The sequence below is a fragment of the Mangifera indica genome, chromosome 1 (assembly GCF_011075055.1).
Source record: "Mangifera indica cultivar Alphonso chromosome 1, CATAS_Mindica_2.1, whole genome shotgun sequence".
NCBI classification, from domain to species: Eukaryota; Viridiplantae; Streptophyta; class Magnoliopsida; order Sapindales; family Anacardiaceae; genus Mangifera; species Mangifera indica.
The window spans coordinates 7,839,875-7,900,822 of NC_058137.1; the positions used below are offsets into that span (position 1 = coordinate 7,839,875).

General features: G+C 33.1%; 4 protein-coding genes across 10 annotated transcripts; 1 reads left to right on the top strand and 3 right to left on the bottom strand.

Annotated features, from left to right (window-relative positions):
* The first annotated feature begins 4,951 nt into the window (after positions 1-4,951).
* On the top strand, positions 4,952-11,361 carry LOC123216043 (phosphoinositide phosphatase SAC6-like). Its single transcript, XM_044636399.1, has 20 exons — positions 4,952-5,031; positions 5,143-5,392; positions 5,613-5,740; positions 5,836-5,927; positions 6,134-6,191; positions 6,355-6,411; positions 6,513-6,546; positions 6,688-6,768; positions 6,985-7,091; positions 7,705-7,791; positions 8,027-8,104; positions 8,340-8,410; positions 8,500-8,598; positions 8,797-8,896; positions 9,123-9,231; positions 9,393-9,465; positions 10,300-10,393; positions 10,673-10,765; positions 10,873-10,939; positions 11,042-11,361. The coding sequence occupies exons 2-20, from the start codon at positions 5,161-5,163 to the stop codon at positions 11,170-11,172; spliced, it is 1,791 nt and encodes a 596-aa protein (XP_044492334.1). The 5' UTR covers positions 4,952-5,031; positions 5,143-5,160; the 3' UTR covers positions 11,173-11,361.
* Positions 11,362-15,036: 3,675 nt separating this feature from the next.
* On the bottom strand, positions 15,037-17,459 carry LOC123208844 (dehydrodolichyl diphosphate synthase CPT3-like). 2 transcript variants are annotated; one of them, XM_044626446.1, is made up of 2 exons: positions 17,139-17,459; positions 15,037-16,594 (listed from the first exon to the last, which is right to left on the bottom strand). In XM_044626446.1, exon 2 carries the CDS (start codon positions 16,544-16,546, stop codon positions 15,458-15,460), a length of 1,089 nt encoding a protein of 362 aa, XP_044482381.1. In that variant the 5' UTR covers positions 16,547-16,594; positions 17,139-17,459; the 3' UTR covers positions 15,037-15,457. The 2 variants fall into 2 exon arrangements, with proteins under 2 accessions (XP_044482381.1, XP_044482372.1); XM_044626437.1 differs by having other exon boundaries at positions 15,037-16,579; positions 17,139-17,454.
* Positions 17,460-31,388: 13,929 nt separating this feature from the next.
* LOC123229314 (probable serine/threonine-protein kinase PIX13) lies at positions 31,389-40,444 on the bottom strand. Its single transcript, XM_044655059.1, is given in 11 exon segments — positions 31,389-31,487; positions 31,489-31,790; positions 31,939-32,062; positions 35,304-35,446; positions 35,550-35,685; positions 36,099-36,439; positions 36,555-36,656; positions 38,968-39,109; positions 39,209-39,344; positions 39,764-40,091; positions 40,220-40,444. Coding segments are annotated over 7 exon segments (1,164 nt in total). The 5' UTR covers positions 36,640-36,656; positions 38,968-39,109; positions 39,209-39,344; positions 39,764-40,091; positions 40,220-40,444; the 3' UTR covers positions 31,389-31,454.
* Positions 40,445-43,443: 2,999 nt separating this feature from the next.
* LOC123195491 (probable serine/threonine-protein kinase PIX13) lies at positions 43,444-53,392 on the bottom strand. 6 transcript variants are annotated; one of them, XM_044609240.1, is made up of 7 exons: positions 53,211-53,392; positions 52,789-53,099; positions 52,232-52,367; positions 51,992-52,134; positions 44,705-44,794; positions 44,034-44,157; positions 43,444-43,836 (listed from the first exon to the last, which is right to left on the bottom strand). In XM_044609240.1, the coding sequence occupies exons 1-7, from the start codon at positions 53,293-53,295 to the stop codon at positions 43,577-43,579; spliced, it is 1,149 nt and encodes a 382-aa protein (XP_044465175.1). In that variant the 5' UTR covers positions 53,296-53,392; the 3' UTR covers positions 43,444-43,576. The 6 variants fall into 6 exon arrangements, with proteins under 6 accessions (XP_044465175.1, XP_044465169.1, XP_044465159.1 ...); XM_044609234.1 differs by having other exon boundaries at positions 43,444-43,887; positions 52,037-52,134; positions 53,211-53,391; XM_044609224.1 differs by having other exon boundaries at positions 43,444-43,887; positions 53,211-53,391.
* Positions 53,393-60,948: the final 7,556 nt, after the last annotated feature.

The window sequence follows — 60,948 nt, forward strand, 5'->3', positions numbered from 1 at the left end:
ATAGGGGGATAAATAAAATATTAGAAAAATATGAGGAGTTTCTTTAAATTATTAATAATTGTACGACTGTTTTACATAGTTATTATTGATTTTTTTATTATAAATGAATAATTATCTTGAAAAACTTGTCATTGCAGGATTGATAATTAAAATGGATGGTTATGCATCGGTTCGTTACCAGGGAGAATGGATTCAAGGTCGCAACAACACAATGAAATATGTTGGAGGAGCCAAATAATTGATTAAAATCCCTTATGGAACAACATTCAAGGGATTTATTGAGCTTTTGACGGAGTCTTGCAGTATTGATCCAATGAAAAACTACATTCAAGTATCAATGAAGCCAAGAAAAATTGAGCTCGACTGCCCCATTCAGATCCAAAATGATGAAGATGTCCAGGGTCTTCTTGATATGTCCCAGTACTTTCAGGAATGTATTCCTGTTTTTGTTACATGTACCCCAATTGAAGGGCAAAAGGAAGAAAATGAAGATGAAGATGAAAAAGAAAGTAGTTGGGTCAAAAAAGAAAGTAGTTGGGTCAAAAAAGAATACGATTTGAAAAAGTTGATTGATTTCAGTAATGACCCGTTGTATATTGCAAATAGTCGTAGCTGATCTGCGGTCAATGTAGAAGTACCCCGAGATAATGCGGCACGCTGTGCACGACATATCGCATCTGCCCGAAAGTGTCTGGACTCGTCGGGGATTCGTAACTCGTTGTCAACCCATCTCCTTTTGCGAGAAATATCCTGTAACAATATAAAAAACTTGTTAGACATTTATAAAAACAAATATATAAACAAATGTATTCGTGGGAAAAACATAAAAAGATGAAAAATACCAAATAATCAAAAAGGAAATGACAAAACTTAAAAAATAAGATTTAAGTGTCTGTTAACGATGAAATTCGAATAAATGAAATTGAAATTTGAATTCTACACGTTCAACTACCCTACAATGTTAAGAAACGAAAAATCGATAGAAAATCTATCAAATACGAGTCGATATAGCTAAAAAAGGTGAAATTCAGAAAAACTGTAATGAAATTTGATTTCTATAGAATGTTAACAATCGAAAAATCGACCAAAAATAAGAAAATATGAGTTGATATATCCTGAAATGGTGAAATTCAAAAAAACGGAAATGAAATTCGAATTCTAAAAGTTGAAAAACCCTAGAATGACAACAATTGAAAAATCCTTTGGAAATCTAAAAAATACGAATTGAAATCTCGTAAAACGGTGAAATTCGAAAAAACAAAACTGAAATTCAAATTCTAAAAGTTGAAAAACCCTAAAGTGGCAATAATTGAAAAAACCTTCAAAAATCTGAGAAATACGAGTCGAAATCTCGTAAAAGGTGAAATTCAAAAAAATAGAAATAGAATTTGAATTCTAAAAGTTGAAAAATCCTAGAACGATAACAATCGAAAAATCCCGGGAAAATTTGAACTATGAGTCGAAATCTCGTAAAACGGTGAAATTCAAAAAAACGAAAATGAAATTCGAGTTCTAAAAGTTGAAAAACCCTAGAATAGCAACAATCGAACAATCTTTCAGAAATTTGAAATATACGAGTCGAAATCTCGTAAAACAGTGAAATTCGAAAAAACGAAACTGAAATTTGAATTTTAAAAGTTGAAAAACCCTAGAGTAGCAACAATAAAAAAATCCTTCGAAAATCTGAAAAATACGAGTCGAAATCTCGTAAAACGGTCTGATGCAAAAAAATGGAACTGAAATTCGAATTCTAAAAGTTGAAAAACTCTAGAGTGACAACAATCAAAAAATCCTTCGAAAATCTGAAAAATACGAGTCAGAATCTCGTAAAACAGTGAAATTCGAAAAAGAAAACTAAAAATCGAATTCTAAAAGTTGAAAAACCCTAGAATGCCAACAACCGAAAAATCCTACGGAAATTTGAAAAATACGAGTCAAAATCTCCCAAAACGATGAAATTCGAAAAAACGGAACTGAAATTGAGATTCTAAAAGTTGAAAAATCCTAGAACGGTAACAATCGAAAAATCCTTCAAAAATCTGAAATATATGGGTCGAAATCTCGTAAAACGATGAAATTCGAAAAAACGAAAATGAAATTCGAGTTCTAAAAGTTGAAATCCCTAGAATGGCAACAATCGAACAATCCTTCAGAAATCTAAAATATACGAGTCAAAATCTCGTAAAACGGTCTGATGCAAAAAAACGAAACTGAAATTCGAATTCTAAAAGTTGAAAAACCCCTAGAGTGGCAATAATAAAAAAATCCTTCAGAAATCTGAAAAATACGAGTTAAAATCTCGTAAAACGGTGAAATTCGAAAAAACAAAAATGGAATTCGAATTCTAAAAGTTGAAAAACCCTAAAATGGTAACAATCGAAAAATCCTTTAGAAATCTGGAAAATATGAGTCGAAATCTCGTAAAATAGTGAAATTCGAAAAAACGAAACTGAAATTCGAATTCTAAAATTTGAAAAACCCTAGAATAGCAACAATGGAAAATTTCTTCGAAAATCTGAAAATTACGACCCAAAAATCTCGTAAAATGGTAAAATTCAAAAAAGGAAACTGAAAATCGAATTCTAAAAGTTGAAAAACCCTAGAAAGGCAACAATCGAAAAATCCTTCAGAAATTTGAAAAATACGAGTCAAAATCTCGTAAAACGGTGAAATTCGAAAAAACTGAATTGAAATTCAAATCCTAAAAGTTGAAAAATCCTAGAATGACAACAATCGAAAAATCGTTCGAAAATCTGAAATATATGAGTCGAAATATCGTAAAACGGTGAAATTCGAAAAAATGAAAATGGAATTCGAGTTCTAAAAGTTGAAAAACCCTGGAACCGCAGCAATCGAACAATCCTTCAGAAATATGAAATATACGAGTCGATATCTCGTAAAACGGTGAAATTCGAATTCTAAAAGTTGAAAAACCCTAGAGTGGCAACAATAAAAAAATCTTTCGAAAATCTGAAAAATACGAGTCAGAATCTAGTAAAACGGTGAAATTCGAAAAAACGAAAATAGAATTCGAATTCAAAAAGTTGAAAACCCTTAAAATGACAACAATCAAAAAATCCTTCAGAAATCTGGAAAATACGAGTTGAAATCTCGTAAAACAGTGAAATTCGAAAAAATGAAACTGAAATTCGAATTCCAAAATTTGAAAAACCCTAGAATAGTAACAATTGAAAATCTAAAAAATACGAGTCGAAATCTCGTAAAACGGTAAAATTCGAAAAAGGAAACTGAAAATCAAATTCTAAAAGTTGAAAAACCCTATAATGGAAACAATCGAAAAATCCTTCGGAAATTTGAAAAATACGAGTCAAAATCTCGCAAAACGGTGAAATTCGAAAAGACGGAACTGAAATTCGAATTCTAAAAGTTGAAAAACCGTAGAACAGAAAAAACGGATATATAATTCGAAAACTAAATGATTAGAAACCCTAGATAAGAAAATTCTCAATTTACCCCCTCATAAAAACTCCTATTCTTATCAGGTCCACTGTTATATGGCAAGTATCAGAAAAACCTGCTGTGTTCTAAGGAATATACATGGCGTCCCAATATTTTAAAAAAGCTAATTTACCCCCCTAAAAACCGGCCAATCACTGCTGAACTTGGGATGAGCACACTTGACGTGGGAAATACTGTTCCCACGTCGGAGTGCCGATCTCTTCGGCAGCCATTTTCGGCCAAAATTTGGTTGTTTCGGCCTCCGATTTCTACATAAAACATATTTACACATTGTATAACATAAAACCCCTCAATCAATTCAACCAAAACAACCAAGAATCGAAACATTTTAAGCATTGTTCAACATCGAAATCCTAAAATTTCAAAGCGCAAAATCTCAATCAAATCTCAATAATATGAGCAATAACTTGATTCAAATAAGATTACGAGAGATATACTAACCTTATTTGCCATTTTCGGATGCCAGAAAGAAAGAAAATCGGCGAAAATCTGCTCGGCCGTGAGATGAACGTGGTGGCGTGGAAAGTTTTGATTTTTCTTTGAAATGTACAGTAAAATCGCGAAATTTACCGTGGGAAATAAGTAATTTGGCTATGTTTATATATATGGGCATTTTCGTTATTTCGCCGAACTCACGTTGACGTGACAAATTGCCAAAAAACCCGACGTGGGCTAAGGATCTCCCACGATGCCCCAATATTTTAAAAAAGCTAATTTACCCCCCAAAAAAACGGTCAAGGTCTTCTGAACGTGGGATGCACGTGCTTGACATGGGAAACACTGTTCCCACGTCGGACTGCCGATCTCTTCGGCAACCATTTTAAGCCACATTTTGATTGTTTCGACCTCCGATTTTAACGAAAATCAAATCTACACATTGTATAATACAAAAGCCCTCAATCAATTCAACGAAAACAACCAAGAATCAAAACATTTTAAGCATTATTCAAACCGTAAACCCTAAAATTTCAAACCCAAAAATCTCAGTCAAATCTCAATAATATGAGCAATAACTTGATCAAAACAAGATTACGAGAGATATACTAACCTTCTTTGCCATTTTCGGTTGTCGGAAAGCAAGAAAATCGACAGAAATGACGTTCTCCGTGAGGGGTGGGGTTTTCTTTGAATTGCACAGTGAAAATTTGCTGTGTTTATATATGGGGGCAGTTTCGTCATTTCACAAAATATGGGTATTTTTGCTTAAACCTGAATTTTTTGGGCAATTTCGCTTAGACCCCTTTAATTTTGCCTATTTTTAATAATTTCCCTAATTCTAAAGCCAAAGGGCTCTTATTCCCACCCAAAGTTTACTGATTTTCCAAATTTTTATGAAGTATGTGATAGCCCACTCCAATTTGCCCAATAAACGGATACCGCGTGTACGCCCGAGACGCGGGCAAAGTGGTCCATGCGAAGTTTCAGCGAATCGGTTAAATAATGTCCCGCCAAAAAAGCCCGTTACAGTTTGAAAAAATCACTCGCAAACAAACAGAAACGCAAACGCTCTACTCTAAAGTTTCACTTCAGATCTCGTTTTGATCCCCTCAGGTAATTAACTAACTGACTTCGCGCCTCTTAGAATTTGTTTGGTTTCCAAGAAAACGAGAGCTAAAATAGAAATTGAATGTCGGAATTTTTTTTTTTTCGTTTTCGCTGTAGAGAATTAGATTTGAAATAATGATGGAGCGAGCTGAGTCAGGTAAAAAGCTCTACACACGTATGCGTCTCTGGGAATTTCCAGATCAATATGTGGTTGAGCCCACCGATGGTTCCCGTGGTTCGTCGCTGGCGATTAATCGTGCCGATGGTTCCATGAATTTGATCGATGAAGTTCCAGAATGCACGTCTTCTCGTGCTCAAAAAATTCGTTCGATTTGCGGCATCGCCGGAATGTTAAAACTCGTGGCAGGTAAATTAATGTCGATTAGTGATTTATCGGGAGAATTGTGAGAATAAAATTAAAGGTTTCAGAAGTTGTTTGTTTTTATTCAAGGAACGAATAGTTTGTTTTGATTTAAAATATTGACACTGTATTTTTTTTTAAAATCTCACTACCGTTCTGAAGATGTGAAGAGAAGAAAATCGATAAGGAAACTTGATGTGTTAATGTATTTTGATTGTATGATTAGGTTCGTATTTGATAGTAATAACGGAGCGTGAATGTGTGGGGTCGTACTTGGAACATCCTATGTACAAAGTTAAATCGTTGAATATTCTTCCCTGTGATCATTCTCTGAATAATTCATCAGCAGAACAGGTGAATCTGACGCTACCGACTAATCTTTATGGTTTATTTTTAGATTCATGAGGGTTAGTTAATTGGGAACTAAAATTAGTAAGCGGGTTTGGCAGAAAGAAGTGGAGACTGAGTTTTCTCGGCTGCTTAAATCTGCTGAGAGGACATGCGGTCTGTATTTCTCATATGACACCAATCTAACACTGAGGTGATTTGTTTTTCAATAAATGGAATATTTTCATTTTAATTCTGGTAGTTTAGTTTTGAGGAATGTTACTGTTGAGTAGTGACATATCATCAATTGTGATTTATTGCTTTGGAATTGATTAGCTTTTGCTACTCTCATAATCTCTTAAATAATATATTTCATGGCTCAATTTAGAATCATAGTTGTATAGTTATGGTATCTTGCAGTGCACAGCGAAGGAATGACTTGGGTGATGAATCTAAATTGCTTCCTTTGTGGAGACAGGTAATCTTTTAAAACATAATCATGCTTATTTCCACTTTCACTATGTATGAACAATGGTTTTCAATCTTCATGCTTAATATTTTCAATCTGCTTCAATGTTTTCTTTAATTTCTATTATGCTATAAACTAGAAACTTTGCTAATGTTACAACTGTTTGTGGTAGGCGGAACCCAGATTTCTCTGGAACAACTATATGCTGGAAATGCTCATAGATAATAAGGTCTCACTGTTTCCTTGTTTTAAACTGTTACATGTTTCGTTTCATTCTTTTTACATTTTTATGTAAGTCTCTGCTGATAGTTCTTTTGGTCTTATGAGCAGCTTGATCCATTCTTACTTCCTATTATCCAGGGGAATATCCTTATCATGTCATTAACTTTAGCTTTTTGTTTTTCTAACATGAGGAGATTTTGAGTTTTTCTATTGCATGAATGATTTGGTTTTATTTCCCTCTAATCGTCTTTCTGTTTGAAGTGTTTCCTCAACTGTTTTTCAAGTTTTAATAACTTTCAAACTGCCATTGGAAGAGACACCATTGATGTTACCCTGATTGCAAGGAGGTGCACTAGGAGAAATGGTACTGAAAGCTTTACTATATCTTCAATTTTCATGTATTTTGGTTTAGTAACTTGTTTTCTGGTCGAGGAATTAACTGTTTGTGTAAATATCTATCCTTATGCTACCATGTCAGTGAATAAATTGTTATTTAGCTGTTTGGTGTTTGTTTCACTTTAGTGCCTACTGTTGTGCTTCCTTTGTCATACTATAGTAGTTTAGTGCTCATGATTAATAGGAACTCGGATGTGGAGAAGAGGAGCAGATTCTGATGGCTATGTTGCAAATTTTGTGGAATCTGAACAAATTGTACAAATGAATGGGTTCATTGCTTCATTTGTTCAGGTAATGTTTGATATACTAATTTATTTAAATGGATATACAATATCATTTGTTTACACAAGTACAGCACATGAATAAACAGCTTTAAACTCTAAAAAGAGATAGTAATCAATGAATTCAAATATGCCAATTATATTAAGAAAGTAATTAAAGAATTCAGATATGCCGAGTCAATTTTCCATTAATTATTTTGAACCAGGGACAAATGTAATGGACTGTAGGTGTCCTATGTTATGTTGGAGTGAAATTACCTTGTGTCATCATCACCATATATTTGATTGAAGTAGCTATTATAGTTAATTCTATAGCAGAAATTCATCAATTTATACTCAAAAAAGTCTTGCACTTACTGCATAAATGGGGTTTGCTACCATTTTGCGGAGATTGAATGTTAGTGCTTGCAAGCTAAATAATCCTAAAAAACTGCACAGAAGTACATGAAAATCCAGAATAAATGTGAGGCTTGGTGCTCATGCTTTGAGTTTGTTGATTATGAAATTTTGGTAATTAGCTGTAAAAAATGCTTTAGCAGCTTTGATTGTGACTTTTATTCAAAGTATGGATTTACATCAAAATTGTTTTATGATAATAATTATTTTTTTATGGGATTTTGCAGGTTCGTGGGTCAATACCACTTCTTTGGGAGCAAATTGTTGATTTGACATATAAACCTAAATATGAGATTGTGAGACCAGAGGAAGCTGTGAGTACTTATTTGTTCATCATATGGCAGGGTCATTCTACCATGGTGGGAAGGCGTCATAATAGGGGAATTGAGATCATTGGATTAGGATAGCAAGTTTTGAATGAGGATAAATTAATCCTCATTTGTCTGGTCATACCTTTCCAGCATAGTAGAATATCCTTAACAGACTTATTTTATTATACACTAAAAGCTTCACCATATAAATGATTACTGATTTACTGCATATTTGCAGCCTCGAGTAGCGGAAAGACATTTTCTTGATTTAAGAAAAAAATATGGAAGTGTGTTAGTTGTTGATCTAATTAACACGGTGCGTATTCTTTTCTTAATGTAATATTTTTGGTGGATTATGTGAATTTTATGTATATGTACTGCCTGATAATGGTAGGAAACCTAACCGCTTGATGAGCTTTTAACTTGTGATTAGATTGCTTGCTAAAAGCTTGTAGTAAATATGCTCTGTGCTGCCCTGCACACATGTACAAATAGGGATTTGCTATTCTGTACTTTGCTGTTCATTATTATGCCCCTTTATCTCTTATCAGCATGGAGGAGAGGGACGCTTATGTGAAAAATTTGCGAATGCAATGCAGCATGTCATGAATGATGATGTAAGGTAGGGTTTCTTTCACTAACTTTTTTTCTTGTTTATTGTCTTAACAGAAAAATGTTTCCATTAAACTCAAAGATGTACTCTCATTGTAGATATCTGCACTTTGATTTTCACCAAATCTGTGGGCACATTCACTTTGAGCGCCTCTCGATGCTCTATGAGAAAATTGAGGACTTCCTTGAGAAAAATGGGTTCGGTTTTTCTTCATATCATCACAGATTTCGAACTATAATTATGATGATTGCACTTGAATAATTTTTTTTTTTCATTTGTTCCAGTAGAATGATTCAGGTTTCTCGAATATCAGTTTGTTATGGCGAGCTATTTTTGCTACAATAATTATCTAGTGGACATTTGTGTTGCTTTTTAAAGTTGTATTAAATTTTTAGGTATCTTTTGTTGAATGAGAAGGGTGAAAAAATGAAGGAGCAACTTGGAGTCATGAGAACTAATTGTGTTGATTGTTTAGACCGCACCAATGTAACCCAGGTACAAATATCTAATTTTCTTTATGATAACCATTAGTCTTATAGCACATAATGCTTCTATTATGTGTTGTTGTACCAAACATGCGGACGTATGTTAGACATAAGCTGTCATGTGATTGCTTTTGTCTTACATTTGTAGGGCAGTTTGCTTGCCATCATGTGATTGCTTTCGTCTTGAAGTTTTGTGGCTTTTTCCATTTTATAACCATTCTAAGCTATGGCTGCAGAGCATGATAGCTCGAAGAATGTTGGAAATTCAACTTAGAAGGATTGGCATTTTTGGTGCTGACGAAACCATTATCTCACATCCTAATTTTGATAAAAGCTATAAAATATGTGAGTATACTCATTTATTTTACTCAAATTAGTCATTTCCAGTAGATATTTAGTTTACTTGCCATGTTATTGGTGGACATTTTATTTTTGTTACGTTTCCCTAGCGCCATTGATGTGGTTTTCCTCTCTTTTAATGTTTGTTTTTAACTGTGAACCTTTAGTGTGGGCTAATCATGGGGATGACATTAGCATCCAATATTCTGGTACTCCTGCTCTAAAAGGAGATTTTGTCAGGTACTTTTTCCCATACTGATTTATTTGTCTTGGAGTAGAAATGTAACCGTGGTTGAAGGACATGGATGACATTTGTATGATCTTAATTTTTTGTAAGTAAGGTTGTGATATCTATTTTTAAGTACAAAAATAATATATTATTATGTGGTTAAGTATTATTTTATTTTTAATTTAAAATAATCTACTTACATAATAATACATCATTTATGTCTTTATATGTGTTCTCAAAAATATATATACGTAATTTTATTAAATTTTTTTTTATATCGAAGTTATGTCTCTGTGCTAGTGCATGTGTGAAATTATTTAGCTTTGTGTAGGGATCATCACTGAAGTACCATTTGCAACTTCGCCATGGCAAAGTTTTTCATGATGGACAAAATTTGAAATTGATACAAAGAAAAATAGAGCCTGGCCAAATAATGTACTCCTTTGAAGCACTTATTGCTTCCTCTTTTAGTTGTTTACTGCTGTCTAGTTCTTAAAATTTTCTTTTCAGTAACCTGGCGATTCTTTTTTTTTTTTTTTTACTATTTTTACTGCAAAGCCTGATGTTGCATCGTGGACTAGTAAGACCTTCTAAGGGTTATTTGACCCAATCTAAGGAACACTTAAGCCTTCCAACGTAAAGACTGATATCCATTCTTATATCTTAAATCTCCTTAAGTGTCGCAAATTTCTTAAAAAGGGTAGTGTCAAAAAGAAATCTAGCAGAGCTGTAGTCATGTCGTAATAATAGTTGGAAGAATTGCTATATACTATTGATGGCTGTATTTTATGGTGATACAATGGAAGGCATAACATCCTACTGATCTTTTTATGGTTTGATTTCAGATGTGGTAAAAGAACAATGCAAGGGATCGTTAAAGATGGATGGAACGCTCTTGCACGCTATTATTTGAATAATTTCTGCGATGGAACAAAACAGGTTTCTATGCTTCATTTTCTAATTAATGTCTTATATACTCAAATAATGACTGAAAATGGAAGAGGACCTGTAACATTTCAGATTCAACACAATTTTGCAACTGTCTTCTTGTAAATACAAGTCTTCTATCAGAACTTTATAATGTCGGTTATGTTACTTGCAATTTCTTTTCAAGCTTTCACTTCATTGTAAAGAGTTCATCATCCACAGGCATCTAATAACAATTCTTATTATTATTATTATTTTTTGGTTATTAATGTCCTTGGCACTTATTTGAAGGATGCAATTGATCTCCTACAAGGACACTATATTGTATCGGTCAGTCGAGAGGTGGCCGCTCGATCCCAAAAAGGAGGCCTTGAGGCTATAGCCGTGAGTGCACAAGTTTAACTTGTTAAACAAAATTTTATTACGTCGTAAGATTATTTATTTCCAAATTCTGTTCTCTGTCTGTAACCTTATGTGATCTCCTTCTACAGTCATTTCCATTGGCTCTATTGTTGGTGGTGACTGGGTTATTTTTTGCAACCTTGTCACTGAGGCAAGGTAAGTTAAAATTTTTTGCCTGTTTATGATAGATATGGCGACTTATGGTAACTGAGTAAATACAACTCCAGAAATCTGACACTTCCTATTATTTCTTTGCAGTTCAATACGATCGTCGGCATCTATATTTTTCACTTATGTGGGCAGGGATTAGCGTTGCTCTTGCAGCATTTGTGAAGGCTAATGGTAGGATATTTTGCAATCGGCCTCGTCTGCACAAGCCTCGAAGCTGATAACATTATCTTTTTAATACAAATTTTTTATTCTTTATATTTTACTTTCATAGTGAAGCTATCAGCTGGTTGACTACTATCAATTCCTTTGATTCCAAAATTTTTATCCATTCTTTGTTAGTCTCATATAGAACCTCTATAGATTTCATTTGATGATATGAAATTCTATTCATTATTTCTCATTATAAATAATCTCTTTGTAAGGGTTGATTTCCGTGTGAAAGTCCATATCAGCAATGTTGCTACTAGACCAGTAAACCTAGGCAAATGACGCCCGTGCTGGGTTGGTCTTTTTGAGGGCTCGGGCCCTAGGATATAGGGACCGGCCCAAGCCTTGTCTCTAAATACAGGACTCAGATTGGGCCTTTACCGGACCTTGTAGGAGGGCTAGGTAATAAGTATAATTTGCAGAAGTTATAATTTAATTGGAATAAAAAATATAAATGAAATAATAATTAGATTTGTTATAATATGAGAACCAAGTATTATAGTCTATTAAGACCACATTATCTTCCAAATTTATATCTATGAATAGTTTGAGTATTTTAGGATCTTCAAAATGGTATTGTAGTTTTCTATCTTCATATATCCAATTGCACAAATATGTAATGACTTCGATCATCTTATCAATTAAAGCACATATTCTATCCTCAACGGTACATCCACTAATTAAGAATATTGGCTTGGATGCAATCGTGGAAACTGACATAGAAAAATGTCACATGTATTTAGGCTATAATGAGGAGTTAGCTTGCACTTTAGTTTTACCATTGAAGCACATCCTCTCTTGTTTCTCCTTCTTAGTATGTATAATAGGTGTAGTTAAAGATATCTTAGTTGGTCCTTGGTCGTATATATTAGAGCTATTGTTACCTCTAGTATCGCTACTTAATTCTGTAAATGTCCAAATGCTGATCCTACTTGATTCACATTTTCATCAATCTCTAGCTAATTTTTTTGTGTTGGTTGTCACTTCGCTATACATGTTCTCATACATGAAAGAAAACTGTCCAACTTGCTGTCAAAGTTTTTTAAATAAGAATTGTACTCATATCTTAAATAGTTACAAATCCAAGAAACTATAGTTCTAAATACATTTCATCTAAACCTATGATCTAAAATACAACCTAATCTATATAAGAATGGAATATCTAAGGATTTTTTTCCATATTTGAAATGATTTAACATAAGTATGGACCTATTTTTACTTATTAAAAGTTTTAAAAATTTGAAGCAAAATATCTAACACAAAACTAATTGTATTATAATAAAAACCACTTAATAGATTAGTTGAATCATTAGAAACTTCAAGAAATAAATAAAATATTTTACAAACACTCCAGCTGAATTCATCGATGAAGTCTTCTAAGAAATTCTTATAGTTTTCAAAGTTCATAATTTGGTGTGCAATTGAAATAGCTTTTTCCAATATCAAGTAGGTTGAGTTTCATCAGATAAATATGTGACAATACAACTTTAATGCTTTAATGGGCATATCCTCCTATTTGTAATATATGACATACTCAATCTATATTGTATTGCTACAAGTAATAAATCCAATAGTCATGTGTGCCCTCTTTATTTGACCCCTTATAGCTTTTAAAGCTACTTTAACAATCAAATTGATGATGTAACTATTAGGAATGTTAGGATGATTAGGCAATAGAAATGAATGGATTCATCTCAAAATCCTTGGCAGAGTTTAGATGAATACATACCTACGTTTGGCTACTCATTCTCGTTCAAATCTCCTCCATGAGGCTTCCACAAATCCATGTAAGTGTAGGCCATAACCTTCTCATCTACACAAGGTTGTAGGATCTAGCCATGTAATATATGGAAAGGCGAAAGGGGAATTTAATTGTCAATGTCCCATTCTCAATGCCGATCAAGATACTATAAATCTTCACCCAACCTAGTCTCCAAATGTCATTTTGATTTAATGAAATATTGTCATATCTCATACATTTACCTTTTGTTTTTCGTTTTGATTGGGCCACAACTTGTCTATGTTTGGTTGGTTGCATTCTAATCATGTTTTAAATTGCAAGACCTAGATTTTCTAACTAAGAGAATGGAAACAGATCACACGTGTTTATTTCTTAGGTCCTTAGAGGAAAAGGAACTAACAAAATATAACATCTAATTGGGAAATAAAATATACAATGTTATAAAGTTTAGTTTCCAGATTTTTGACGTCATCACGGGCGATGAAGAGCTCTCGACGCATCCTCTGGCTCCGGTAGCCAAGCTTCTCTCATTTAGATGTTTGGAAAACATCACTTGACACTGGAAAAAATGCCCAACTTCATCAGGAAAGACGATGCTTTGTCTTTCCCAACGAAACATCGTCTTCTCACTGGGTTTAGGATTGTTGGCTGGAGGAAGAGACGGTGAGGGAGCGACCGTCAAAGGAAGAGAAAGAGATGTTGTCAGAGAAGTGTGGGAGATGCCATCGGATAATTAAAAAGCCCTAGGGGAAAATTGTTGCTTTTCAAAACTTGGCCTAAAGGAGAGATTGTTATTTCTTAGAGGTTACTTAGGTGAAAAGAGATAAAATTTTAAATGGTTGAAGTTTTTTTAAATTTAACTACCCATGAGTGGGTGTTAGAGATTTTCAAAGATAAAAGATGAGAACTTGAGAAAACAATATATTTTGAGCAGAAATAAATCCTTTGGCCTATATATATATATAAAAAATAAATGAGTTAACAAATATAAATGAAGAGAAAATTTGATGAAATTGGAGAGAGCTTAAAAGTTGAAATTAAAAACAGTAGTGCAGGAAAGAAGATAAAATTATTTGCAAAGAATAAGAAGGGTTTATGAGGTAGTTATAATTGTGGGGTGTGTTGGAATATTTTAATTTTTTTTATGGCTAAAGGACTTGTTCCCACCCAAATTTTAATGTGTTTCTAAAATCATATCTACGAGGTTTGAAAAACTCAAAGTCTTACTCATGGGTCAACTATAGTTAAAATGTTTTATTAGAGATATGGATAAAATTATCATTTTATTAATAATATTAAAAAATATAAAATTCTTTTAATTTTTCCTTAAGTTTTAAAAACTAACAACTTTATCCTTGTTTAAAATTTTCTAACTTTGAAAAATCACAATTCCCCCCCTCAAACCTAAGGTTTTTTTCTTCATTCCTTCGGTTACCATCTCCGATGCTGACGAAGAGATATAGAGAGAGGAGGTAGTCATGCCCACCAACGTTTTAGGGTGGAGAGAGAAAGTTGTCAGTGTCAGAGATAGTAATCGGAGAGAGAAGAAAAAAGGTTTGAGTTCAAAGTTAGAAAACTTAATGTAGGAGTGAAATTAATAGTTTTTAAAACTTAGAGGAAAAATTTAATAAATTTTATATTTTTTAATATTATTAGTAAAATAATAATTTGATTCATGTCTCTAACATAAAATTTTAGTTATAGTTGACTCATGGGTTGGAGTCCTTTAGCCTTTTTTTCAGTTATCTTACCAGCCCAACCCAGCGCAGCCCAGCCCAACTGAGGTCTACCCCTCATTGGACCCCATGCGGGCAAAGCCCGGCTTTTTGCTTAGGTCTAGTTATGTCTATCCACACAACCATTAACAGGTGATGCTTAATTGATATATGAGCAATGCTATGTGTACCCATTTTTATACATAATTCATATACACAGTGATGTGTCATCACGTAATTAGCTGATTTTAAAACATGTGTTATAATATGATAAAGAAACATCCAATCACATGATAACACCTCATCTGTGTATACAAATTGTGTATAAAAAATGAGTATACATAGTTTTATTATTGATATATACTCATAACAGTGAATCTATCGGTGTATGGTTTTGACAGTATACGAGTCATTGGAGGTTTCATTAAACACACCAAGGGGATTTATTTATGGAACCCTAGGGATAATCATTTAAACCATAATTATTTAGTAATATACATCAAATATTCCCCTGTAATTCAGCATAAGTTTTTTGAACCAAAAGTGAGACATTTATAACTTATTCTCCTTGATAAAGAGGAAGTATATGCCATTGCAACTTAGTGGTAAACTGGCACAACATTTTTAGACAAAAGAGTGAAACTCAGAAGTAACATAACATCGGCAATTTCAAAACTAAGCATACAAACTGCAAACTTATGCCACCAAAATATTTTATTGCTTCCAACACTTCCGGCACTAGGCTTCCGGTTGAAATAGAGAAAAAACCATACTGTCATCCAATGCACAGCTTGTCATAATCCATTGGATAAATCAATGTTTTTTGCTGTGTCAAAATTGTTATGATTGTTTCTTCTTCTTCTCTAAGTATGCGTGGTTTCTTTGGAATTTTAGCACTGCCCACACCAGGTGAGACAAACCAATCTCCGGCCACAGTACAGCTGGAGAATACAATAGGCAGTTACTTGTCTGCCAGAGAAGGAAATTGCTAAGGCGGGTCTCCCCGGAACTTCGGAGAAGGATGTCAGGTTCTGGAGCTACAGCCATGTACATGTGCTTCTCAAGATCTACCAGATTTACTACAAGATGCTGCCCTTGCGTCCTGTCTTTCTCTTTAATGTTGTCAACCACACCATTGCCAATTCTAATTGCATTTGATGCTTGCAGTTCATCTTCATCTTCATTATCAGATAATTTTTCAACAGTACAGCCAGTTGCACCATCACTCTTACCAGTGCCATCATTTCCTTTAATCACATCATTGCAAGCTCCAGTATCCTTCGGAGTTTGAGAACCATCCAAACTATCTTTGTAGGATTGCACATCAGGAATGGCAAGACCATCAGAAGTTTTATCTTTGTTCAATGCTTGGATTTCACCTCGTTTATGCTTACAGGACTCTTGAACTGCATGTACAATCTCATCGGCTGAAGTATATGCAACACAGACTAAAAGCACCACCTTGCTGTTCTTTTCAGTAGCCCTCATCACCTTCTCTGCTGCTACCCTGACAGGCTCACTCAAAAGTTTCAACCTACCGATAAAGTATACTCTAATGCCAAACTGGTTCACAATACTATCTTCCTTCAGCAGTGCCTGCATCTTCTCCAGCATTAGATCCATCAAGTCTTGAACCTCGCTAGGTTTTCTTTGAAAATTTTCAATGCTAAAGGCATAGATTGTCACATATTTCACCCCCAGTTCATAGCAATACTCCAGTAAAGACATGAGAGATGAAAATCCCTCTCTATGGCCAGCCCCCTCTTCCAGATTCCTCTTCTTTGCATACCTCCGATTTCCATCCATGATAAAAGCAAAATGATTGGGAATAGGACCCACAGAAAGAACACGGAACAAGCATCTTCTCAAGAAACTATTCAGATCGCTAAATAGCTGACTTGCAGTACCACCATCATCATATCTTCCCATTTTAAAACCCCTAAATACTACCTTCAATGGAACCTGTTTCAGAGGAAACTAATAATCAATTGGCATCGGTACCAAATTGCTATACATCAACACGTACACAGAAAAGAAAACAAAATGATAAACTAAAAACAAAATTTCACAACCCCTTTCAGAGCAATAACTAATCTAATGTTTATCCTAATACATGGCATCAAAATGTCTAGCCAGGAGCCCATCGACGAGCCATAGGCAAAGGACTTATATCACACATGAAAGAAATTTGATTATGTCGCAACAAGAGGATTTATCTATCTCATAAGTATTAAATAATAGTAGAGAAAGTAAAAACAAAATATAGCAAATGTAAAGCAATTTAATTGAAGTTAGCGTTAGCAAAAGCTACTATTATAATCCTTAGCTATGAGCGCAGCAAAAATTGCCCATCTAAGAAGTAGGAACAATCTTGCACTAACGATTAACAACACATGCAAACTGATTAATTTTAATCAAGAAAAGCTGAACAAAACCATTAATTGCGGCATTTTAACAAACACAAGTGAGGACTTGAAAAAATTACATAAATAAACCCAGAAAGCGAAAATCAGAAACTCACTGAGGAATATAATATGGATGCCCGTTGATTTTTAGAATCAAATGAAGATCAGGATGCTGAAGAGCATCTGAACCAGCGTTGACTTGGGTCCGACAGTTGAACAATGAAAGAATTGCAGACCATCAAAGTATAAAAGAATAGTTTAACTCAAACCCACTGAAGAATCAGAGAATAAACTGAACACACGGAAAAAGACAAACAATTGTCGATAACAGAGGGAGCATAAAAAAAAGGAGTTGGGCATGAGTAACTTAAAACCGGTGGCTGTGGTGGTGGCGGGAAAGAAAGCTATATCCGTGGCCCACTCTAAATGGGCTCTTTAAGTTTCTAGGTCTGCCGACTTTTAACACGAGGCCTATGAAACTTTTTCCCTTTTATATTTAAGTAATAAAAAATAAAATTATGATTATTTAGTTGGCAAACGTAGCTTTGACCAACCGACATAATAGTACAATTGGCCAAAGGATTTATTCCACCTAAATTATGTTATCTTTCCAAAATTGTATGAGTAATATTATGTGTACATATTTTTTATATATAATTTATGTATACAGTGATATGTCATCATGTAATTAGGTGATTTTAAAATATGTGTCATCATATGATAAAGAAATATCTAATCACATGATAATACCTAATCTGTATACACAAATTATGTACCAAAAATAGGTACACATAGTTTTATTAAAATTTTAAACACTTGTTTATAAATAGTTAAGATTGGTAGTTTTAAAAATAAAATTATCATTTTATCTATAATATTAAAAAATAAATTAAAATTTAATTTTTTCCCTTTAAACCTTAAAAGTTAGAAGTTTTTCCTTATACTAGGTTTTAAAAAATAACATTTTCCCCCCTTAAGGTTTAGTTTTCAATGTCCAGCACCATCATCAATGACAAAGAGTCTTCGATGCATCATCATACTCCAACAGTTTCTTTTCCCTTCTCTGGAGCTTCATCTTCCCAAAAGAAGATGTGAGAAGACGATTGTCTTCTTAGACGAAGATGAAATATTCATCGACAAAAGCTCCAAAGGAGGGGAGAGAGACCGTTGAAGCATGGTGATATGTTGAGAACTCTTTGTCATTGACGATGGTGCCGAAAATTGAAATCTAAACCCTAAAGAGGAAATGTTATTTTTTAAAACTTAGACTAGAGAGAAAACTTTTAATTTTCAGGGTTTGGGAGAGAACGGGGGAAGGATATTAAATTTTAAAGAGTTAAAGTTTCGTTAATTTTAATCGTTTATGAAGGAATATTTGAGATTTTTAAAATTAAGAAATAAAAAATTGAAAAAACAACAAACTTTAGGTGAGAATAAGTTCTTTAGCCTAATACGAAACATGGAATGTCACCATCTAATCATGGAGCATCATCTCGAGATTGAATTTAAATAGGTAACATTTTGAATCAAATTATATATTATCAATAAATTTTAAATTCATATTTTAACGCTTGAATTTTTTTTTTTTCCATTCAAATGATCTTTGAGAGATTCTTATTATTTTCTGTCTCAATAAAATATTTTTTAATTATTGGATACAAAAGCAAGAAATATTGATTGACTTTATTTCTCTTCAAGGACCACAACTTTTTGTATGAAATCGATGTTAGAAAGTTTGGCATGATTATTAGTAGCATACCCCCTACCCGCAATAATTAGTTAATGGCCAAAGGACTGTTTCCATATTAAATATGAAATTGATGCACGACTATTAGTAATGTGATGAAGAGACCCGAATCTTGATTTCTTTGTGCACTGATCTGTGAGAGAAGAGAATGATCGATGATAGTTAAAAATTGATTGTTGCTAAGAGAGAAGCCAAGAGGGAGAGAGAATATCGTTGTTGTCGTTATTGTTGCCTTCAGTCATCGATAAATGCTTCAAAAATCCTAAGGAAAAAATATAAATTTTTCAAACTTTGGATGAGAAAAAGTGGGATAAATTGTTAATTTTTAAATCTGAGGGAAAATATGATGAATTTATAATTTTTTAAATATTTATATTAAATGATAATTTTATCCTTGATAATAACGATAAAATTTAACAGTAGGAGGATGGGTATTTAAATTTTCAATAATTAATGGATAAAAAGTTGTGCGTATACCAAACTGTGGGCGGGATATAGTTATTTGGCCTTTGAATAATATGCAATCTGCCTTTCTTTGCGTTAAGCCTTTTCACTCTATTAAGCCAGCTCACCAATCCCGTGTGTATTACAATCTCTTAATTGTTAAATAATCAACATATTAGTTATAAACTAATTATTCTATTAAATGACTTCTTATTTGTTATATGCCCAAAGTATTACTTTTCATCTAAATTTTAATACGTTTTCAAAGTTATATCTATGAGATTTAAAAATTTAAAATTTTATCGATGGGTCAACTATTGTTAAAATTTCTTGTTAGAAGAAATGATAAAATGGTCTTTTTATAAATAATATTTATATTTTTTCCTCTAAATTTTAGAAATTAATAACTTCACCTCTGTTTAAAATTTTCTAATTTTGAAAAATCATATTTTTCCCTTTAATTTTGTTTTCATCCCTTTGACCATTATCTCTAGTGTCAGCAACCTCCCATCTCCATTTTAAACCAATGACTAACATACGTAAAATGATTTAGAGCAAATCTCTTTATTTTAGATGAAGAGATTTGACGACGAAAAGATTTGGAGTTTTTAAGGTGGTTTGATATGTTGCTTGAGAATTTACATTTATAATTATGATATTAATAAACTCTAGAAGAATGTTCCAAGAAAGTATGAACATAAATTACAAAAGTAGTGTTAAAGTAAGACTTGTTTTTTGGATCAGAGTCCTGAATAGAGTTTCTAGATTTTATGAAAGCCTCCTTACCCAACTTAAGATGATACTTATCTAATACGAAGTATCAAATATTATATTTCTATATTTTATTTACATCTCTCTGTTCTCTTTCTTTTTCCCTTTTTACATTCAAATTCATATAATAACTTCCTAATTCATAATATTTAAAAGATAAGATATTAACGAAGAGTTGATAAGCTTGTGTTAGGCCTAAAGGTGTCGATGGGCTGGGCTGGCTTAGGCTTGGCCCATTGGGCTTATGGGTCGGGCCGGGCCTAAAGCCCAAATAGTGATGGGCTTTCGGGCCGGGCTGACACATTAATATATAAAGGCCCAAGGTCCGACCCATATAAAAATGGGCCTTAAATGGGTCGGGCCGGGTTTTAAATATTTTTTAAAAAATTATTTAAAATTTTTAAATATAAATTATTTTTCAAATTATAAAACATAAATAAATATATACTATGATAATATCCAAATGGATTGAATTCATTTGATACTTGATCTATTTGTAATATTTTGTAATGATAAAATTAAAATAAAAATAAAATTATAAACACAAAGAATTATTATTTATGAATTCAGATATCTTCTGAAAGATAATTAATGAGAGAAAATGAGATTGAAAATATAATAAAATAATTGAGATTAGAGATTTGTAAATGAAAGTGAAAATGAAGAAAAATTAAATAGGTTTATACAAAATAAATAAGGGAGAAGGACTATTTCCCACCCAACTTTTGATGCGTTTTCAAAATGCCACCCATGCCAAATGAAAATCCAGTTTTCCCACCCATGACCAAACTGCCGTCCATTTTTTCAGTTAGTAACAGGGGCAAAATCGTCATTTACTATTTAAAACATTAAAACTTTAAAATTTTACCGTTTCCCTCTTCAGGTTTTAAAAAGTAATAACTAACCCATCCTCAAAGTTTGAAAAGTTTAATTTCACCCCCTAGGGTTTGCTTCCTTCTCTGGCCACCACCGACGACAGCTGCAATTGATCGATGGGAGATCTTCGACTATAAAGGACGACGAAGGACGACCCTTCGTTGCCCAGATCTGGACGACGAAGCGTCGTCCAGATCTGGAAGAACAGACGAAGGACGACGTTTTGTCGTCCTTCGTCGTAGCTTCTGGACGATGCGACAAGCGACGACCTTCGTCGTCTGGGTGGAGCGACGAAGAGAGACCTCTTTGTCTCACGGTGGTGCGACGAAGAGATCTCTGTCTCTTCGTCGCATTATGCGACGAAAAGATCTCCGTCTCTTCGTCGCACCGTGCACCAGGAGAAGGAGATCTTCGTCTCTTCCTTCTTCGGCCACCACCGCCGTCGCACCAGGAGAAGGAGGAGGCAGGTGACTACACCGGAGACGACGCCGAGAGATGAAGTTGAAGAATGGGGGTGAAACTGCTAGTTTTGAAAGTTATGGGGGGCAACTGTTTTTTTGAAAAATTTGGAAACCCTAGGTTTGGGGATGAAAATGTTAGTTTTCAAAGTTTAAAAACTTTAGGTAAGGTGAAATGTTAGTTTCTAAAACCTAAAGGGGGTGAAGGAAAGCCCTCATATCAATTTTGGGATGAATTTTACAGAGGGGTATTTTTGTCATCTCATCTAATAAGGGTAAAATGGACATTTTACCCTTATGCAAACAGAAACCATCCACATTAACGGCTCATGGGTGGAAAAACTGGATTTTCATCTGACGTGTGTGGCATTTTGAGAACGCATCAAAAGTTGGGTGGGAAATAGTCCTTCTCCCAATAAATAAATTAATTAAAAATTAAAAAAAAAAATAAAGGCCAAGGCTTTTGCTACAAGGCAAAAGCCTTGTTTCCCTCTGCTTAACAAGGTTTTTGCCTTGCGGCAAAAGGCAGGAACACAAGGCAGAAGCAGGTTTCTGCCTTGCGGTAGAAGGCAGAAACACAAGGCAAAAGCCTTGCTTCTGCCAGCAAAATTTTTTTAAAAAAAAATATTTAAACAGTATAGAATCGGGTCGGGTTAGCCCATGGGCTTAATATTAAAGCCCGAGGCTTGGCCCAATAGGCCCATGGGTCTAACCCGACATGCTACAGTACTGGGCTGGACTTTCTCGTGTCGTGTTTTTTTTTCGTGCTTCATGTCGGGCCTCTATCCAACCCAGCCCAATTGACATGTCTAGTTAGGCCTGTACGGGTGAGGAGACCATCCAAAGTATTTGGATTAGTTGGATGCTGAAGAAGTCAGAAGATGCAGTCAATAATAGGCTGAAAGATAGGAAGTTGGGTGCTAGGCATGAGCTGGAAGTTCGCTGCAAGTGGTCATGATTTTAGGAATGAAAGTTATTATTAGGATATTGATTATTTACTTATTCTTAGGAGCTGTTGTTGTTAATTAGGAGTTTGTTATTTTAGGAGTTATAAATAGCGGTCGTTGCTTAGTCTGTGGAGGGGATTGATTAAGTTTGTAAGGGGTTGCCAATTCCATAAATTGGTTTGTTTATCTCTAAATGTAAGCCACAGAGTTCCTTCTGTTTCAACACCACAAAAGTCTATTTTTTTTACCACATTAATCAAACACTTAACAAATTTGGTATCAGAGCCAATTATGGGTACCAATAAAGAAAGGATTGAGCGCCTCAAAGAGCAACTCAACGAAGTGCGAGGGATTGTGAATAGGTCTATTGACGACTCAGGAGGAGCACAAAATCAGATGAGTAGGATGCAGGAACAACTTCAAGAGATCATAGAAGTTATTTTGCAAATTCGAATGTCCGCGAAAAGAAATCTGTTAATACCAAGAGAACCTGGAGTTTCAACCTCACAAGATCCAATCCCGCAACCTTACCCACCACCACCACACTATCCACAACAACCACCAAATTACACTACCCTAAACATGCAACCATCATACACTGATGCACCCCATTTTTCATCCTAAAACCGAAACCACAACGAAGAAAATTCCTAAGCCTTCAACTATTTATTCAAGATGGATTTTCCAAAATTCTCAGGCGATGAACCAATAGTATGGATCAACAGAGCTGAGCAGTATTTCGAGTTTCATGAGACCACGAAAAATCGAAAGATTGCTTTTGTCACGTTTAACCTTGAAGGAGAGGCTAATCAATGGTGGCAATGGCTGAGACGAGTCCATTACGATGAGGGAACTGTTGTAACCTAGAGGCTTTCTAAAAATGAGTTGTTGGCCTGTTTTGGACCTACGGGCTATGAGTGCTTCGATGAAGCATTATCACACATCAAACAAACAAAGAACTTACGAGACTATCAACAAGAATTTGAGAAGCTCGCTACTCAAGTTGTTGGTTGGCCATAATCGGCCCTTATTGGAACCTTTATAGGTGGACTAAAAGAAGAGGTAGTTGATGAGCTTTGGATGATGCGACCTCATACATTGCGTGATGCCATTACTATAGCTCGTATGAAGGATGAGCAGATATCTCGACGTAGGAGAAGTGGTAAACTGGAGTTGAATCGAAACATTCCAACACGGAATGTTAACACTACCCAAACCACAAACACATTTGCCAGACCAGTTAACAGAACCGGATTAAAAAAATTATCATGGGCTGAAATGCAACAAAGAAGAGAGAAGGGATTATGCTTTAATTGTGATGAGAAATTTACACCAGGACACAAATGTAAATCACTTTCTCTATTCATCATCGAAGGAGGAGAAATCGAAGACTCAGAAACAGAAGTAGTAGACTCGACCATGGAATGGGAAACAGAAGAAAGTCACAAACAAGCAGAAATCACCTTGCATGCTTTTTCTGGGAAAAGAGGACCACAAACGCTACAACTTTAAGCTTTTATTAATGGAATTTCAGTTACAGTATTGGTGGACAGTGGCTCCAGCCACAATTTCATTAACGCAGAAATAGCCAAGGCCTTGAAGTTAAATATCACTCCAACAAAAAAGTTTCAAGTGAAGATTACTGATGGAGGCCAAATTTCCTGTAAGGAAAAACATGAGAATATCATGTTAATGGTGCAAGGGTTAGCAATTAACGTGACTTTATTTTCATTACCATTAAAAGGAATGGATGTGGTTACGAGAATTGGGTCCTGTTCTCTGCGATTGGGAAAAATTAACGATGCAAATTAATGACAAAGGAGAGATAAAGACTTTACGTGGAATTAAGAGTCCTCATGCAACCACAATTTCACTTCAGAGACTAGAGCAGAAGACTGGTATGGGAGGAACTCTATTTACGGTAATATTAGGCAATAAAAATCACGATAGTAGGGAACTAAATATCCCAATTATTGTGACGCCTATTTTACAGGAGTATGCGATTATTTTTGAAGAACCGAAAAAGCTTCCACCTGTTCAAGAAATTGATCATAGGATCCCACTGAAAGAAGGAGTTACGACAGTAAATGCTAGACCTTACAGATACACACACGTTTAAAAAAATGAAATCGAAAGACAAGTGAAAGAAATGTTACACAACGGATTGATCCGAGCTAGTCGCAGTCCCTTTTCTTCTTCGGTACTACTGGTAAAAAAGAAGGATAACACATGGTGATTCTGTACAGATTATAGAGCTCTAAATGAAGTCACAGTTAAGGATTATTTTCCAATTCCAACGGTCGACGATATGATAGATGAATTGCATGGAGTAAAGTATTTTTCTAGATTGATCTCAGAGTTGGCTACCATCAGATTAGAGTACATCCCGATGACATCCATAAAGCTGCATTTCGTACCCATAATGGACATTACGAGTATCTAGTGATGCCATTTGGGCTATGTAATGCCCTCTCCACCTTTCAGGCAACCATGAATACACTTTTTAATCAGGTGTTGCGGAAATTCGTCATAGTATTCTTTGACAACATTTTAATTTATAGTCAATCCTTAGAAGATCATGTGGGGCATCTGCAGACAGTGATGAAGATCTTAGAAAAGGAAAATTTTTTTTTGAAAAAGTCTAAATGTGCTTTTGGCCAAAGGAAAGTGGAGTATCTTGGCCATTTTATTTCAAAAGAGGGTGTACAAGTAGACGAACGCAAAATCACAACCATAAGTCAATGGCCTCAACCGAAATCAGTCACTGAGTTACGGGGATTCCTTGGTCTTACAGGTTATTATCGAAAGTTCGTTAAAGATTATAGTTTAATTGTCGTTCCACTCACCAATTTGTTGAAAAAGGGTTAGTTTTGTTGGAACGAAAAAGCTGAAGAAGCATTCAAGGCATTGAAGATCGTTATAACAACAACTCCAGTTCTAACTTTACCTAATTTTAATGAAGATTTTACGGTTGAGACAGATGCCTCAGATGCAGGAATTGGAGCAGTTCTTTCACAAAATGGAAAGCCCATAGCTTATCTCAGTAAAGTATTAAGACCGCAGAAAAGATCTTGGCCAATTTACTCTAAAGAGATGTTGACTATTCTTGAAGCTGTTCGGTTATGGAGACCCTATCTTCTCGGAAGAAAATTTCAAATTGTCACAGATCAACATAGTTTAGGATTTTTTCTCAACCAACGGATTATCACACCAGAACAACAGAAGTGGGTCACTAAATTATTAGGCTTCGAATATGAGATCAAGTATAGACCGTGTAAAAACAACAATGTTGTTGATGCCTTATCCAAAAGGAAGGATGCGGCTATTTTATTAGGGATTTCAGGTCCACAATTTGCGATATGGGATGAATTGAAACGTGAATACAGTAAGAGTCCATGGATTGCATAACTTTTATCCAAGCAGGAAACTAATTCTGTGATTAATTCTCCTTATATTTGGCGTGATGGGATACTGAGATATAAAGATAGAGTTGTTGTTCTACTGGAATCCCAACTCAAACAGACTCTTATACAGGAATATCATAACACTAAAATAGGGGGACATTCTGGCATACTCAAAATGTTGAAAAGAATAAAGCGAAATTTCGTTTGGAACGACATGAAGAGAGATGTCCAAAACTTTGTGGCTTCCTGTGATATTTGTCAAAGAAACAAGGCAAAATCCATTACTCCTGTAGGGTTTTTGCAACCTCTACCGATTCCCAATCAGGTGTGGGAAGATGTTTCCATGGACTTCATCGATGGACTTCCAAATTCAAATGGAAAAACTTCAATACTGGTGGTGATTGATCGATTGACCAAATACGGGTACTTCATCAGTGTGAGTCATCCATATATAGCCAAAAAAATTGCTGAAATTTACATTGATCGAGTTGCTCGCCTGCATGGTACTCGTCATTCGATTGTAAGTGACAGAGATGTAATCTTTACTAGTAAATTTTGGCAAGAGTTCTTCGAAATGCAAAGAACACAATTAAAGATGTCGTCAGCGTACCATCCTCAAACCGATGGTCAAACGGAACGAGTAAATAGGAGTCAACAACAATATTTACGTTGCATGTCTAGCCAAAACCTGAAGTAGTGGGACTGGTTCTTGTCGTGGGCTGAGTTTTGGTATAACACAACGTACCACAGTACGTTAAATTTGACACCGTTCCAAGCTTTGTATGGGAGGATGCCACCAACAGTTGAGAGGTATTTGTCAGGGAGTACACGTGTGGAAGAAGTCGACAAGGAGTTACAGACGCGTGATGAGTTATTAGCTTTACTCAAACAAAACTTGGAGAGAACTCAGAATCGCATGAAGCAGCAATATGACAAGAATAGGCGTGATATTCAATTCAAAATTGGTGATTTTGTTTACCTTAAATTGCAGCCATTCCGTCAGAATTCAGTATTTAAAAGGGCGAGTCAGAAACTATCCAGCAGGTACTTTGGCCCATTTAAGATTGTGGAAAAAATAGGTGCAGTTGCCTATAAATTGGATCTACCAGCAGAATAAAAAATACATCCGATTTTCCATGTTTCATGCTTGAAGCAACGGATTGGTGATAGAAAGATTTCAGTTGCTATTTCATCACTAGTTTCGACAGATGGAGTTTTAGAGGTGAAGCCACTATTATTCAAAGACATGCGTTGGGTTAAAAGAGGGAAACGATTGGAAGCCGAAGCTTTGGTTCAATGGACTCATTTATCAGAAGAAGATGCCACCTGGGAATCACTTAATGTGCTTGAACAACAATTTTCAAGTTTAGACCTTAAGGACAAGGTACAAGTCCTAGGGGCGGCAGATGTTAGGCCTATACGGGTGAGGAGACCAAATCCAAAGTATTTGGATTAGTTGGATGCTGAAGAAGTTAGAAGATGCAGTCAATAATAGGCTGAAAGATAGGAAGTTGGGTGCTAGGCGTGAGCTGGAAGTTCGCTGCAAGTGGTCATGACTTTAGGAATGAAAGTTATCATTAGGATGTTGATTATTTACTTATTCTTAGGAGATGTTGCTGTTAATTAGAAGTTTGTTATTTTAAGAGTTATAAATAACAGTCATTGTTTAGTCTGTGGGGGGGGGGATTGATTAAGTTTATAAGGGGTTACCAATTCCATAAATTGGTTTGTTTATCTCTGAATCTAAGCCACAGAGTTCCTTCTTTTTCAACATCACAAAAATCTATTTTTTTTTTTACCACAGTAATCAAACACTTAACAGCTTGTAAGTAATTATTTTCCATCGTGGGTAAATGATAAAAAAGAAATAACAATTGATAGATTATATTGTTTATGCATGATATCTTTATTAGTAGATTGAAGTACAAGCTGTTGTTTTTGTAACTGGTGGCTTCTCTGGAAGGCGATTTATAAGTAGAAGTCTATTGTATAATGGTTTTGAAGAGGTATTTTGAACTGAAAAGTTTTCTTAAAGTGTATCTATATGCCTATTTAATAGTATCAAAATTTCATGAATTTAAGATGAGTGTAAAAATTATTAAAAATCATGATAGAGCATTATTGAACATTATTGTCTATTGATGATGGGTGAAATATTTAAGAGTATTTAAAATTTAAAAGATATGAAATTGATTTAAGTTTCTAGTAAGAAGTTTAATTGTTAAAATAAATGGTTTTATCATGAAACTTCAAATGAAGGTTACTGATTTTTTTAATTTAAATGTGGTAAAATGATAATTTTTTTTTAAGACAAACATTTCCAAACAATTTCCAGACGATTTTCGTCAATCAGTGGTCAGAGAGAGATAAAGTGGGAGGGAGGACAACCGACGGTTGGAGACAACAAATCCTGATCAAAGAAAAAAGAAAAAAATTTTAAAGGAAAAATTATCAATTTTCAAATTTTAAATAAAAGAAAATTATGAGTTTTCAAATCTATGAAAAGAAATGTGATAAACGTTTAATTTTTTAAAATCTTTTAATAAATAACGATTTTATCTTTAACCCTAATTGAGATTTTTTATAAAAATTAATTTATAGATAAATATTTAAGTTTTTGAAAATTAGAGAACATAACTTTAAGATTTTACTATACTTTGAATGAAAATAAGTTCTTCGGTCGGGGCCCTAAAATATATTCTCATTTCTCAGGGCCCTGACTTTTGTTAAAGATTCTTTTTATTGGGCAAATTTTTTTATTATTTTTTTTAAAGATAATTCCCTTCCACAAATAAAACTAAAAAAATTTATTTCTATTCACAATATCCTATTATCCCATTCATACTTCTTTTATCTAAATTATTTCATACCTAAGCGATATCATGTATCTTATCTTTGTCTCCTCTAAAATCATAATCATTCATCTTCAAAATCATAATCATTGGCAGGCAATCTTGGCTTTTGATCTCATTTAACAATCTTATATTATCTCTTTTCATTTTCATTTTTTAAATTTCAGGTAAAATTATGAATTTAGGTTTTAATAAAAATAATATATTTTCCCTTTGTTCATATATTTTTTGCTCATCTAATTGATGAGTTTTTCTTATGGCTTTCATTTTGGTACATAATTGAATTATGAATTAGATATTATATAACCTTATTTAAGAATTATAAAAATATGTGAAATTATTGTCAAAATATTGTATCATAAGTGAATAAATATATGTTTAATGAGAAATTTAAAATTATTTAACCAAAGTAATTAAGCTTAGAGAGATTATAAATTAAAAATGAATAACCTGATAGAAGTACAATTTCAATGGTGCATATTTTAATTAATTAGTTAATTAAAATTTATTTTTAAGAAAAATTACATTTCATATAAGTAGACAAGTCAAATAGATTGGATATAATTTTGTCAAAATCTGTTCTCAATAAATATAACCCAATTAAACTGTTATTTTTGAATGTTGAGGAAATAAGTTATTTGGATGCATATGATGAGAGTAAATGACGTGATTAATATGAAAATGATCGAGTCACTGGGGATACAGGTGATATTATGAATTTATGATAATCAGGTCACTAATTCAGCTAATATAAGTAATATTACATGGTAAAAATAAGTATGAAATTCTATTTTTTAATTATATGTATGAGTTATTTTAAATCTTTTATGAAGAATAATGAATATTAGTGTTTTTAATGAATTTTTTCCTATATGATTAATGATTATGTTAAGTAAAGAAATTTTCATAACACAATGTTTTTATTAAGAGCTTTCATATTATTCATGTTTTTGCTTATTTATTTGACGGGCTCGTTCCTAGTCTCTATCATTTTGCAAAGTATCCAAGTATAACTATGTATAATACTAGAATAAGTTAATTCTATTAAATGTTGAATACAATTTAGGCCAAGTGACTATTTCCCACATGAGGTATGGTAAAAACACAAAGTAACCCTCACTAACTTTCGAAAATTCTATACCTACTCTTCTGTTAATTTTGGTTATTAGTGTCATAGGTGAAATCATCATATAGAAAATTTATTTAAACTCATAACTATGATTACCCCTAAGCTTTGAAATTTTTATTTTTGACCCCTAACTTAAAATTTCCAAGTTTAAAAAATGACCTTTCCTCGGTTCCAATACAACACCCATTTGCAGTTGCCCCCTTGCCCTGTGAAAACTCTCAATTTCACCCTTCTTTGATTTCAGTTTCCAAAACCACTCCAATGTCGTTCTCCCTTTACCAATCATCACCAATCGACGAAGACTATTCCAAGCAACAACGAAGACACGATTCCAGACGGCTTCTATCGACTTTTTTTAGACACGATTCTAGATCAGACAATGACGATAACTCTTAGGGTTTTTCTAGACAGAGATAAAGATGACGAGTCATCTTTTTTCGGAGATGAACAAATGTTGTTGTCAGTGGGTTTTGTTGGTCAGTGAAGGGAGGATGCAATAGCGGCTTGGTCTCAGTAGAAAAGGATGCCGACAATGAAGGGAGAACGATGCTAGAGATACTCTAAAACTAAAATCAAAGAGGGAGTGAAATTGAGAATTTTCAGAAGGTAAGGGGTGGCTATAAATGGCTCAAAGATAAAGAGATTGGAACCTAGACTTAGAGGGGAAAAGGTCATGTTTTAAACTTGGAAATTTTAAGTTAGGGGTCAAAAATAAAAATTTCAAAACTTAAGGGTAATCCTAATTATAAGTTTAAATAGATTTTCTAAATGACGATGTTACCCCTGATAATAACAACCAAAATTAACAGAAGGGTGAGAATTTAGGTTTTCGAAAGTTAACAGGGGTCACTTTAGACTTTTACTATACCTGAGGTGGGAAATAGTCATTTGGCCTACAATTTATATAGAAACTTTTCTATATTTATACTAATCCAATCTTTACAATGCAATCATATTTGGAATTTAGATCATAATTATAATTATACAACTGTTAGGATCTCAAGTGTAAAGTATGAGACTTAGATCCAAGATTAAAAAGTATGGGTTTTCAATGAAAGGTTTATATGGTATTAGACTCTTCAATCTCAATAACTAACTTTTGAAATATGATTCTCTTAAGATTTATATCATTTGGTATCAAAGCCAGCATTAGATCTCCTAGTAACAATCGTGAGGCACAGGTGGCGATGCTGATATTGCAATGTTTGTCTACGGCTAACAGAGAGTTAACGCACAACCATCCTATATTAGAAAGTATGAACATATAATTTGATGTTTATATAGTTTTGAGCTCTCTCAATTGCAATCTTACAACGCAGGTGGTGATACCGACATTACAATGTTCGCTCGGGGCTAGCAAGAAACTAGTGCACAATTGTCCCACATTAAAAAATATGAATTTCTAGTGTGAAGTTTATATAATTTTGAACCTTTTAATTTCAATAACTAGCTTTTGAAATCTAGTTCTTCTAAAGTTCATATCAACAATAAATACACAGTATACATGTAATATTTTTTGCCCATGAATATGGGTATTATTGTCCCATCATAACAAGCTAAGAGTTATGGAATAAAGGGAGATCAAGGCTAGTAGAAAAGCCGAGAAATATAATGTTTGGACTTTGTGTTTTAAAGCTTATGTTATTCATTTTAGATGATTTTAAGAATTTGGAGTGGAATATTTTATTATCATGAAGATATAAGTTTTTTAAAGAAGTATAAAAATCGATAAGGGAAATTTTGTAAAGTGTAGTGTCATAGATTATGTAAAATTTCAATTTAAATTTTCTTCAAGTTTGGGGTGCTACATAAACACCGAGTTCCTAGGTTTTTTATTTCATTGCTTCAACGTGCTCCAAAATCTCCACAACTTCTTTCATGGAGGGGCGGTGTTTAGGATCTAGGTTTAGGCATTTTCGAGAAAGCTGTACTACCTGTTGTGCTGCTTGTGTTGAATATTGCCCCTCAATCCGTGCATCCATTATGTTCCTCAACTTCTTTCCGGAAAGCGTTGGCTTCATCCAATCAACCAGATTTTCCTCTCCTCTGGGGCGCTCTGTATCAAATGCCCTTAAACCTGTCAACATTTCTAGCAGCATGACCCCAAAGCCATATACATCGCTCTTCACATACAGATGACCTGTTTTATAATTATGAAATACCAAGTTAATTAATATTATTTAACCAAAAAGTGTTGGATTCTTCCCACTTTTTCACCAGTAACTGGAATAGTCTACTTAACCATTAAAATAAACATAAACATCCAAATTCTTAAACATATTAACTACCTGTTGTAACATATTCTGGAGCAGCATAGCCATACGTGCCCATAACCCTGGTTGTGACATGAGACTTTCCACCAGCAGGCCCCAATTTCGCCAAGCCAAAGTCCCCTAATTTCGCATTGAAGTACTGTGAAAGAATACAGCACAAGGAGCAACCAATGTTGTTAGAATACTAATATAAGGTAATATTATCTAATCAATGCATGCATATTTTCTAAATCAACACAGCGTCCATTCTTTTACTCTCTTTGTAAGAATAAAAAAAGAGGCCACATATTATCTCAACAACAAGATATTACGCTACTCATTCAAAAATGTTATAGTTAAACAGTATTCTCTAGCCCAAAGGAATTCTCCCCAGTAAGTGTCTTTTTAAGGTGAAACTACTTGAAGCAACTACGACCAACAACCAACAATAGACCTAGTATTTTTTTTTTATATGATAGCTTTCAGTCCACAAGAATTCTACTTGAAGCTTACCTCCAAATAAGTTCAAGATCTCATGACAAGCAACCAAACTCTAATTAGTGACTAGATGATTCCTATATGACATTTAATAATGAAAACAAGAAAATCTCTCAAATCAAGATAAAGAGCATATTTCCGATAAAAAAGGAACCTATCTCGAATATTCTACAAATATTCTCCTATTTTGCATCAGTAACGACAAAGAAGAATGTACCCCAATATCTATCCCATTTCGACCAGCAGGATAGGCTTCTTGTCATGCCAATCCTGCCTATCAATCAACATTTCAAACTAGCTCATTGTTTAGTTACAACAAGCTAGCCAACCCAAGGTACAGGACAATAATCAGTGAATATTACCTATAGACATAAGGATCAGGATCAGGCCTCCTCTCTACATGTTAACATCTGCTCAGTGCCCTGGGGCACTAGTGCTATGATTGACCTTGACATTTAATCTAGAATAAGTTACCAAACTTGTAAACTAGACGTGTTCAACCACTTGAATGCACCTTGGGCCTCTCAAGAAAAGGTGGTTGAGGGCACCTAACTCAGATCATGTTGCTTTGTTGTGTCTCTTGATGTGTTGATAGCTAAGACTATCAAACTAAGGATCAATTGAGAAGATATTTCTCTTGCCCACCAAGTAGCATAGCTGTTGACTCCCATTCAACGCTCCAAGCTCTTCAACAACTAATATAAGGGCAGACCAAAAATTTACTATTTCATAAGAAGATTGGGGGTAGGCCTCTATAGTCTTGTTGAGACTATGGGAAGCTTGCAAGTATCATCATGATACGGGCCATGACACCAACTAGCACCGGGTTCTCTTAAAAGCCATCGAAGACCTCCTTGATAGAGAATTCCTTGGAATATTCATAAGTGAGACCACAGTAACAACCTGCAGGTGTAAGTAAGCAAGGAAGGCTAACTACAAGGGTCATAAGATATTGTTCATAGCAAAAATTTACTGTGTAAGAAAGCAATGGGGGCTAACTACAAGGGTCATACAATATTGTTCATAGCAAAAATTTACTATTTCATAAGAAGATTGGGGGTAGGCCTCTATAGTCTTGTAAGTTGTCTTACTTTAATTAGTTTGATGCACATTTACTAGTTAAATACAAGTTTGAACTATAAGTATTTCATTATGATTATTCATGTTATTTCCCATGCAATTTAATGAAAGTATTTATGCAGCGGAGTTCTAATAAGAATAACCAAATATTTAATTTATGTTTCGTATAATATTCTTTATTGATTGCCAACGTGTTTACGCATATATGTTGATAAATAATGCAGCAAAAGACAGATAGAGGAAGAAGCATCGAGTACGACTGAGAATTATTTTATATAACAATCAAGTATAAAAAAAGAGAAACTACAATATCAACCCAGATTGTCTTAATGGCCTTGTGATAAGAGGTAGGAAAGTGAGCTACTCCTATGGTCTCTTGGATGATGGGTTCCTCAGAAACCCTAAGTGGCACTCACCCAATTGGTTCAAGTTTCATGCCACCTACCTCACCTCACTGAGTGCGGCTAATCTCCTTTGATACTCCTTCCACTCATCTTGGGTGATGCATTCTTTCATCATTTCTTCTATTGGATGAAAACTTGAGACCACCTCATCAACGTCGCCAATAGCCTAACAAAGAGGAGACTAGAATGACAATTCTGGACTATCTATTTTGTCACTCGTAATAAATAGGAACTAATACTAACCATTCAACATAATCCCTAGACATGTGTCAGCCATCCTAATATGTAGAAGTGCACATCCAGTCACATTCCATAGGAAAGTTAAACAATGGGATTGATAGTAACTCAAAATGTATGAAGTCATTATAATGCCAACTATCATGCCCTTATCAGAAAGATATAGTAATTACTAATCTCCACATGGCACAATCCATTCAAGGTACGGAGTAATCAAAGTTCTTGAAAACCTTCTCGTACTCTAAGTTTGGGAGGCAATTGTTAGACGATATTCTCTAGCTCAAAAGAATTCTCCCCAAGAAGTGTCTCTTCGAGATGAACATGTCTAACGTACAAGACTAGTAATTTAAGAAGCCTCTCAAATAAAAAGAGATGCAAGTAAAGTCCCTAGCTAAAGGCAATGGAAGACCTCCGTTTAGCAGAATCTTTTCTACAAGGATTTTTATCTCTTTTACTGTGATATCAAAGGGAAACTATCTCCACCTTCCTAATTAGAATATTTTTAATATTGTAATATTCTTTTTTTCTTAAATTAGAATAGAAACAAATTCTTAGAATCACATTTAAATTTGAAATTCTCTAACTATCTTATTTGAATATAACTTCTCCTTACTAGTCTTCTAAATATAAATGACTACTGAAAGAGAGAAAAAGACGGAAAAGCCCAAGAGAGACCATAAATCTATATCAAACACATAACTGATATATTGTATTAATCCTCTATAGGATATACACATTAACTAATAACTACTATGGGCATAGGTACTCTGATTGTCGGGTCAAACCATGTGAAAAATTTTGGGTCTCTTTTTTTTTTTTAAAATTCTATTGTATTTATATTACATAATAGTAGACATCAAAGTCTCATCAAGTTCTAATCGTTACTATCATAATCTACCGAACGTAAGACTCTATATTGTGTACATTGGTTGGTAACAAGGAATCATTTTAACAATTATTACGAAGGGAACAAAATCTATTTCAATCCAGCTCTATTTCCAAGCTAAAATAATTATATAAAAAAAAAAAGGCCTATAAGTATGAAAAATGAAATCTCGAATTGTGACTGCCACATCATTGCAATATAATAACAAAATTTCAAGTTAGATTTCACTTTTTTTATGTTTTACTTTAACACTAAACAAACTTAGATAAAAGGGAAAGAATCAGATCAAAACTAACCTCATCAAGCAGTATATTTGTGGTCTTGACATCTCTGTAAATGACTTTCTCCTCTGAACTATGTAGAAAACCTAGTCCTCGAGCTACTCCAATGGCAATTTTAAGCCGAATATTCCAAGATAGCGGTTCAATGAAAGGATGTCCTACATAATAGAGCAATCCAACAGTCAATACCATAATTCATGAATGCACTTTTTTTTTCATTTTTTAAAGCTAACTTTGCGTTTCATATGCTTGGCTTCTTACTTCTGAAAAGATGATCACCTAAGCTTCCGTTTTGCATGAATTCATACACAACCAGCAGCTCTTTATCCTCCTGACAGTATCCCAATAGCTTGACAAGGTTGGGATGAGAAAGTCTTCCTAAAAAGTTAACCTCTGTCTGCATAAAAGAATATAAATTACATTATCATCAAATTAAGAGCATATTTAGGACATGTCATTCAAAGAAAGCTTCTTAAACGCAATTTTTATATCTAGTCAAGTTGGACAGTTTCACTGGCCCAGCATTATGAAGACAATTGATGGCAGCAAATATCTTGAAGGTAATTGAACTTAAGAAAATTCATCTCACAAATATCAGCCTTGGAATTTTAGCAATGCAGGCAAGTCAAGCTTAGTGGGACCAACAACCTCTATCAAAATCCCAATCACAGTGGGAAATGATTGAAGGTCGTTGCCAACAATACCAACACCATTTTTTTTCTTTTCTTTTCTGAATTCTTTCTAAAATTATTCAAAATTCTACATATGGGCAATAAAAGAACTTAAAAAATAAAAAGTCAAGATGAATACCTGCCATTCTTGAAACCCTTCCAAACTTTCTGGGTTCAATTTCTTGATGGCAACCACCATTCCATTACCACTTTTAGAAGGAGCAAATGTCTTCTCATCAATCCAACCTCTATAAACATTCCCAAAACCACCTTTCCCTAACAAAGTATCAGACCTGAAGTTCTTAGTTGCAAGCTTCAAATCTGCAAAACTGAACGCTTTCAAGTTTGGTTTATCCAAAATTTGTCCATCCGCAGATGCTTCCTCTCCACCTTCATTAACAGCCTCAGAAAATTGACTTTTGCCTGCACTACTACTAGTGGCTGACATCTCTGTAGTGTAGCTTGAATTGTTTGACACCCCTCAAAATTCCAAAAAGACTAAGTCAACAAATCATTCCATCATAGAACAAATAAAACTAATAATCGAATCTAAACAAAACTAAAAGTTTAAGATATTCAAGTATAAATTCAGCACCTGATCTTGTAGGATTGTGGATGAAGGTGGTAATAGGAGTAGTAGGATTAGCCTCTTTGGAAAAAGATACCCAGCAATTACCCATGTCAAACTTGAGCTGGCCTGTTTTGAAAAATGTTTGAAGCAGCAAAATTTAGGGAGAATTTGTGTGTGGTGTTGAGGATTAATATAAGGTATAGGTCTGGTTGTGTTGATATTTGCATCACTGGGATATACTCAATCTAGTGGTAAAAAGACACAAAAGAAAAATAGACCTTTTATTTTAGAAATGCATTATCCATGAAAAATTCAATATTGAATTTTCCACGACTAATACATTTCCAAAATTAAACTTATACATCAAAGGTGAATAAAAATTTTGAACATGAAACAAAATCAATCTGTAGAATCTCATGTAAGTCATAAAATACTTAATTAAAAACTTGGAAGGTTATAGGAATACCTTATGTGCTATGCTTCCTAAATTTGTGGAGTTTCTAAAATTTGCACTCTTCCTCTCTTAAAACCTTAATAAATGTCGATTTCCAATAGGTAAAATCATCTCACTTTTTGTATTAGGATTTCAGAGAGAGGATCTAACCAACATATATGAAATTATTTGACTCTCTCATCAAAGATCCTATAACTCGAAAGCCCACACTGAATCATCCACTCATATTATAACTTGTAAAGTATATGTACTATCCTTATTTATCACATAAAGCCTATATGTAAACTTTTATTAGACTATTCAATCACATAAGGAAATTTCCTATCATAGTGACATTGGCAAAGGAGAGCTCCTGAAGACTATTAGGTTTATGAACAGCCAAGTTACACAATAAGGTACATCAAATTCGGGACACAATTTCATGCAAATGAAGACTTGTCATTGGCTAAGGACATTCAAACATTTTGACATAATTTATCAATAAAACTATGTTTACTTATAATAAATACCAATTTGAATGTCAATGATGATTTGTCACTATGTATTAAATAATTTTAAATTAAGGATACAATTATACTCAATTATATCATAACATATTATTAAGAGTAAAATTTTAAAACAGAGGAGGTTTGGTGGTAACGAAAAGTAATGTGTGAACTAACAGCGTTGATGCAGAGTCATGCACTTTGAATCAATACGCATTGCATTCCTAGCAAACAGTGTGAATAGAAGAAGTCGGTATTTGCATCTATAGAAGGAGAAATGAAGAAGTTTCTTCCTTTTCTTTGAAGTTCTAAAGGAAGGAAGATCTGCGACAAAAGCTAACAACTAGATGGCTCTCAATCTAGGTCTCAGGTGACAGTTAAGATCATTTTCTGGTTAATGGTTCAGATTCATCTGTAACAATTGGCAACAACTGACTAGATATTTTTCTGTGGTTTGCTATATAAAGTCTTGTAAACTGCTTGATTAATTGTAGTTCAGTAGTGTAGTTGCGTCATTTTTCATGGTATCAAAGCCAACGACTAACATCAATGGCTGATTTTGTGTTTGATTTGTGCAGTCCAGGATCCTCAAATCAATATAACAGTGTCAGGCCTTCGTTAAATCATTCAATGTCGCAGTTTGCAAATTTCTCTACTTTGAGTCTCCAGATAATGAGTCTAAGACTGACAAAGGAGAATTATCGATACTGGTGCACTTCTTCATAGCAGGAGCTTATGACTTGAAAGATCACTTGACAGGTCTTTCTCCATGTCCTTCTCCATTTATTTTTGTTAAGAATGAAACTGATACTGGTACCATTAAACAATCTAATCTTGATTACCACTTGTGGAAACATTGTGACAAGTTGCTGTTAAGCTGGTTACTAGCTTCAATTTTAGAATCTATGTTTCATGTAGCTAGATGTGTGACTGCCTGTGATGTGTGGAAAGCATTACAGTCTTATTTTGTTACTAAATCCAAGGTTAGGGTAGTTCACTTGAAAAATATCTTACAAACCTTGAAGAAAGGCTTGGCAGATATCAGTAGCTATATAAAGAAAATGAGGGAATTAGCAAATGCACTAAACGCTAGTGGATAGAGCATATCAAAGGGAGAGTTAATAGCCTTTATTGTTGCTGGACTAGGGACAAAGTATGATCCGGTAATTGTTCGTGTCTATTCTAAGCTAGATTCTTCTAGTGAGAGCATTACTCTACCAAAGGTCAAGTTTATATTGCAGAAATATGAACAAGATATCAAGCTAATTCTGATTCAGAAATGTTATAATGGAGGAAACCTCGTCTATCTCAATCCAAGTTGCCCAAGTCAATTTCCAAGCTAAAATATTGATAAAAAAACTAAAGGGAAAACAGAAATTTAGAATTTTGACTACCACATCATTCTCAAATATCTACCAAATTTCAAATTAGATTTCACTTTTTCTATGTTTATGCTTTTAACACTAAATAAACTTAGATAAAGCAGAGCAAAACCAACCCCATCAAGCAGTATATTGGAGGCCTTGAAATTTCGCTCAATGACTTTCTTCTCTGAAGTATGTTGAAAAGCTAGTCCTCAAGCTGCTCCAATGGCAATTTTAATCCGAATATCCCAAGAACATAGTCTAATGGAAGGATTCCTGCACAACAAAGCAATCCAACATTCAATACCATAATCCATGAATGCACCTTTTTTCATTTTTTAGCTAACTGTGTGTTTCATTTGCTTCACTTCTTACTTCTGAAAAGATGATTTTTAAATCTTCCCTTTTGCATGAATTCATACACAAGGAGCAGCTCTTTATCCTACCAACAGTATCCCAATAGCTTGATAAGGCTGGGATGAGAAAGTCATCCTAAAATGTTAACCTCTGTCTGCATAAAAGAAAGTACATTACATTATCATCAAATTAAGGAGCATATTTAGAACATGTTATTCAAAGAAGCCTCTCAAACACAATTTTCACGTCTAATCAAGTTGGACAGTTTTACTGGCCTAGCATTATGCAGATCAATTAAAGGCAGCATATATTCTTTAAGGTAATTGAACTTAAGAAAATGGATCTCACAAATACCAGCCTTGGAATTTTAGCAATGCAGGCAAGTCATGATTAGCGGGACCAACAACCTTTATCTAAAGCCCAATCACATTGAAGGTTGTTGCCAACAATACCAGCACTTTTTTTTTTTTTAACTTCTCTGAATTCTTTCTAAAATTATTCAAAATTCTACATATGGGCCGTAAAGGAATTTAAAAAGAAAAGAAAAGAAAAGAAAAAGGTCAAGATGAATACCTGAGATTGTTCAAACCCTTGGATACTTTCTGGGCTCAATTTCTTGATGGCAACCACCGTTCCAACAGAACTTTTAGAAGACTAAGTACGTCTTCTCATCAATCCAAACCTTATAAAGTTTCCCGAAACCACCTTCCCTAACAAATTATCAGGCTTGAAGTTCTTAGTTGCAAGCTTCAAATCTGCAAAACTGAATACTTTCAAGTTTTTTGTCTCCAAAATTTGTCCATATGCAGTTGCTTCCTCTCCACCTTCAATAACAGCCTCTGAAAATTGACTTTTGCCTGCACCACTAGTAGTAGCTGACATCTCTGTAGTAGAGCTGCAACTGTTTGACATCCCTCAAAATTCCAAAAAGACTAAGTCAACAAATCATTCCATCAAAGTACAAATATGACTCCAAATCAAATCTGAACAAAACTAAAAGTTTAAGATATTCAAGCATAAATTCAGCACCTGAGCAAGTAGGATTGTGGATGGAGGTGGTACTAGAAGTAGAGGATTAGCCTCTCTGGAAAAAGATACCCCGCAATTACCCATGTCAAACTTGAGCAGGTCTTTTTTGAAAGATGATTGAAGAACAAAAGCAGAATTTATGGAGAGTTTGTGCGTGGTGTTGAGGATTAATATAAGGCTGAGTACTGGCTGTGTTGATATTTGCAGTAACAAGGAATACAACAAATCATAGCTAGCGGAATTCGGTGCACGAATATAAAGAGACACAAATGTAAAATGTAAAATACACTTGTTTACTTTGGAAATGCATTAGACTTGAAAAGTTCAATATTGAATTTTTCACTACCAATGCATTTTCAAAATTAATTTTATATATTAAAATTTTGAACAAGAAACAAAACAAATCTCAAAATCTCGTATAAATTATAAAACATTTAATTAAGTACTTATAAGGTTATAGGAATACATGATATGTCATACTTCCTAAATTTGTGGAGTTTTTAAAATTCGTCTAACACAATGACTAATCTTTATTTCTTAAAACCTCTATGAATATTAACTTTCAACAAGTAAAATAATCTCACTTTTCGTGTCAGAGTTTCAAAGAGAGTATTTAACCAACATATAGGAATTTATTAGACCCTCTTGATTAAAAATCCGATAACTCAAAAGTCACATTAAACTGTCCTATCATATCATAACATTTGAAGTGTATGTGTTATCCTTACTAAGCACATTAAGCCTAGATGTAAACTTTTATTAGACCTTAAACCACATAAATAAATTTTCTATCATAGTGACATTAGCGAAGGAGCGCTCTGAAAAACTATTAGGTGTATGAACAATCAAGTTATATGGTGAGTGTAGTGCCCTTAGGTATGTTTCAAGGGTGTTATTATCTTTTTTATATGATTTGATTTAAATTTGGATCAAATTAAATTAAAAACAAACAAAAAATTATGTTTTGAGCTTGATACACTGTCGTGACCCATGAAAGATCACACCCATGTATATAATAAGAGCGTACACATACCTCTCATGGAGTGTGACCGTATGTATGTGGAAATTAAGAGTCTTGCTTAAAATGAAAAACCTCATCACGCAAGGACTTTAAGATTATTTAACATTTAAAAGATTTTTTTAAAATTTTTTTATAAGATATGAAATCGATTTGAATTTTGTGTACGAAGTCTAATTGTTAAAATAAATGGTTTTATTATGAACTTCAAATGAAGATTACTGATTTTTATTATTTAAATGTGGTAAAATGAATTAATTGATAATGTTTTTTCTTTAATTTTTCAAGACAAACATGGCCAAAGTTTTTTTTTTTATCATGATAAGAGTTCAAAATAATTTTGTTGAACAAAGTCTTGAATATATTTTCCAAAGACAAATGTTTGTAATAAATAAAATTTTTATAAGATATTTTTTGGCTGAATGTCCATATTAAAAATAAATAATTGACATTTTTATGAATCTATGATTAATGCAGAATTCATGAACACATGATGAATACGATCGAATCACAATGAATACAAGTGATCAAGGATAAACCTACATAGAGGCCACCAAATTGTTTTCTAGGCCCCTCGAGAAAAATTTATTTTCTTACGTTCTTGAATTTTTAATTTATTATATTGGGCCCCTAAGATATATTGTCGTTTCTCAGGGGCCTAATGATTCTTTTTTATTAAACAAAATTTTTTATTATTTTGTTAAAGATAATTTCCTTCAATCGAAAAACTAGGAAATTTATTTTTATTTACAATATCTTACCCTATTGATATTTATGTTCTAAATAATTTTATACCTAAACAACATCGTGCATTTTATCTTTGTCTCCTCCGAAATCATAATCATTTATCTTCAAAATCGTAGTTATTCGCAGGCAATCTTGGCTTTTAATCTCATTTAACAATCTTAGACTATCTCTTTTCATTTTGATATTTAATTTTAAGTTTTTAATTTTCAGATTTAGTTATAGGTAAAATTATAAATTTAGGTTTTAACAAAATTAATATATTTTCCCTTTGTTCATACATATTTTGCTCATTTAATCATTGAGTTTTTCTTATAGCTTTCATTTTGGCAACATTATTGATTTACATACCTTATTTAAGAATTATAAAAATATGTGAAATTATTGTCAAATAGGACCTGTCAAATTATTGTAGGCATATGGGTGGGTGTGATAGTAAGATCTACAATTAAAATAATAAGGGATATATTTTTACTTTTCTAGGTTTAATTTTTCATAGATAATTAAACTGTCTAATTGACTTTCCAAATATAGAAAGATTATGAAAGGGTTTTAAAGTGGGCAAGACAAGGAAATACAGCATATTTTAATTAATTGATTAATTAAAACTTATTTATAAGAGAATTACATGTCATGTAAGGAGGAAAGATAAGTAAATTGAGTAGGAGATGTATTTAAACTTAAAAAAATTGCCTTTAATTCATTATACGATAGAAGACAAACAATTTTGTCCCCAATGTAAAAACAAAAAATTGGCGATCAACTTTATAGTTACTCGGTTTAAACACAAATCTTTTATTAAGTGGATTATTTGATATCTCTGAAGAATGATTGTCAAATTATTTCATCGAACATTGTTTATAAGACTTTATTTGAGGTTTTTTCCAGTTTGGGAGGATTCTAAACTCCATAATGAAGTTTAGGAGGGCCATTGGGGGTTTACACAATCAATGATGAAAATTTTTATCTTTTATTTATTATACTATTAAAAACAAAAAAAATTATCTTTAATTCATTATATAAGTAAGGGTCCGTTGATCCGTATTTATCACACAATCAATGACAAATTTTTTTGTCCCCAAATGTATTCTTTTTGAGACGAAATAGAGTTATTTGAGATAGTTTTGTGCCAAAATATGCATCTTTTTACAATAAAATAACATTCCGTCAATAATAACTAGCTATTAAATGTGCTAATCTAATCTTTACAATGCAATCATATTTGGAATTTAGATCACAATTTTAATTATACAGCTGATACACAATATACATGTAATAAAATATTTTCATCCCATGAATATGGGTATCATAACAAGCTGAGAGTTATGGAATAAAGGGAGATCAAGGCTAGTAGAAAAGTCTTAAAATGTCTAGCTTTATGTTTTTAGGCTTATGTGATTGTAAATGACTTTAAGAATTTGGAGTTGAATATTTTATTATCATGAAAATGCAATTTGTTTTTAAAAATTTTTATTATCATAAAGAAAGTATAAAAATATTTATGGGGAAAATCAACTGTTATAGAATATGTAATATTTCAACTTAAATATTCTTCAAGTTAGGGGTGACACATAGACAGAGAGTTCCTAGGCTTTTCATTTCATTGCTTCAACGCGCTCCAAAATCTCCACAACTTCTTTCATGGAGGGGCGGTGTCTAGGATCTAGTTTCAGGCATTTTAGGGCAAGCTGTGTTGCCCGTTTTGCTGCCTCTATTGAATATTGCCCCTCCATCCGTGCATCCATTATGTCTTTCAGCTTCGTTTTCTGAGAGAGCATTGGCTTCATCCAACAAACCAAATTTTCCTCTTCTCTGGGGCGCTCGCGATCAAGAACCCTTAAACCTGTCAACAATTCTAGCAGCACAACCCCAAAGCTATATACATCACTCTTCACATACAAATGACCTGTTGTATAATTATGAAATACCAAGTTAATTAATTTTATTTAACAAAAAGCGTTGGATTCTCCCTAATTTTTCACTGGTAACTGGAATAGTCTACTTAACCATTAAAACAAACATAAAAATCCGAATTCTTAAACATATAACTACCTGTTGTAATATATTCTGGAGCAGCATAACCATACGTCCCCATTACCATGGTTGTGACATGGGACTCTGCACCAGCAGGCCCCCATTTCGCCAAGCCAAAATGCCCTAATTTTGCATGGAAGCGCTGTGAAATAACACAACACGAGGAACAACCAAGGTTGTTAGAATACTAAGATAAGGTCATATTATCTAATTAATGTACGCATACTTTCTATGATGCAACACAACGTCTGATTCTTTTATTCGCTTTGAAAAGATTTAAAAAAGGAAGCCACAAAATTTCCCAACAAGATATCAAGCTACTCCTCATTCAAAGTGTTAATGCTATTTGGTATTCTCCTGTCCGTTGGAATTCTCCCCTCTCTTCAAGGTGAACCTACTCAAAGTAACTAAAACCAACAACCAGCAACATGACTAGCAATTTGTCATACGATAACTATCAGCCCACAGGATTTTTACTTGAGGTATACCTCCAAATGGGTTCAAGATGCCAAGACAAGGGATCAAACACTAATTAGAGACCAGACGATTCCTATATGACATTTAACAATGGAAACAGGAAAGTCCCTCGTATCAAGATAAAGAACATATTTTTGCTAAAAAAGAAATCTATCACAAATCTTCTAAGATATTCTCCTGTTCCACATCAATAACAACAAATAGAAATGAACCTCAATATGTATCACTTTTTTGACCATTGGGATAGGCTTCCCACGATGCCAGCCGTGGCTATCAATTAGCATCTCGAACCAATTCAATATCTAGTTACAAAAGGTGAGGTAACTCAAGCTAGCCAACATAAGATACTAAATAAAAATCAGCGAATAATACATATAGACATACAAAGTAGGCCTCCCGTCTACAGGATAACACTTGCTTAATGCCCTAAGGAACTGGTGTTATGACTTACCATTACATACAATATGTAACGAGCTACTGGACTTGTAAACTAGACATGCACAATCACTTGAATGCTCTCTATGCCCCTCATGCTGAGGTGATTGAACGCACCCCAACTTTAATCATATTAGAAGGCTTTGTTGTGTCTCTTGATGCAATGATATCTAAGACTAGCAAACTAAGTATTAGGGAAGAAGATATTTTTGTTGCCCACCATGAAGCATAGTCTATCGACTCCCATTCAATTGTTCCAAGCTCTTCAACAATTAATAAGGCAACTCAAAAAAAAAAAGTTGATGGAAAACAACAATTGGATTCCAAGATATCTGGGAAGAAAAGATTTAAGAGAGACCCAAATCTCTATGGCAAACACCCCCTGACCATACCGATTGACCAAATGCAACCAAAAAATACAAGAGGATATTTTCACAGAATCGAGTAATGAAAGGAGATTGTGCTTGTTGAGATCCTGGGAAGGTTTGCCATTATCATTATGATATAGGCCATGAATCCATCTAGTTCCAGGATCTCTCAAAAGCCATTGAAGACCTCTTTGATTGAGGAATCCTCAAAGAATTCATAAATGAGACCACAATAACCAACCTGCAAGTGTAAGTAAGCAAGAAGGACTACCAACAAGGACAGGTTATTGCACTAGCAAAAACATACTATTTCACGAGAAGATTGGGCATAGGCCTCTCTAGTTGAGTAAGTTGTCTTACTTTAGTTTGATAGGCATTCACTAGTTATATACAAATCTGAACTAAAATTATTTAATTACGATTATTCTTGTTATTCCCCCTAAAATTTAGAGAAAATATATATGCAATGTCCTGTAATCAGAATAACACAATATTCAATCTATGTTTGTTTTGTGTGATGTTCTTTTATTGATTATCCACATGTGATATATACATATATATATAAAGGAACAAGCATCGAGTACATTTTTCTAAGTATAAAAAAAGAAACTATAGTGTCCCAAAGAGTCTCAACGACCCTGTGATCAGAAGCAAGAATGCAAGCTACTCCTGCAGTTTGCTGGGATCCTCAAAAATCCTTCAAGGGACTGGCCCAATTGGTTCAAGTCTTATGTTGCTTACCTCGACTTACTAAGTGTGGCTAATTTCCTTTGGTGGTCTAAGACTATCTCCAATCCCTTTCCTACTCCTCATAACTCCTCTTATGGAAAAAAAGTTATAATCAAGGATCAAAGCTATATAATATAAAAGACCTCCATAATAAGTTCCTTAGCCCTATCTTTAACCTCGACCTCAACAGATAACACCTTTAGGGGGCATTGGGTTCAAAGGGTAGAAAAATTACTTTAATAATATATCTTTTATTACTTACATTATTTTGTTTGGTTAGTTAACAATAAAAGATTCTGGTAATCTTCTATTACCGATAGTGATGTGACAGGTAATATAAAAGATAATTTGATTACAGCTTTCACTTTAGGTATTAAATAATTATTAAGATAATCTTGATTTTATTAAAACTATATCCTTATTTATTAATTTTTAAAAGTAAAAATAATCTTATTTTCAATTAATTCAACAAATAATATAAAACTATTTTAGAATGATTAAATCCAATAGCATTTAAATAAAATAATATACTAATATTATTTTATTACCTTTAACCAAACATAATAATTATTTAAACTTATCATTTTTTACTAAATTTTATCAAACATAATAATAATTAATACTCAGTAATCCTCAAGGTAATCATTTTTCAAGGAAATCTTCCAATTTTGATAATAAAACATTTCCTAAAGCAAACGCTCCTTTAGCCTTGACTTATTGTCTTGTTAAAGAACCTATAGGAGATTATCATCCTAGTGGCCAATTTGCTCCTTAAGTTATTCATTTCGGACCAAACATTCCATGAAACTAGTCTTATGGTTACGTAACTTCTCCTCCCAACCTTTGTAGGCACTCACAATAAAAGGCCAAGTTCTCCATCAATGATGCCTCTTATGCCCGCAGACAACTTATCAATGCCTTAGGCCTCTTATCCATCTCCACCAACTTCTTCCTTCGAGCATATGTCTATTCCCTATGCTAGTCCGAGTTTCGAAGATAGTCACCTCTATGTACCAATGTCAGTTACACCTTGTTTAATAGGAGCAGTAACACGTCAATGACTTACAAAAAAACTCCAGGTTATGATAACAAACAAAAAAAGATATAAACAATATGGAGTAGTGTGAATTTTGCCTTGATACCATTTTCAATTAGCTTTTATAGTTTAAGAGTGGGTTTCCATCCCTTGATACTTTGCCCATTCTTCTCGGGTGATTCATTCATGTATTATTTCTTCTACGAGATGAAAATTCAAGATCACCTCACTAGCATCCCTAATAGCCTAAAAAAGAGGAGGGAGTGAAAGTTCTAGACTATCCACCTATCACCCTTATCAGCATCCATATGATTACCCTCACCAACAAATAAAGAATGTTTGTCCTTTAGTAGTCTTTTCTCTAGAAGCTTAGAAGGCCCTTTATTATCACTTACTTCTAGTCTATGTTTTAGAGCCTTAGGTATATGACCTAATGACTTAAAGATACATCTTTCAGGATAAGGGTTATACCTCCTAAACAAAAAAGTAGGTTAAATCCTGTTAGGCGCGCCTTGTCTATTTAATTAAATCAAACATATCATTATAGACTTCATTTAGAATTAATGAAAATAGCAATGATGGTGAAATGGAGAAAACACGATAGAATTTTCAAAATGCAAGTAAAGCAAATAGCATGAGAGTTATTGACTTTATATAAAAAACCAAGATACATTAGCAAGAAATCTCCATAACTATAGGGGAAATCCTAGAAACCTTAACTCTACAATGAGTAATGTAAGCTTTACCTTGATATCATCCTTGATAAGTTTCTTCAACTTGAGGAGTTCTATCATCCCTTAAAACAATGACCATTCATTCTGTGAGATAAATTCCATCATGTCCATCATAAGACCAAAACTAGAAACTATCTCATTATTATCCTTAAAATCTCAACAAAGGGAAAAGTGAAAAGGAAGACCTAGAGTGTTCTCGCTCATATTGTGAGCAACTTCCATTCAGTTACTTACTCCAACAAGGTGAGGGCATTTGACCCCTCGTAACCTCTTTACCAGAGGCTTAAAAGGCCCTACACCATTATCAAGCTTCAGTTGACATTTCTTCATTTTTGGTACATGCCCTAATACCTAAAGACTAGCCAAAACTTATCTTACAAGATGAGGATTATATCCCTTAGAATAACAACTCGATTATGCCTCTTCATAGTCATCGCCCCGAGTTAGTTAGATTAACCATCTCGTAAAGTCTTATCTTAAGCAAAAAAGATCTAAAAATTGAGTAAGAGTTACTAAAAAGCATAGAGAATACTTGAAAGTTTATAAGAAATTTTTAGAGCAAATGCATGGATGATTACCAAATTTACAGGCAAACATAAAGTACTTTCCACCAACAACCGTAGCCTTACAACATGCGTCAGATATCCAACTTATGAATTCAAAGCATGATTGACAAGACTCTTTTTAGCATCCTAATCACCATGATCAGGACCTAACATTAGTATAAAACACTATAAATAAAGTGTACACATGAAATTATTACAATTTTTATTGTCCTCCCTTGACATCCCACATGTCCATCTATATTAAGGAAAATAATGATCCTTGGAAATCAACCTTGACACCTTGTTTGACTACAACATGCAAGGTGTCTCAAGTTGTCCTACCCAAAACATAGATTAGTAATCAATGGATAAACTCTCTTAACCTTTGGAGCAAGACTCATAGTAAAAAAAATTACATTCACTCAAACACCTCGAGTGTTTAGTACTAAAACTATCTTTGACAACTATGATGATATAAGCCACCAGACTTACAAATCAAACCGACATGACCACTTGAATGCCTTACTAAGCCTTTTAGGAGAAGGTGGTCGAATATAGACCATAGAATCATACTTTTGTCAACAAACGATCCATCCCATAATGTGTGGAACTCATAAAGGCTTGTAGTATATCATCCAAAATGCATCAATGCACCTAAATTGTCAAGGCACCCATATTCGTTATTCAAGAAATAATCAACATCAGGCCAATATTGTTTTCCATCATGCTAGAAGCATATCTCATGTGAGGAGGTTAAAAATCAACAATAGATGTATTAACTAAAAAAATCACCACCTTGAAGACATCAAGCATTTTGAATCCTCATTCATGCCTTGGATTTGAAACATCATAATAGGTAAAGAAGCTTATAGTGACTCCAAGGACGATCCAACTCTGACATGTAAGCAAGACTCACTCAAGGTGTAAACTTGTGATGTCCAGTCATAAACTTATGCCATTATTATCTCTACAGTGATATGGATAACATCTCAAAGGGATACAACTCATGTCAATCAAGGGTGCACACTTGTACACTATTAACTTAACGTGACAACCATAACTCACATTACTTGTCATTGTCATGGAAGTTAGGAACTCAAGTCAACACGATGGATTCTCTATAAAAAGCGTGTAGAATCACTACTTGTTTCATAATTCATAGTTGTGAAAAAATAATACTTGATTGCTTTTACACATCTTCATACTGATAATTCAATAGACACCTAGCCAAAAGCAAGAGAAAATATGAGCCTTGCCATTACATAGATGACTAGAAGCTCAAACTATATCATTACCAAAATAGTCATCATACAAAATGATAAGATAAAAAAAATTTCACTTAAGGCAATGATTACTATCATCTACCAAGTAGAGGGACACCTCGAAATCTTGTAAATTTGTCATATAAACCTATGTTATCTCAAACAACTTAATTACTTATGTTTGAGTACTTATTCTCTTTTGTATTTGTTCGTTCATCACATAAAAGGTGTATGTTAAGATTCTAAGCAGTGTGATAACAATAATACAGAGATACAATTAAAGTTCTAAATTTATTATTTTATTAATTATATTAATTTACAATTATAAAACACAATACACTCCACCATGAGTAAATAAGTAGTTATATTCAATCTGTGATTACAATGAAAGATGGAGTCTCAAGCTTTTTCATCAAATCATGTATTCTTTCTTTGAGGAAATTATTATTAGTTTATAGGTAAGGAAGGAACATGTAGAGTTCCTTTGTTCTTGAACTCTTCCACAAGTTTTGAGCCATAGTGTTAACTCAACCTCAATAACCCTCTCTTCTCTTAAGCAAATTAGTGAGGAAGAAACTCTTAAGCATAAACACTTGATATGTCAATATTCCATCAAGAACCCTTTTTAGGCCAACCAAGATGCATTACAATTTGTAGTAATTTTAACCTAGGTCACACGAGCCTTGAATTGTGTTCATTCGTTTAGACCATGAATCCATGGCAAACCTTCAAAAATCATATCTTTTATTCATTTGACGACAAAACATTGGTTAGAAGTAGCTAACATAAACAACATGTTTGCATTAGGATATCTATCATGGCACAAGACACATTTGTGCACCCATGAGGGGTGCATAATATCATTTACCATAGCAGGAAGACAACATATGCACATTGTCAACTAATCTAAAAAGTCATACACAATTTCATCCACCACGTCCCCTTCCCACAAAAAGGATTGACTTTGAACTGCCCTCTTCCTTCATACTCAAAAGAGCACCTCAACTCTTACCTATGCAAGAACAACAAAATACAATATAATTTACACCATCGACAACTCTCAAAGTTAAGTAATTCATCATCTTATAGGTTGGTGATGATACTTTTTCAATTGACAAAGAGAAAAGACTTTCAAAAGGCCTATGAAAACCAACAAGTATAACAAGAAAAAAAATTTATAAAATGTGAAAGGTTTAAGCCATTTTTGCTCTCCTTTTATAGCCAAAACAAAAAAACAAACAAGAATCGATCCTAATTGTTCAGCACAATCCCTAAACATGTGTCAACCATCCTAATATGTCAAGCACATTCCATAGGAAAGTCAAACAATGGGATTGATACGTGGCTCAAAATGTATGATGTCGATTATCATGTCCTTGTCACAAAGATATAGTAATCTCCATGTGACACTGATCCATTCAAGGTAAGAAGCAATTGAAGTTCTTGAAGACGTCCTTGCAGTCTAAGAAATAAGGCGCAATTGTCATATAATATACTTCAACTTGTAAGGATTCTCCCTAATAAATGTCTCTTTTAAGTGAACCTACCAATGACAACAATAAGACTAGAAATTCAAGAAGCCTCTCAAACAACAAGGGATATGGGTAGATTCTTCAGCTAAAGACAATAAAAAGACCTCCACTTAGTAGAATCTTTTATAAAGATTTTCCTATCTCTTCCCAATGACATCAAAGGGAATCTATCTCCACATTTCCAATCAAAATATTTTTGAAATTGTAATATTCCCTATTTAGTTTAATAGAATAAGAACACATTCTTTAAATCATATTTAAATTAGGAATCTCCTAATTGTTTTAATTCGAATATAACTTTTTATTAGTCTTATAAATATAAAAGACCATTGAGAGTGAGAAAAAGAAACGCAAACCAAAAAGAGACCAAAAATCTATGTCAAACTCATAACTCATCTATTATACTTATCCTCTATAGGATATAAACATAAACTATAACTGCTAGCCCCCTTACCATCAGATCAAACCATGTTAAAAATCTTATGTTTCATTTTCTTTTAATTCTCTTATATTCATATCGCACAATAATAGACATAAGATTCTTATTAAATTCTAATTGTTGTTACCGTAGTCTAACTTGCATATGACTCTAAATTGCCTACATTGTTTATGATAAATCACTTCAACAATTATAATGAAGGAAACATAGTCTATTTCAATCCAACTCTATTTCCAAGCTAAAATAGTAATAAAAAATCTAAAAAAGGGAAAAAGAAATCCAGAATTGTGACTACCATATGATTCTAAATATCTACCAGATTTCAAATTAGATTTCACTTATTCTATGTTTTTGCTTTTAATACTAAATAAACTTAGATAAAAGGGCAAGAATCAAAAAAAATAAAAAAAAAAACCAACCCCATCAAGCAGTATATTAGAGGCCGCTAAATTTCGATAAATGACTTTATTCTCTGAAGTATGTAGAAAAGCTAGTCCTCGAGCTACTCCAATGGCAATTTTAATCCGAATATCCCAAGATAGTGGTTCAATGGAAGGATCTCCTGCACAATAAATCAATGTAAGAGTCAATACCATAATCCGTGAATGCACTTTTTTTTTTCTTTATTTTAGCCAACTTTGTGTTTCATGACTCATTACTTCTGAAAAGTTGCTTATCTAAGCTTCTCATTTGCATGAATTCATACACAAGGAGCAGCCCTTTATCCTCCCGACAGTATCCCAAAAGCTTAACAAGGTTGGGATGAGAAAGTCTTCCTAGAAAGTTAACCTCTGACTGCATAAAAGAAAATAAATTACATTATCCTCAAATCAAGGAGCATATTTAAAATTTGTTATTTAAAGAAAACTTCCTAAACGCAATTTTTATGTCCAGTCAAGTCCGACAGTTTCACTGGCCTAGCATTATGCAGATCAATTAAAGGCAGCATATATTCTAAGGTAATTGAACTTAAGAAAAAGCATCTCACAAATATCAGCCTCGGAATTTTAGCAATGCAGATAAGTTATGCTTCGTGGGACAGACAACCTTTATCTAAAGCCCAATCACATTGAAGGTTGTTGTCAACAATACCAGCACATTTTTCTTTTCTTTTATGAACTCTTTCATGAATTCTTTCTAAAATTATTCAAAATCCTACATATAGGCGATAAAAGAAATAAAAAACAAAACAAAACAAAAAGGTCAAGAAGAATACCTGCCATTCTTGTAACATAATTTCTGACCTGAATTTCTTGATGGCAACCACCATTCCAATACCACTTTTAGAAGGAGCAAATGTCTTCTCATCAATCCAACCCTTATAAACTTTCCCAAAAGTACCTTCCCCTAACAAAGTATCAGACTTGAAGTTCTTAGTTGCAAGCTTCAAATCTGCAAAAATGAACATTTTCAAGTTTGGTGTCTCCAAAATTTGTCCATCTGCAGTTGCTTCCTCCCCGCCTTCATTAACAGCCTGGGAACTAGTGGCTGATATCTCTGTAGTGTGGCTGTAAATGTTTGACACCCCTTACAAAATTCCAACAAGACTCAGTGAACAAATCATTTCATCAAAGAACAAATAAAACTCAAAAACCAATCTAAAAATAAAACTAAAAGCTTAAGATATTCATTCAGCACCTGAGCTTGTAGGATTGTGGATGGAGGTGGTATTAGGAGTAGTAGGATTAGCCTCTTTGGAACAAGATACCCAGCAATTACCCATGAAGAACTTGAGAAGCCCTGTTTTGAACGATGTTTGAAAAACAAAAGCAGCGTAATTTAGGGAGAGTTTGTGTGTGGTTTTGATCGTTAATATAAGGTTGAGGTGGGTTGGGGAATTCAACGTAAAAATATGAAGAGGCACAAAGGTAAAATAAACTGTTTATTTTGGAAATGTACTAGTCATGAAAATTTTAATATTGAATTTTTCACAAATAATGCATTTTCAAAATTAATCTTATACATCAAAACTGAATTAAATTTTGAACATGAAACAAAATAAATCCCAAGGATCTTGTATAGGTCATAAAATATTTAATTAAAAACTTGCAAGGTTATAGGAATACACGATGTGTCATGCTTCCTAAATTTGTAAAATTTCTAAAATTCATCTAAGTTTGTGACAAATTTAGATAAATCTCATGTTGACAAAACATGGGAGAGAAATTGGATTTGGATATACATCCCACATCACTTGGAATACTAAGATAAAGTTGATTAAATAATTCATGAGCTCTTTGAATTAATAACGTGTTTTGATTGCAAAACCCAAAAACAAAATTATGATAGATTGTATATTCAAAACAATCAATAACTTAATAGTGCATTGGGCTATTGAACTAAAATGTTACAATTATAATATCAAAGCCATTACATTTGTCCTCGTCTCATTGCAATTGGTTAAATAACCTATAAGTTTTTGGGTTATAAAACCCAGAGGTAAAATCCACATTAAATTGTCCACTTGTATCATAACCCATGAAGTGTATGTACTATCTTTATTGATCATATTAAGTTTATATCTAAACTTTTATTAAACTATTCAATTCCTTTATTTTATTAAACCTTAAACCACATAATAAGGAAATTTTCTATCATAGTGGCATTAGCAAATGAGAGCATTTGAACACTATTAGGGGGCGTTTGATTTGGAAAATATTTTATTATCAAAATTAGAATATTACTTTGAAGATAAATTACCTTGAGAATTGATGAGTATAAATTATTACTATGTTTGATAAAATTTGATAAAAATGGGTAGATATAAATAATTATTGTGTTTTGTTAGAAATAATAAAATAATATTAGTATATTATTTTACTTCACTACCCTTGGGTATAATTATTCTAAAACATTTTTTATGTTATTTATTATATTAATTGAAAATGAGATTATTTTTGCTTTAAAAAAATTAATAAACATGGATATAGTTATAATAAAATCAAGATTAACTTAGTAATCTTTTAATGTCTAAGATAGAGGTGATAATCAGATTACATCTTATATTATTTACCATATTACTATTGATAATAAAATATTACTAGAATTTTTTATTACTTATAAGCTAAACAAAGTAATGTAAATAATAAAATATAGATAACTAAAATAATTTTTTTACCATCAAGTCCAAATGCCCCCGTAGGTTTATGAACAACCAAATTACATAATGAGGTACATTGAATTTGGGACACATTTTCATGTAAATGAAGACTTGTCACTACCTAAGCACATTAAACCTTTTGACATAATTTATCAATAAAACTATGTATAGTTATAATGAATATATACTAATTTGGATACTAATGATAAAATGTCACCATATAATTAAATAATTTTGAATTATTAATATAATAATACTTAATCATATAATGGCATATCATCAATATACTCAATTTGTTATTTATTATAAGCGCACATAACATTGCTTCATAATACACACACACACATCATTTACTTAATTTTTATGTCTATGCCATTATAGTAAAGCAGATATATTGACCAGTTAAGATATCTCCAAAACCTTCACATTTACATGAGACAACATTTTTTTCCTATGTACACATGTAAATTTCGTGTAATCCAAATAAACAACTTAAAAAATTAATGCACACATGTTTTTGTGTCAATGTAAAAGTTTAGATTTTGTATTGTTTATCTTCAAGTGTGATTCAATTTCCAGCTCATGTTTTGACACAATTCTTTGAGTGAAGTGAAGAATGATAATGAGAAGCAGGTTCAACATTGCGCCTAGGAGTAGGGTGTGAATGTAACACCCATAGGTACGTCTCGAGGGTAAAATAGTCTTTATGTTTAAGCTTAATTGTTGTGTGAAGGATTAAATGTGATTTAAAAAGTCAAAGTATGAATTTTGAGTGACACACAACCGTGCACATGTGTCATTGTTACGTCAATCGGATAAGTTTATTCTGCATAAAATTCCAATTTAAGTGACACACGGTCGTATGCCTTCGACACATGCCTGTGTGTGTTGAATGCAAATTCAATTTTATGAAAGACATGATGACTACATTTTAGGGATTTTTATCCCTAATCAAATGCACTCACTGTTCAGAGAGAGAAAATTCAAGTTAGAACTTTTGGTTTTCATTTGGTAGCTCTGACGATATTTCTTGGCAACCTGATTAATGACAATTCTAGAAAGAAGAGGTTTTACTTATAGATATCCTTGGAATCTTGATGATTACTAGTTTAGAATGATGAGTTAATGATTGAATGCAAGTTTTAGATATATATACAAGCACATACTTTGATGAAGCAACTTCATATGTGATAAGTTCATATTCTTGCCTATGCCGATGTAATTTATTTTCTTGGTGGTTGTAATAGTTGCTTGATAACCCTATAAAGATGATAGAAACATGGATTATGGATATTCAGTATGTTTGATGATGTTGTTATGTTTGAATGATTAGATGTGATGATTGGTGATCTGTGTGTTAGAATAAAACTTCTACCATTAGAACCCTTTTCATTCTCTATATAAATTATTAATCAGATATTGGTAATTTTGAAGTTAGTAGCATTATGTTGCTTGCTTGTCTGTATGCAAATATGGATAAGATTTCATTTGATTTAAGAAAGGTGCAAAAATAAGGTCTTTCAACTTGTTTTCTCGAGATGCCATATGGTCGTGTGGTATAGAGTACACAACCATGTACATAAGTTTCAAGAATTCAAGCTAAGTTTTCTGGTGTCTCAACAATTATGGGACATCATTGACCTATTAGCAGTCAACTAGGACACGTGGGTTTTCTGTGTGTAGTTTTAGCACAATCGTAAGTGGGAAAGAAATAATTGAAATACCTCTACAAAGTGACATAGTTAAACTAAGTTTAAAAGAGAAAATAAAATAAATATCTGAAGGGGCAAACGCCTATGTGAATCAGGATACACGCCCATGTATATATCAATAGTAACACATGAGAAGAAGCCATGGGGAGGTGGTTGTGTGTGAGTAAAGTAAAGAGACACACCCTCATGTGTTAAGATATACACGTATGTGCATTTAAGGCAGAAGAAAGAAAATAGCAAAAGAACTAAGGTAGAGAGATAAGACATCCCAAGTGATAATACAAACATTTCAGGTATGCAGTAGTACCTTACATGCCTAAGAGTTTAGTTATAAAATGGCACGAGATACATTTTTAGATGGAAGCAAGAGCGAGCCAAAGTTAGTTAAGGCTCGAGATACATGCATGCTAGACATAATACCATGAGTATACATTCCCTACACCACCTACAATAAGAAACCATACCTATAATAGAGTACTTGCTAGTAGTAAAGCCCAATTGAGATACAGTCTTATTGAAGTTGAACAAAGAGATAGCTCATAAGGCTAAGGTGTTAAATCTCTGTATTAGATCCAAACCAATTGACCTAGTATACAATTTCAATTACAGTTTTCAGAATCAAATATTTTCACTAAGTTTAGTATGGTCACAGCATATAGGAATCCAAGGGAATAGTTCTTTAGTAACCGAGTGGGACATAATTCGACCTAAGAGTTATAGTATATAGTCTAATTATTCTCTAAAGTACAGTAGAAGCACAAAGATAGTGTATAGGACCTACCATAATCCACAAAGGAGTTTAATACTAAATCTAAATGATAAAGTTAGTATGGATCTAGATTAAGGGCATTTTGGAGATTTCAGTAAAAACTATTAGTATAGTCTCCTACTTACTGAGTGTTTTATCTCTCACTCTCTTACTTTTATGTATGCAGATACAGGTAATTGTAACGATTAGAGGATGAGTTATGGTTAGCAAGCATAAAGCCACAAGGGCATTATAATCATTTCAGTTTTACCAATTTTATTTCATTATGATTTCATTTATAAATTTTACTATACACACATTATAGACTTCAAATTTTATTTTAAGGAGTAGACATCTTTTGTACACTTCTAACATACTTTTACATTGAGAGTATTTTGGTCATTTTTAGATATTAATAAATGAAGTTCATTCAAAGTTTTTATAACAGTTTATTTATGAGTATTAAAATGTTTTGAAAGTCAAGCATGCTCAATTTAGTCAATTTAATAGCATCTTCCTCTGGAGAGCAATACTTCTAGAAGGGGGTGTTACAATGAGGAGCTAAACATTGAGTTCCTAGGAGTTTCTTTGATTGTTTAAACCTGCTCCAAAATCTCCAAAACCTTTTTCATGGAAAGGCAGCATTTAGGATCTACCTCTAGGCATTTTAGAGCAAGTTGTGTTATATGATGTGCTACCTCCCCTTTATTTGTGCACCATTATGTTCTTCACCTTATTTTTTCTGAGAAAGCATTGGTTTCATCTAATCAACCAAATTTTGCTCACCACTAAGGTGTTTTGCATCAAGTGCCTTTAAACCTATCAATATTTGGAGCAACACAACCCTAAAGCCATATACATCATTTTTTGCACAAATTTGTGCATCACACAAACTTTGACCGACAAATAATTGGTCAACCTCTGATTGGCCAAAGATTTGTCTTCTTCCGATAGGCTGAAGGGCATATCTATATGCGAGGTTGACTGAAGAATAGTCGCTAAAGAAGGAAAGAAAAAAAATGAAACCCTAGAAGGGAAATTGTCACTTTTCAAATTTTAGATTGAGAAAAATTGTTAGTTTTTAAACATAGGAGAAAATATAATAATTTTTTTATTTTTTAATAATTTTAGCTAAATAACATTTTTACTTTTAACTCTAAGAGTGAATTTTAATAGAAAGGTAAATATTTGAGTGTTCGAATATTAGCGGATATGAGTTTGGGTTTTTACTAAACCTTGGGTGGGAATAAGTCTTTTGGCCTTAAAAGTTATGCATAATTTGGGCATGATGCAATTGTTGCATGAAACTCTTTTTTTTTTTTTATGCATAAATGATAATATGTGATGTTCTTGATGATAAATGCACATTTGATGTGTATATTAAAGTTGCAATTTGGTCAAGTACAAGTCATGATGTAATTGGGCATTATATCCATGAAATGCTTTTTAAAGTAATTAGTGTATTTTTAAAAAAAATAAAACTATATGCACCCACTTTGGGTACATAAATATATACACACTTATATATATATCATCACACGATTAGATGATTTTGAATTAAAGATAAAGTAATATCTAATCATGAGATGACATATATAAGTGTATATATATTTGTGTATCCAAAGTGAGTATATATAATATTACTCTTTTAAAAGATTATGCATATGTTTCAAAGGCTCAATTTGGGTCATATAAGTGTTTTATGCATTTTTGATTGAAAAATGCTGGTTGTCTACAAGCCTAATTCATGTGATTGATTTGAAGGATGCATAATAGTTCATGAAAGATACGCACATTACATGATAATGGTGATTAATTGTAAAAGGTACATATACAATTAGTCTCATTTAATGATGATCAAGTAAGAGACAATTGTTTATATGGATTAATGGTATATGAAATGTAATACATTGATATTATATTTTAGGGTTTGTAAAATTATGCATGTACTCTTTTATAGTCATAAACAACTATAAGTAATTGCTACTGAAGAAAAATATTTTATATATTTACATTATATGCATCATAATATTTATTTATGAATCTTTGAATATATATTATTTACATTAGTTTATATAGTTTATTTTAAAATCTTGCCTAATATTTATTAATATTATGAAATGTTTATTAAGATGAATGAATATATATTAGGGATGATTATGGGTGATATTTGAAATTTCCAATTTATTCAAATGGCATCTAATTTTCTTTCGGAAAATGGTTTGTAATAATTATTTGCTTATTTATGTCATTCGAGCCTACACGCCTATGATTCATAATGCAATGTTTAGATCAAATGAAAGGATGGAGATCCACAGAGCCACCAGATGGGATTCAAAGAAGAATATTAGAACTAGGATTTTAGTTTGTCACATTAGGATGTATTTTCGAAAACCCTATAATCATCCAATTAGGATTTATATTTTATGGATGCATGTGTGGTTTGGATATTATAATATGTAAGATGTAAAACATTATTAACTAAAAGGTTAAACCTAAAACGCCAAAGGACTATTTCCCACCCAAGGTATGCGGATTTTCTAAATTTCTCCCGTTAACTTTGAAAATCTTATTTACCAACTCATAGGCTATTAAAATTAACTGAGTCTATTAGTTATAGCATTTCTCCCTCTAAACCCTAAAATTTAATAATTTCTCCCAACCTAAGTTTTAAAAAACAGTAGTTTCCCCCTTAGGGTTTCCAATTTTCATATTCAAAAAAACGGTGTCGTTTCTTCCTCTCTGGTGACCTCTAGGTGATGCCTCTTCCTCTTTGACGCAACCTCCTTTCGACGGTGTTTTTGGGCATGGTCGTCTTCATCTCTGATGAAGACCTCCTTTTCGTCTCAATAAAAGTGACTAGTCTTCGTCAACAACCATGCCCAGAAGAACCGTCAAAAGGAAGCCACATCAAAGAGGAAGAGGCATTGACTAGAGGTCACCAAAAAGGAAGAAATGGTGCCGAAAAATTGAATCTGAAAAATTGAAAACCCTAGGGGGAAGATGTTGTTTTTTTAAAACTTGGGTTGAGGAAAATTATTAGTTTTTAGGGTTTAGGGGGAAAAATAAAGTCAAATTTAAGTTTATTTTTAATAATACAAATAAAATGATGATTTTACCTTTGAAACCGTTAATTTTAACCACCCACAGGTAAGTAAATAGGATTTTCAAAGTTAACGGGGAAAAACTTGGGAAAATAGCATACCTTGGGTGGGAATAGTCCTTTGGCCAACCTAAAATCTCCCAAAAAGGTTATTGAATCTAGATCTTCTATCGTAGGTCAGTTAATTCTTTATCATACAGATGAGTATCCTAAAATTTATATTATGTGAGGGATACCATTCTTTATGACAAGGAATTAATCGTCCGGTTATTTGATAATAATTTTCATTGTGCCTAAAATTCTAATATATGAGGGTATAATGGGAATGCTATTTTAGAAAGCATGACAAGTTGGATTTAACTAGTCTAAGGTGCAAAGATTTTTATTATGTCAGACATCCAAAGCTAAAGGTTAGCTTTTACAGATCATAGCTTATATAAAGATATAAAAGGAAGTAATTTCCTACTTATCAATTTTAAGTAAACCAAGATTTCTATTATGTGGGGTTTAATTAAAATTAGTAAGAAATTGATTCTCTATTAGAAATTTTATCTAACAAAATTTCTTGATCCTATCCGACAGGGTATAAGATTCGAATAATTTAATGAGAGCTAATATGACAAGTTTATTTAAGGTTTAAATTAACAAAATTTAATTTTCTTTGCAGTCTCTCTTTTATATTGTAATAATCAAAAATGGCCAACAACATTTTG

Bases quoted from the DNA above. Each gene is read 5' to 3' on its own strand.
- LOC123195491 (XM_044609224.1), bottom strand. From the start codon at position 53,295: ATGGGTAATTGCTGGGTATCTTGTTCCAAAGAGGCTAATCCTACTACT. The intron at 53,100-53,210 runs GTGCTGAATGAA...GAATTTTGTAAG, and splicing joins CCACAATCCTACAAGCTCAG to GGGTGTCAAACATTTACAGC. The intron at 44,158-44,704 runs GTTCATTTCTAT...GTTATTTCACAG, and splicing joins AAAAAGTGATACATATTGAG to CGCTTCCATGCAAAATTAGG.
- LOC123208844 (XM_044626446.1), bottom strand. From the start codon at position 16,546: ATGGGAAGATATGATGATGGTGGTACTGCAAGTCAGCTATTTAGCGAT.
- LOC123216043 (XM_044636399.1), top strand. From the start codon at position 5,161: ATGATGGAGCGAGCTGAGTCAGGTAAAAAGCTCTACACACGTATGCGT. The intron at 6,769-6,984 runs GTACTGAAAGCT...CATGATTAATAG, and splicing joins GAGGTGCACTAGGAGAAATG to GAACTCGGATGTGGAGAAGA. The intron at 7,092-7,704 runs GTAATGTTTGAT...GGGATTTTGCAG, and splicing joins TCATTGCTTCATTTGTTCAG to GTTCGTGGGTCAATACCACT.